Below are 72,089 nucleotides of genomic sequence, written 5' to 3'. Positions count from 1 at the left end.
GCGTTTAGACTCTATGTCAATGTCGGACTCTACATATTTCCCCCCCCGCCTGGTGGGTGGTGTGGCGGGTTTTTTCCTTCCTAGTTGTTTCCCCCCCCTCTTTACTGGAAGTCTTCTACAGGCTCTAACAGCCCGTGTGGAAGGCTGCAGGGATTGTGGGTCTTCGTCCGTAACAGCTAGCTGTTGGTTCACATCAATAAAAACACTATCTGATAGATCTATTAAATCAGTTCTATCTGTTGGAAAATCAACGTCAGCAGCAGCAGCTACCTCAGTGCTATTATTTTGAGGATTAAGGTCTGCAAGATCTGGCTGCGGTTTTTCTGTGAGTGAATCCGATGTCGCTGTACTTAAAATACTTGTAGAGGGGCTATCTGTAGGCAAAATAGGTGATTGGCTTAGGCCAAGAGATTGCCTTCTCTTGTTATTGATGTTACTGACCACTTGTACAAGATATGAATCAATAGTATTCACTGACTCAGCTGGGGCAGGAACCAGCTTTTTCCCCATTATGAAAGCGGTAATTTTAAACGACCGTTCCAGGCTCAGTTCAGATGGATACAGTCGATGTTGGCAACGATATGCTATGCAAGTCAATCACAAATCCAGGAATGGGAGGCCAATGTCTCTATAGAGAATTATATCAAATAAGACTAACTGGAGACAGTACCTTATAATCCGTGTGAGAGGTATCAGGGGGGTGGCCTAGCCTGGCCTTGTAGTGCCGATGAGGGCCGTAGAGGGCCCGCCCTTTGCCCGGGCTTCGCCCCGGGCGTCCCGCGACGCGGGTCTCCTCCTCCTTTATGGGGCACTCTGCGCTCTTCCGGCGCGTCCCGCGTCACTTTCACGCGCCGCCGCGAGGCCTGCCGGGAGTTGAAGTCCTCCCGGAGCGGCGGCGCGGTTACCAATGCCCTGTGATGACTCTCGGCGGTGGCGGCTTGGGCGTCGTCTCAGGCGAGTGCTTTGTGTAGCCAGGAATGACTCTCGGCGGTGGCGGCAGGTAAGTGGCTCTCCCCCCGCTCTGCCGGTCTCCTCCTCCTTTATGGGGCACTCTGCGCTCTTCCGGCGCGTCCTGCGTCACTTTCACGCGCCGCCGCGAGGCCTGCCGGGAGTTGAAGTCCTCCCGGAGCGGCGGCGCGGTTACCAATGCCCTGTGATGACTCTCGGCGGTGGCGGCTTGGGAGTCGTCTCAGGCGAGTGCTTTGTGTAGCCAGGAATGACTCTCGGCGGTGGCGGCAGGTAAGTGGCTCTCCCCCCGCTCTGCCGGTCTCCCCCTCCTTTATGGGGCACTCTGCGCTCTTCCGGCGTGTCCCGCGTCACTTTCACGCGCCGCCGCGAGGCCTGCCGGGAGTTGAAGTCCTCCCGGAGCGGCGGCGCGGTTACCAATGCCCTGTGATGACTCTCGGCGGTGGCGGCTTGGGCGTCGTCTCAGGCGAGTGCTTTGTGTAGCCAGGAATGACTCTCGGCGGTGGCGGCAGGTAAGTGGCTCATCAGGTTATTCTCTCAAAGGGGATAAGAAACTTAAACTATCTTACCACAATACTTTTGAATTCCAAAATTATACGCCAGTCTTTAAACTGCTTCCTGAAATTCATCTAACCTCTCCTTCGGTAGGTGTGCAAACTGGTAAATGTTAAGATGTGTTGGCCTTCCAGGCCCAAGCAATGCTGCAAAATGAACCTTTTCCTTTCTGGCACGAAATGTTGTGCATCAATTGTGCCCAAGCAAACACTGAAAGACGAATACCAATCTGTCCTTTCAATAAAAGGTTCACCCAAAATCCAAAAATAGTGAGGTGGATGTACTGCTTGCATGATTCGAATAGTATAATCAAAGCAATAACATGTAAATCAATGTGGACATGCTATAGTAGTAGGAGCTGCAGAAAATGCTGTACATCACATATTCTATAGAATGGGATAATATCTGGGTACTGCATCATTTCTAGTATTTAAATTTGAATGTACTATTACAACACATGCATACTGTAAGTGATACATAGTGCTGACAAACTTAGACATGTAGTGCCAGCAAAAACAGTAGAAGGCATGAAAATCAGTTTGGTGTGCACACCACCTAGAAATGCACAAATTATGAGCTTTAGCAATATTCATAAAGAGTGTGCACATCACCGTAGACAATGAGAATACAACTGCCTTTTAATATGTTGATTAATATTACAATGCAGCAAACAAAAAAAACAGTACAAAACAATCTTGCAGAGCACATAGAGCTAGCATAATTAACAAGTGGAAAGGTCAGCAATGTAACCAGCATAGCAAAATAAAAGGGTGCAACCCCATAATGAGTCCCCACTGAGCCAGTGCACCACCCTTCAGCCCGATCTTCCAGTCACTCATTTGTACTCTGATACAAACAGTGCCAAAACGATCACAAAAACCAAGCACTCAATGATGGTCTTCCAGGGACGCCGCACAACCACCGGGTCAGCAGTGGGCAAGGGGACTTCCAAAAGTGGGCCATCCACAGTAACTTAATCCTCACAGTCCACTCAGGGACAAGTCATCAATTCAGTGTCTCATGAAGGTAGAATCGGTTGCTCTCACACTCCCCCCCCCGTAAATTGCCTCCAGCTCACATCCACCCATCTTACCAGTTCCATCCCCAATCTATAGATATTCTGGCCACAAGCAGACTTCCAGCTCATAGTTAATTGTCTGCGAGCAAGTATCAGGACCAGATCCAGAAATCTATCCGTAGCCTTCCAGGCTGCAGCATGTTTGTGCAGATCCAGTAAAATCACAGCTGAGCACTCAACACAAATTCCCGATCAGTGGCTCGATGAACCACATGGAGGACCAGAACCCAATACGGCAACAAGAATGACCAAGACAATACCATATGAAAAAAGCCAGCATCCTTTGCAAAACAGCAAGGGCACTCAGACGTTGCTATTGGGAACACTGTATGTGCCTGATGCAAAGAGTAAATTTGGATGTTTGAAGTGAGCGTTCAGGGTCAACCTCAAAGTGCATTATAGAACCCTCCTCCAAGCCTGATCATTCACAGATTACCCAAGGTTCGTCCCCCAGCGTGTTTGGAGCTCTGGAAGGTCTAGCTGGGACCCAACAGGAGAACTTTATATAGGCAGTGTGACCGCTTTCGTCCAGTCGGAAGGCAGAAGCAGTTGGACTGCAGTAGCCCCGCCTCCCCAAACCTTCACCTTTCACCATCCTGCAAACAAATGCGCCGTGTTGCATAAAGTGCTCTGCAGGGAGGTCAGAAATCTCCTTAAGTGCCAAAATGGGAAAATTGGCCTTCCACAAAAAGATCACCCACTACTGTAGCCCCTGCTGTCACCTACTGTTGGAGACTAGACCAGCCCCCTCATAGATCCCAGCGTTGAACAACCAGGAGCAGAAGTTCACGTGCATACAGTGTTGCTGTATGTACCCTTTTAAGAGCCCTGATCCAAGTATATCATGTTGTTCTAATTAGCATATTTGAATTCCTTACACTAGAGTGAGGATAACTCAACAAGATCCTGCTCAATAACTTCTTGGATGTGGAGTAACCCTCCCATGCACCAACACCATCCCAAAGGCAGGATCACCAGCAAGCCACCCATTATAATTGTGCTGCAACATAATACAATGCTAGATCAGGGGTAGCAAAGCCACCCTTCAGCACAGGAGGCTTAAGTTCCAGAGTGCCATGTGGCATCTCGATGCACCACAGTATAATTACAGTACCATGGAGTTCTCTAAATAATTTCTGGGGCAGCTCAAGCAGCAGAGCCATGAACTAAGACGATGGGGCAGGAGAACATTTTTGAAGACAGCAACCCTGCCACACACAGAAAGCTGCAATGCCATCCAGAATGCACTGACCATCAAGAGCTTGGCCATAGTTTCCATCAAACAATAGTTCCGGCAACTAATAGATGGAAACCCCCAAGTAGCTGATAATGTTCTGCTCTCACCACAACCCTGGGTCCATGGAAATAGACCAGCACTTTGCCACTTCCCTCTGAAGATAAGTGCAGGACTTACTCCAGTTGACCTCTAAACCCAAAAGATAGACAAAATCTGTTAGTGCATCACTGCCCGTTACAGTCATCAACCCTCAGATATAGTAACATCTGCATATATTGAAAGGTAAGTACATTCATCAGCGAGGCGCAGTCTGCAATAATGTTGGTTCAAGCAAACCATTCGAGCAAACTGTTTGATGGCCAGAGCAAATAATCATCGGCATAGGAGACAGCCCTTTGTGTCCCATTCTACTGCAATAGCCTCCGATATCAGAGATCTGGTGCGATGGATCAATTTCTTGGTAGCAGAGTTCGGTTACTATGGTGATTAGTATGTTACATGGTAAATACATAGGATTGATGTCCAACACATGTTAAGTTTGGTCAGTTGTTATATGTAGTCGAAAGGTTTTTTCCAGCAGTGTGAAAATTCCTGGTTTGTGCCGGCATGAGAAGTGTGACAGGTGAAGTTACACAGTGCATTTGTTCTGTTTCAAAATAGTGGTATCGCCGTATATCACAAGTGTTGAGGCCGTACAGCACAAGTTTAGGGATTTTAGGTGTGCAAGGTAAAATGCATAGTGAGGATTGTCTATGAAATTGTAGCTTTTGAGTATAGTGACTTGGAGCCTGTTTTAAAACTCACTGTGAAAAGAGTAGTAGAATTTATCTAAGCTTGAGTGAAGGGTAAGGAAGCGTCGTCTATCGTACTGGCGAGTGAGGATTTCTATTGGTGGGTTAAAGTCCTACTAAAGATTTCTGTATGCATGGTTAGGGATTTTTCCGTATGGATGTGCGTGAATGAATTTGTAATACACAATTGAGTTAAACTCTGAATTGACAATGTGCATTTAGAGAGAAACGAGTTCGTTATTACCTGCTAGAAGCGTAGAGTAGCCTTACTTTATCAATGAATTTAAATATTCTGTGAAAATAGCGTCGTCTATTTCACATGAAAAGAATACTTGAATGACTGGGAAAGCTATCACTTTACTTTAGCGAAACAGACAAATGGTTTGTTTTTTGTTGAGTTAACTGAATTCAATTGAAAGATTTGTAAATATGGCGCTTTGAAAATTTTGTAAAGGAGGTGTTGGTTTATGGAGCGAGAGACAGAAGCTGCAGCATACGTCACAAGTGTCGTGCTGTGATTGGCTAACATACGTCACAGTGTTCGCGCACCGATTGGTTCACGTGACTACGGCAAGCTTACAGCTGATTGGCTCATCCTGAAAAGCAGTCATCTTATTGGTTGAGCAAAATAGTGACGAAGCTTAACCTGATTGGCTTGTTGGTGAGTTTCACGTACGGATTGGTTGGTGTTGCGGAATAACATGGAAGTTGTTACAATCTTTACCGAAGTAAGGGAAATGGTTTTAAAACATGGATTATTATTACATGAAGGAGAAATAGAAGCTTTCATGTTTTCAGAAATTGAAAAACAAAATTAAACCGGACAAGAAAATTGCACCGCGAGGTGGAAGAATAATTCATAAGTACAAAACACCTGCAGCGTATATGTTGGGTGAATATGGTTATCATACTTGTCTTTGGATTGATAGTTGAATGAAGTATACTGAAAATGATTGTGTATTAGCATGGCCAGAAGATGGATCATTTAACATGGCAGTTTTGAAAAACTTAAGAGAAAAAATGATGACTCGTACCAAAGCCTAGACCTACTCAATTTGAAGCTTTAGTTGAATGGGAAGATGAAATGTTTGAATTACAACGAGAAAGTAGAGGAATATCAAGGAGAACAGGATTAGGTCTTAATAGAGAAACACAAGAGGATAGAATGCGTCGATTGAGAAGCGCAGACATGTGTGATGGTTTGTACCCAGTGAGACTAATTGATGAGGTAACTGGACAAAAAAGTGCCCAAAAGAAAAATAATATTAGTGAAGAAAGTGATTTAGAAGATGCGTTATTAGAAGAAATTTATACTAGAAAACCGCCATCTTATCAACCAGTTTGTTCATGGACTTCTCCAAGTGCCCCTCCAAGAGAAATTATTGATGAGACATCTCCTAAAACAAATCAGAATTATAGAAAAACACCTGAAAGAGTAGAAACAAGATGTAATTTGAGTATATCAGGAGAAAATGGAAATTATATTGAAACCCTAGTTCAAAGTAATGAAAACCCAAGAAATGGAAAAAGAACAGAAAGGTATGATGAATTACCAAATACCTCAGAAAATATTCGTTCTACGAATGAATTAATACGGCAGTTAACTAAAAGCATGGAAGCAGTAACAGTACCTGTAACAATTGGGCCTGTTCTTCCAGTATTTGATCAAAAAGAAATTAGGCAATCAGCTTTAACTGTTCATTAAATTCAGAAATACAGAAAGTGACTGAAAATTTTTATTCAGATGTGTCTGAAATACATAGAGAGAAAATAATGATGCTTGACTTAACTTTTAATCAAAGTTTGACAAGTAAAACTCCATCTGGTGCAGAATCTGACTCTGGAACTCCAGAAAAAAGTCAGAGTAAAATAAATTTAACACAAACCCCCGAATGTAAATTACTTGATGTGGCAAAATTAAATGATTCAGAAAAGGGTGCGGTGATGAACAGAGTGCCTGAATTAAGCAGACCACTCTTACCCAGTCCAAAGATCAGGGCTTGATCCATCACCGCTTTTTAGCTCACTGCACCATCCCAGCTCAGAACTTGGCTATATGCAAATTAGTCTGTTCCTGTTCCAGTGCATGATGGGAACAGGGCAAACCAAACTACCAAGCCAATTCTTGTACTGGGAAGGAAACAAGCTTCCGGGGACCGGTTTCTGCCATTTCAGGCGTCGTCGGCCCGGCTTGCTTGAATCCTGATGGTGCAATGAGCAAGGGACTCACATCCGAGTATACCCTTCCACACTTATGGTGGACAAAATGATTCAGAAAAGGGGGTGGTGATGAACAGAGTGCCTGAATTAAGCAGACCACTCTTACCCAGTCCAAAGATCAGGGCTTGATCCATCACCGTTTTTTAGCTCACTGCACCATCCCAGCTCAGAACTTGGCTATATGCAAATTAGTCTGTTCCTGTCCCAGTGCATGATGGGAACAGGGCAAACCAAACTACCAAGCCAATTCTTGTACTGGGAAGGAAACAAGCTTCCGGGGACCGGTTTCTGCCATTTCAGGAGTCGTCGGCCCGGCTTGCTTGAATCCTGATGGTGCAATGGGCAAGGGATTCAAATCTGAGTATACCCTTCCACGCTTATGGTGGATCCTGACGTTTTGCAGTTAGACCTGCTACATTCCAACTAATGATCTTACAGGAATCAGTAGATAGCCTTAGTTCATTTACATCCTCTAAATCACCTTCGACTGCTAGTTGCGATAATGGGCCTTCGCTGGTGTCAACTTGACACGGGCTCTGTATGCCCTCTCCCAACGTACTAGTATTTGCAATAGCCACAGTCCGAGATGGAAGCAATTGCTGTACAGGATTAATTGACGCTTGAGACTCTGGTGCTACATTGGGGACAAAGTCATTCAAGTGCTCAACAGTATTTAAATCTCCACATTTTACTATTGGGTTGTTCAACACCTCCCTATCCAGATCAATTCCTGGTTCGAGTCAATCACAGGTATTCAAGTCAGATAAAGGGCCAAACCTGTTTCCTGTGGCAAAGCCCCACTCAAATGGAGTGGCCGCCTGACCCTGTCCATATAAAGCTGGGTTCCACATAGGTTGTGGGGTATTTGGGCGTGTGAGAAACTGGTCGTTTCTCAACCAATATGTGGGCCTATTTCCCCGAGCACTATGTTCGTAGCCCGTAAGGCCAGAACCCCAACCATTAAACCTTGGTTCATGTGCAAGGACAGGCCTGTTATTTAACTCTTTCTGATAGTTGAAACTTCCTGGCTCCCGCTGTGCTGTGGGCTGAAACCAGTCATTAAAATGTCGAGATCTGGTACCCCTTCCCCAGCTACTGGGATTAATGTTTCTTTTGTAACTGGGAATATTGGGTATGGTAGCAAGCTGAGTCTCATCATAGAAGAACTTAAGAGTGAGAGGAACTATAGAGCCACTACGACGTTGGGGTGGGAAAACATTGCTCAGGATTTCTGGAAGGACCTCGGCATTGGCAAAGTTTAGGATGACACAGTCCCCTTGGAACTTTTTTGGCTTACTGCCAATCCAAGGAACCCTCCTGGTCATAACAATATCCCCTGCCAGTTTATCGAGCCCTTGTTGAGCCATATACATATTGTTAGAGAGCCAATGTAACGCTTTATCTTTGAGATCCTGATTGGACTCTTTTTTTTCTTGTGATAGAACAGGGACATTTGCCAGCACCAGCACTACCGGCGAGGCTTCCACTATGAATTGGGCTGAAACGTCCTCTTGTTGCACAACCACTATAAGGCCATTAGTGCTGTTTCTGGCGTCTCCAGCATCTACAACAACATCCTGACCAGGAATAGGTACTGACGGTAACGCTGGCAGAAGCAGCGGCCCTTGCTGAATGGGCTGTAAATTATTTTCAATTGGGGTAACCTCCACGTCCGTGGGTGTTAGATTTGTGACGAGGGAGGATAGATTCTCTACCTCATCAACTAGTTTAATATGTACCCCACCCAGTTTTTTGACCTGAGATGTTAATTTATCTAGTTTCCCGATCAGGGGTTTGATTATAGTCCTGATCTTAGTGTCTATCATTTCTTGAATCCTGTTAAAAAGATAGTCATCGATAATGCGTTTAGACTCTATGTCAATGTCGGACTCTACATATTTCCCCCCCCGCCTGGTGGGTGGTGTGGCGGGTTTTTTCCTTCCTAGTTGTTTCCCCCCCCTCTTTACTGGAAGTCTTCTACAGGCTCTAACAGCCCGTGTGGAAGGCTGCAGGGATTGTGGGTCTTCGTCCGTAACAGCTAGCTGTTGGTTCACATCAATAAAAACACTATCTGATAGATCTATTAAATCAGTTCTATCTGTTGGAAAATCAACGTCAGCAGCAGCAGCTACCTCAGTGCTATTATTTTGAGGATTAAGGTCTGCAAGATCTGGCTGCGGTTTTTCTGTGAGTGAATCCGATGTCGCTGTACTTAAAATACTTGTAGAGGGGCTATCTGTAGGCAAAATAGGTGATTGGCTTAGGCCAAGAGATTGCCTTCTCTTGTTATTGATGTTACTGACCACTTGTACAAGATATGAATCAATAGTATTCACTGACTCAGCTGGGGCAGGAACCAGCTTTTTCCCCATTATGAAAGCGGTAATTTTAAACGACCGTTCCAGGCTCAGTTCAGATGGATACAGTCGATGTTGGCAACGATATGCTATGCAAGTCAATCACAAAATCCAGGAATGGGAGGCCAATGTCTCTATAGAGAATTATATCAAATAAGACTAACTGGAGACAGTACCTTATAATCCGTGTGAGAGGTATCAGGGGGGTGGCCTAGCCTGGCCTTGTAGTGCCGATGAGGGCCGTAGAGGGCCCGCCCTTTGCCCGGGCTTCGCCCCGGGCGTCCCGCGACGCGGGTCTCCTCCTCCTTTATGGGGCACTCTGCGCTCTTCCGGCGCGTCCCGCGTCACTTTCACGCGCCGCCGCGAGGCCTGCCGGGAGTTGAAGTCCTCCCGGAGCGGCGGCGCGGTTACCAATGCCCTGTGATGACTCTCGGCGGTGGCGGCTTGGGCGTCGTCTCAGGCGAGTGCTTTGTGTAGCCAGGAATGACTCTCGGCGGTGGCGGCAGGTAAGTGGCTCTCCCCCCGCTCTGCCGGTCTCCTCCTCCTTTATGGGGCACTCTGCGCTCTTCCGGCGCGTCCTGCGTCACTTTCACGCGCCGCCGCGAGGCCTGCCGGGAGTTGAAGTCCTCCCGGAGCGGCGGCGCGGTTACCAATGCCCTGTGATGACTCTCGGCGGTGGCGGCTTGGGAGTCGTCTCAGGCGAGTGCTTTGTGTAGCCAGGAATGACTCTCGGCGGTGGCGGCAGGTAAGTGGCTCTCCCCCCGCTCTGCCGGTCTCCCCCTCCTTTATGGGGCACTCTGCGCTCTTCCGGCGTGTCCCGCGTCACTTTCACGCGCCGCCGCGAGGCCTGCCGGGAGTTGAAGTCCTCCCGGAGCGGCGGCGCGGTTACCAATGCCCTGTGATGACTCTCGGCGGTGGCGGCTTGGGCGTCGTCTCAGGCGAGTGCTTTGTGTAGCCAGGAATGACTCTCGGCGGTGGCGGCAGGTAAGTGGCTCATCAGGTTATTCTCTCAAAGGGGATAAGAAACTTAAACTATCTTACCACAATACTTTTGAATTCCAAAATTATACGCCAGTCTTTAAACTGCTTCCTGAAATTCATCTAACCTCTCCTTCGGTAGGTGTGCAAACTGGTAAATGTTAAGATGTGTTGGCCTTCCAGGCCCAAGCAATGCTGCAAAATGAACCTTTTCCTTTCTGGCACGAAATGTTGTGCATCAATTGTGCCCAAGCAAACACTGAAAGACGAATACCAATCTGTCCTTTCAATAAAAGGTTCACCCAAAATCCAAAAATAGTGAGGTGGATGTACTGCTTGCATGATTCGAATAGTATAATCAAAGCAATAACATGTAAATCAATGTGGACATGCTATAGTAGTAGGAGCTGCAGAAAATGCTGTACATCACATATTCTATAGAATGGGATAATATCTGGGTACTGCATCATTTCTAGTATTTAAATTTGAATGTACTATTACAACACATGCATACTGTAAGTGATACATAGTGCTGACAAACTTAGACATGTAGTGCCAGCAAAAACAGTAGAAGGCATGAAAATCAGTTTGGTGTGCACACCACCTAGAAATGCACAAATTATGAGCTTTAGCAATATTCATAAAGAGTGTGCACATCACCGTAGACAATGAGAATACAACTGCCTTTTAATATGTTGATTAATATTACAATGCAGCAAACAAAAAAAACAGTACAAAACAATCTTGCAGAGCACATAGAGCTAGCATAATTAACAAGTGGAAAGGTCAGCAATGTAACCAGCATAGCAAAATAAAAGGGTGCAACCCCATAATGAGTCCCCACTGAGCCAGTGCACCACCCTTCAGCCCGATCTTCCAGTCACTCATTTGTACTCTGATACAAACAGTGCCAAAACGATCACAAAAACCAAGCACTCAATGATGGTCTTCCAGGGACGCCGCACAACCACCGGGTCAGCAGTGGGCAAGGGGACTTCCAAAAGTGGGCCATCCACAGTAACTTAATCCTCACAGTCCACTCAGGGACAAGTCATCAATTCAGTGTCTCATGAAGGTAGAATCGGTTGCTCTCACACTCCCCCCCCCGTAAATTGCCTCCAGCTCACATCCACCCATCTTACCAGTTCCATCCCCAATCTATAGATATTCTGGCCACAAGCAGACTTCCAGCTCATAGTTAATTGTCTGCGAGCAAGTATCAGGACCAGATCCAGAAATCTATCCGTAGCCTTCCAGGCTGCAGCATGTTTGTGCAGATCCAGTAAAATCACAGCTGAGCACTCAACACAAATTCCCGATCAGTGGCTCGATGAACCACATGGAGGACCAGAACCCAATACGGCAACAAGAATGACCAAGACAATACCATATGAAAAAAGCCAGCATCCTTTGCAAAACAGCAAGGGCACTCAGACGTTGCTATTGGGAACACTGTATGTGCCTGATGCAAAGAGTAAATTTGGATGTTTGAAGTGAGCGTTCAGGGTCAACCTCAAAGTGCATTATAGAACCCTCCTCCAAGCCTGATCATTCACAGATTACCCAAGGTTCGTCCCCCAGCGTGTTTGGAGCTCTGGAAGGTCTAGCTGGGACCCAACAGGAGAACTTTATATAGGCAGTGTGACCGCTTTCGTCCAGTCGGAAGGCAGAAGCAGTTGGACTGCAGTAGCCCCGCCTCCCCAAACCTTCACCTTTCACCATCCTGCAAACAAATGCGCCGTGTTGCATAAAGTGCTCTGCAGGGAGGTCAGAAATCTCCTTAAGTGCCAAAATGGGAAAATTGGCCTTCCACAAAAAGATCACCCACTACTGTAGCCCCTGCTGTCACCTACTGTTGGAGACTAGACCAGCCCCCTCATAGATCCCAGCGTTGAACAACCAGGAGCAGAAGTTCACGTGCATACAGTGTTGCTGTATGTACCCTTTTAAGAGCCCTGATCCAAGTATATCATGTTGTTCTAATTAGCATATTTGAATTCCTTACACTAGAGTGAGGATAACTCAACAAGATCCTGCTCAATAACTTCTTGGATGTGGAGTAACCCTCCCATGCACCAACACCATCCCAAAGGCAGGATCACCAGCAAGCCACCCATTATAATTGTGCTGCAACATAATACAATGCTAGATCAGGGGTAGCAAAGCCACCCTTCAGCACAGGAGGCTTAAGTTCCAGAGTGCCATGTGGCATCTCGATGCACCACAGTATAATTACAGTACCATGGAGTTCTCTAAATAATTTCTGGGGCAGCTCAAGCAGCAGAGCCATGAACTAAGACGATGGGGCAGGAGAACATTTTTGAAGACAGCAACCCTGCCACACACAGAAAGCTGCAATGCCATCCAGAATGCACTGACCATCAAGAGCTTGGCCATAGTTTCCATCAAACAATAGTTCCGGCAACTAATAGATGGAAACCCCCAAGTAGCTGATAATGTTCTGCTCTCACCACAACCCTGGGTCCATGGAAATAGACCAGCACTTTGCCACTTCCCTCTGAAGATAAGTGCAGGACTTACTCCAGTTGACCTCTAAACCCAAAAGATAGACAAAATCTGTTAGTGCATCACTGCCCGTTACAGTCATCAACCCTCAGATATAGTAACATCTGCATATATTGAAAGGTAAGTACATTCATCAGCGAGGCGCAGTCTGCAATAATGTTGGTTCAAGCAAACCATTCGAGCAAACTGTTTGATGGCCAGAGCAAATAATCATCGGCATAGGAGACAGCCCTTTGTGTCCCATTCTACTGCAATAGCCTCCGATATCAGAGATCTGGTGCGATGGATCAATTTCTTGGTAGCAGAGTTCGGTTACTATGGTGATTAGTATGTTACATGGTAAATACATAGGATTGATGTCCAACACATGTTAAGTTTGGTCAGTTGTTATATGTAGTCGAAAGGTTTTTTCCAGCAGTGTGAAAATTCCTGGTTTGTGCCGGCATGAGAAGTGTGACAGGTGAAGTTACACAGTGCATTTGTTCTGTTTCAAAATAGTGGTATCGCCGTATATCACAAGTGTTGAGGCCGTACAGCACAAGTTTAGGGATTTTAGGTGTGCAAGGTAAAATGCATAGTGAGGATTGTCTATGAAATTGTAGCTTTTGAGTATAGTGACTTGGAGCCTGTTTTAAAACTCACTGTGAAAAGAGTAGTAGAATTTATCTAAGCTTGAGTGAAGGGTAAGGAAGCGTCGTCTATCGTACTGGCGAGTGAGGATTTCTATTGGTGGGTTAAAGTCCTACTAAAGATTTCTGTATGCATGGTTAGGGATTTTTCCGTATGGATGTGCGTGAATGAATTTGTAATACACAATTGAGTTAAACTCTGAATTGACAATGTGCATTTAGAGAGAAACGAGTTCGTTATTACCTGCTAGAAGCGTAGAGTAGCCTTACTTTATCAATGAATTTAAATATTCTGTGAAAATAGCGTCGTCTATTTCACATGAAAAGAATACTTGAATGACTGGGAAAGCTATCACTTTACTTTAGCGAAACAGACAAATGGTTTGTTTTTTGTTGAGTTAACTGAATTCAATTGAAAGATTTGTAAATATGGCGCTTTGAAAATTTTGTAAAGGAGGTGTTGGTTTATGGAGCGAGAGACAGAAGCTGCAGCATACGTCACAAGTGTCGTGCTGTGATTGGCTAACATACGTCACAGTGTTCGCGCACCGATTGGTTCACGTGACTACGGCAAGCTTACAGCTGATTGGCTCATCCTGAAAAGCAGTCATCTTATTGGTTGAGCAAAATAGTGACGAAGCTTAACCTGATTGGCTTGTTGGTGAGTTTCACGTACGGATTGGTTGGTGTTGCGGAATAACATGGAAGTTGTTACAATCTTTACCGAAGTAAGGGAAATGGTTTTAAAACATGGATTATTATTACATGAAGGAGAAATAGAAGCTTTCATGTTTTCAGAAATTGAAAAACAAAATTAAACCGGACAAGAAAATTGCACCGCGAGGTGGAAGAATAATTCATAAGTACAAAACACCTGCAGCGTATATGTTGGGTGAATATGGTTATCATACTTGTCTTTGGATTGATAGTTGAATGAAGTATACTGAAAATGATTGTGTATTAGCATGGCCAGAAGATGGATCATTTAACATGGCAGTTTTGAAAAACTTAAGAGAAAAAATGATGACTCGTACCAAAGCCTAGACCTACTCAATTTGAAGCTTTAGTTGAATGGGAAGATGAAATGTTTGAATTACAACGAGAAAGTAGAGGAATATCAAGGAGAACAGGATTAGGTCTTAATAGAGAAACACAAGAGGATAGAATGCGTCGATTGAGAAGCGCAGACATGTGTGATGGTTTGTACCCAGTGAGACTAATTGATGAGGTAACTGGACAAAAAAGTGCCCAAAAGAAAAATAATATTAGTGAAGAAAGTGATTTAGAAGATGCGTTATTAGAAGAAATTTATACTAGAAAACCGCCATCTTATCAACCAGTTTGTTCATGGACTTCTCCAAGTGCCCCTCCAAGAGAAATTATTGATGAGACATCTCCTAAAACAAATCAGAATTATAGAAAAACACCTGAAAGAGTAGAAACAAGATGTAATTTGAGTATATCAGGAGAAAATGGAAATTATATTGAAACCCTAGTTCAAAGTAATGAAAACCCAAGAAATGGAAAAAGAACAGAAAGGTATGATGAATTACCAAATACCTCAGAAAATATTCGTTCTACGAATGAATTAATACGGCAGTTAACTAAAAGCATGGAAGCAGTAACAGTACCTGTAACAATTGGGCCTGTTCTTCCAGTATTTGATCAAAAAGAAATTAGGCAATCAGCTTTAACTGTTCATTAAATTCAGAAATACAGAAAGTGACTGAAAATTTTTATTCAGATGTGTCTGAAATACATAGAGAGAAAATAATGATGCTTGACTTAACTTTTAATCAAAGTTTGACAAGTAAAACTCCATCTGGTGCAGAATCTGACTCTGGAACTCCAGAAAAAAGTCAGAGTAAAATAAATTTAACACAAACCCCCGAATGTAAATTACTTGATGTGGCAAAATTAAATGATTCAGAAAAGGGTGTGGTGATGAACAGAGTGCCTGAATTAAGCAGACCACTCTTACCCAGTCCAAAGATCAGGGCTTGATCCATCACCGCTTTTTAGCTCACTGCACCATCCCAGCTCAGAACTTGGCTATATGCAAATTAGTCTGTTCCTGTTCCAGTGCATGATGGGAACAGGGCAAACCAAACTACCAAGCCAATTCTTGTACTGGGAAGGAAACAAGCTTCCGGGGACCGGTTTCTGCCATTTCAGGCGTCGTCGGCCCGGCTTGCTTGAATCCTGATGGTGCAATGAGCAAGGGACTCACATCCGAGTATACCCTTCCACGCTTATGGTGGACAAAATGATTCAGAAAAGGGGGTGGTGATGAACAGAGTGCCTGAATTAAGCAGACCACTCTTACCCAGTCCAAAGATCAGGGCTTGATCCATCACCGTTTTTTAGCTCACTGCACCATCCCAGCTCAGAACTTGGCTATATGCAAATTAGTCTGTTCCTGTCCCAGTGCATGATGGGAACAGGGCAAACCAAACTACCAAGCCAATTCTTGTACTGGGAAGGAAACAAGCTTCCGGGGACCGGTTTCTGCCATTTCAGGAGTCGTCGGCCCGGCTTGCTTGAATCCTGATGGTGCAATGGGCAAGGGATTCAAATCTGAGTATACCCTTCCACGCTTATGGTGGACAAAATGATTCAGAAAAGGGGGTGGTGATGAACAGAGTGCCTGAATTAAGCAGACCACTCTTACCCAGTCCAAAGATCAGGGCTTGATCCATCACCGTTTTTTAGCTCACTGCACCATCCCAGCTCAGAACTTGGCTATATGCAAATTAGTCTGTTCCTGTCCCAGTGCATGATGGGAACAGGGCATACCAAGCCAATTCTTGTACTGGGAAGGAAACAAGCTTACGGGGACCGGTTTCTGCCATTTTAGGCATCGTCGGCCCGGCTTGCTTGAATCCTGATGGTGCAATGAGCAAGGGACTCACATCTGAGTATACCCTTCCACGCTTATGGTGGACAAAATGATTCAGAAAAGGGGGTGGTGATGAACAGAGTGCCTGAATTAGGCAGACCACTCTTACCCAGTCCAAAGATCAGGGCTTGATCCATCACCGTTTTTTAGCTCACTGCACCATCCCAGCTCAGAACTTGGCTATATGCAAATTAGTCTGTTCCTGTCCCAGTGCATGATGGGAACAGGGCAAACCAAACTACCAAGCCAATTCTTGTACTGGGAAGGAAACAAGCTTCCGGGGACCGGTTTCTGCCATTTCAGGCGTCGTCAGCCCGGCTTGCTTGAATCCCGATGGTGCAATGAGCAAGGGACTCACATCTGAGTATACCCTTCCACGCTTATGGTGGACAAAATGATTCAGAAAAGGGGGTGGTGATGAACAGAGTGCCTGAATTAAGCAGACCACTCTTACCCAGTCCAAGTTCATCACCACCCCCTTTTCTGAATCGTTTTTGGCCACTATAGGTGTGGAAGGGTATACTCAGATGTGAGTCCCTTGCTCACTGCTCCATCAGGATTCAAGCAAGCCGGGCCGACGAGGCTGAAATGCCAGAAACCGGTCCCCGGTAGCTTGTCTCCTTTCTGGTGAAGAATTGGCTTGGTAGTTTGGTCTGCCCTGTTCCCATGATGCACTGGCCCAGGGACAGACTAATTTGCATATAGCCAGGTTCTGAGCTGGGATGGGGCAGTGAGCTAAATAACGGTGATGGATCAAGCCCTGATCTTTGGACTGGGTAAGAGTGGTCTGCTTAATTCAGACACTCTGTTCATCACCACCCCCTTTTCTGAATAGTGGCAAAATTAAAAGCAGATTTGGAGGAATTAATAATTGGAACGATTGGAACTGACAGTTTGAAGGCATATCAGGATGATGAATTATTATTTATTTGCAAAAGCATAACATGGAAAACGAAAAACGAATATGATCAATTAGAGGAGATGGCTTCTGAATTGGAAATAGATTTAAGTAAGCATAAGAATTTTCAGAAAACGTATAGGGTGGATTTCTCTGAAAAAGATATTGAAAATATGAATACCAGAGGAAGAATCATTCATATAAAAGATTTAATTGTGATTGAGAAAATGGGGTGAAGTAAATGGAGAGTGAAATGGACAAAGAAAAGAGATGAAGACAGAATAAGTTTAGCTTTTCCTATTAGAGAAAAGAAGGAAGAAGTAGTAAATGAATTTCCAATGAGAGAAATACCAGGAGGAGGGTATGTGCATGTCCCATGGACGAGACAGGACATTTTAATGTTCACAAATGATTTTCCTCGATTAAGAGAAAAACCTGTAGAATGGTATCGACAGATAGACAGGTTTGTGAAAGTTTCAAAAGTTTTGTGGATTGATCTTGACGGATTCTTTGACATAGTTGTCCCATCAGATCTTTGGGCAGAAAGTAAAATTACTATAAATTGGCCTAGTGAAGAACACCCTCGACATAAAGTAACAGGTGCTCCATCACCAGAGGTAATAAGAAAGTACAATCAGGTAATTGTGTTTTTGAAAAACAAGATTCCCCTAAAAAGAGATAGATTGGGTTAAAATAGATAGAACAACCCAAGAGCCAAAGGAATCAGTACATTCATTTTATGAAAGGTTACTGTTGGTATTCAAACAATACAGTGGTTATGAAAATCTAAGTGAAAAAAATATGAGCCATTTTATATACAGATTTGTATATGGCTTGAAACCTGAAATTAGTGAAATGATAAGAACTGAAAAAGTTGGTTGGCAATCACACACAGTAGATATCTTGAGAAAAGCAAAATACTGTAGTGATGAAATAGATGCTAAACAAAAGAAGTTAAAAGAAAAGGCTATGTGGGCACAGGTAAAAGTGGCTGAACAACAAATGGCAAAATTGGGAAATAAAAATGTTGATCAAAATCAAGGGAAATTTAAAGGTAATTATAAACCAAAATTGATGGGAAATATAGAAGAGTTAAAACAGAAACACCCATGTTTTAATTGTGGCGAAATTGGACACTGGAAGCGTGAATGTAAGAATCCGCCGAGATATTATTTAAAAAATGCATCATTAAATCCACAGATGCAGAATGAGATAAATCAGCAGCGACAGGTAGTGATTCAGCAAAGTCAGTTACCACAACCGCCACTTCCAAACTGTGTAAATGTGAAGAGATACAGTGCAGAAACAGGATTCAGTGGAGGTGAACAGGTAAACAGATCACCAAGAGTGAATGTGTCGAATGTGTCACAACAATATTGGTTGAAAGAAGATGGAAGGAATGATTCTGAAGATTACTTCCGACGGTGCCTGAGAGAGGAGGAAGAGTGTGTGCTTGGAGCCACTCTTGAGGTAGATCAATCTGGTCCATTTGTAAATGGTAAAGTGAATGATGTAGAAATTACTTTCCTAGTGGATACAGGTGTTACCCGTTCAGTGGAAATAGAAAACCTTCCTCTCTCTGGAGATAAAATCCAAGTAGTAGGTGTAGCAAATCAGCAAATAAAAACAGATCTAACAGAACCAGTTGAAGTTGAAATAGGCAAATTTAAATACATGCATAGATTTATAGTTTGTGATAGCAGTCCTGTAAATCTATTAGGTAGGGATATACTTTGCAAGATGAATTGTGCAATATACTGCTCACCGGATGGTATTGAGCTTCAAACTCCAGAAGAAGATGGGCTTTACAGATTAACAATGTTAATGATTGAGGCAGAAGAAAGTAAATTATTTCCTGTGTTTGATAAGAATAATCTACCTGAAGAATTAAAAGACACAGTGAATGTAAACATGTGGGATTTCACAGGAGATGAAATGGGTTTGATGAAAAATATAGACCCAGTAAAAATATCAGTAAAACAAGGAGCAGATTTTCCAAACATTCCTCAGTATAAAATGAAAGCAGAAGTGGTTGAAGGGGTTACTCCTGTAATAGACAAATTCATAAAACAAGGTGTTCTAACAGAAATTGAGTAGCCCATGTTATTCACCGATTATGGGAATTAAAAAGCCAAATGGAACTTTCAGAATTGTTCAAGATCTGAGAAAGATTAATAAAATTGTGGTTTCATGTTGCCCAGTAGTACCAAACCCAGCGGTAATTCTATATCAGATTCCGCATGATGCAGAGTGGTATACAGTTATTGATTTGTGTAATGCATTCTTTACTGTTCCATTGCATCCAGAAAGCCAACAAATTTTTGCGTTCCGGTTCAAAGAGCATATTTTAGCATGGTGTCCAATCCCTCAAGGGTACACTGAAAGTCCATCTATTTTTAATCAGTTGCTAAAGAAATCCTTGGAAAATCTAGATTTACCTGGAAAATCTACATTGGTGCAGTATATTGATGATCTCCTTGTGGCTGCAAAAACAAGAGATAATTGTGTAACAGATACCATTACTCTTTTAAATCATTTGGCAGATGAGGCACAAAGTATCTCCTGCAAAATTACAGTTTTGCAAACAAGAAGTAAAATATCTTGGTCATAGAATTGCAAAGGGAGTCAGACAAGTGACAACAGAAAGAATAAAAATGATTCAAGCAATGCAACCTCCAAAAACACAGAAACAAGTTAGAATGTTTCTAGGAATGGTATGTTATTGTCGCCAATGGATTAGTGGATTTTCAGTAATTGCAAAGCCACTGCAGAGACTGACAAAAGCAGACATAAAAGACCCGATTAGCCTAACAGAAACTGAATTACAAGCTTTTGAACAGTTAAAGAAAGGTTTGTGTGAAGCTCCAGCGTTAGGAATGCCGGACTATCAAAAGGAGTTTGAGCTGTAATGCAGTGAAAGAGAAGGATGTGCATTATCAGTTCTGATTCAAAGACATGGAAGACTGAGAAAGCCAATAGCATATTTCTCAGCTGTTCTTGACCCTGTTGCAAAAGCATTACCAGGTTGCTTAAAAGCAGTAGCTGCAACCAGTGTAAGTTTGGAACAAAGTGAAGGAATAATAATGGGATTTCCTGTAAAAGTATATGTACCACACTCAGTTGATATTCTTCTCACAAGAAGCAGAACACAACATTTGACAAATAGTAGGCTAACAAATTATGAAAAGGTTATTTTTGGCTCGGAAAATGTTTCAATTGCGAGGTGTGAATCTAAATCCTTCTACATTACCTGACACTAATGAAACAGGAGTCAGGGATGAGGTTGATCATGAATGCCTGGATTGTATTAGAATATTGCACTAAACCAAGACAGGACATAAAAGATGTCCCGTTAGCTGAATCAGATTATCTTCTATTTGTTGATGGTTCATGCTTAAGAACAGATGAAGGTGTTCTGAGTGCAGCATATTCGGTGTGTACAGTTGCAGATGTGATTGAGGCTTCCTGTCTCAAAGGAATTCGTTCAGCTCAAATAGCAGAATTGATTGCTTCGATTCGTGCATGTGAATTGGGAAAAGAGCAAAAAGTTACCATAGTGACTGATAGTCAATATGGTTATGGCGTAGTCCATGACTATGGCCAGCTCTGGTCTCAAAGAGGTTACTTAACCTCTGCGGGATCACCAATAAGAAACGCACAGTTGATAAAAAGATTAATCGATGGAATTCAGCTACCAGAAAAAATTGCAGTGGTAAAGTGCACAGCACATAAAAAAAAAGGAGAGGATTACATAACAAAAGGAAACTCATATGCTAACTCAATAGCAAAATTCTGTGCAAAAAACAATGTCTCTGTTAATCGGAAAAAAGAAAATGAACATGTTTTGAACTCGCTTATGTTAACATCTGTAGTTGAGACTTGGCAGGGAGTGAAACAGTTGCAAGATGAGGCAGATGTAGAGAAAAACACGGTTAAAAGCAGGATGCAGACAAAGATAAGAATATGATGTTTGGGTTTACAAAGATGACAGACCAGTAATGCCAGACAGTATGGTTTCTGACATGGCACGCATGGTCCAGGACATATTGGCAGAGATTCAATTATTAGATTATTTAGACAAACATGGTACAATCCATAATTCAGAATAATTGCAGAATCTTTTTGTCAGAGGTGTCTTATCTGCCAACAGCTCAACCCAATTGAAAAACTGTGAGCATGGGAACCATAGGACAGGAGGGTGGTCCATTTACCAGATTACAGCTTCACTTCATTGACATGCCACCTCACAACAAACTCGGATATGTCTTGGTGATAGTCTGTTTGTTTTCAAGATGGGTAGAAGCATTCCCAACACGTCGCAATGATTCAATTACTGTGGAAAATTGCTTTTGAGAGAAATCATACCAAGGTATGGATTTCCGGTGATGGTCGAGACAGATCGTGGCACACATTTTGAAAACAGATTGTTACAATTGGTTTGTGAAGCTCTAGGTATAAAACAAAAGTTACACTGTGCTTACAGATCAGAAGCATCAAGTGTTGTTGAGAAATGAATGGTACAATAAAAAACAGAATAGCAAAGATGTGTCTAGCAACAGGAATGAAGTGGACAGATGCACTTCCACTTGTTTTGATGTCTTTTAGAAGCATTCCAGATACAAAAACAGGTTTGAGCCCTCATGAAATTTTAATGGGTAGAGTAATGAGGCAAGCATTTTTTCCAGTTGATAAACTGTTGAGCATTAATGATAGCATCATTATGGATTACTGCAAAACTCTGATGTGGTGACTTCTGTGTTCCATCAGGTGGGAACTGAAGTAATTACAAAAGAGAAAGAACAAGCTCATGATCTGTTACTGGGTGAGGACAAAAGTACACCGAAGAAGAAACTGCCTAGTACCCAGAAGGCAAGACAGGTGATATTAGTCACAACTAATGCAGTAAAGTGTAAGGGATTGAAGAGATGGATTCATGCTAGCCACACCATACGAGTGCCAGCACCTGAGAATCCTGACAAAGGTGATACAACAGCTGATTCAGAAGAAGAACCTGAAAGAAATCCAGATCCTGAAGACCGACAAGAAGGTCGAAATCTGGAGGATTCAGATGCGAATGAGGCATTGAATGAAGAAATTGAGATACATGATTCTGAAGAAAATGAAAATGATGATCTGCTAGATCAAGTAGCAGAAAAGGAAACTGAACAAGTAGTGATTCAAGATAAGGAGAGTATTGAAAAGCAGATTGGAAGCTCTGCAAGAAGGAACGAAAATTCTGAAACTGGAGAATTCGAAGGAATAGAAGAAGAAATTCCAAGTACCAGCTATAAGGATGATGTTCCTAACAGAGTGAAACTGCCGAGTAAAGAAGTTCCTGAATCTAAAGAAAAATCTGATACAGTAAAACTGATTATCAATCAATCAGCTGAGAACACAGAAAGTGAAACAGACGATAGTGGAGAAGAATCAAAAGTGAAAAGATCAAGAAAAAGAGCTTAGAGAGTGGAGTATAATTTGGCAGAGCCGAAAAAGAAATCATCAAGAAAAGGAGATAATTGGCCAAATGAAAATAAAGGCTTAAAGTTTAAATTAGCAAAGGAGCAGGTTAACGAGATCACAAGTCAAAAGGAAGTCTCAAATAAAAAAGTTCAAGCAGGAAAGAAAATAGAAGTGATAAACAGCAGAGCAAAAAGAGTAATAAAGCTAAATCAGAAGTACAAATCACCTGAGTGACTACTATTTACTTCTACCATCGGTGGTATAATTATGTAGGTCCAAAGAAATTTTGATGATGCAAGTGATGATTGATTTCATTCATTAGGTGACACAAGGTCGAAGAAATTGTGTTAGGTGACACAAGGTCGAAGAAATTGTGTTAGCTGGAAACATATTGTATGACATTAGGTTGAAGAAAAGCGGTTAGATAATTTTCTGTTAGTTTAAAAAAAAAAAAAAAACAGAGGGGAGTATATTTAGTAATTTTTAATTTGAAAGTAAAGATGCCTTATACTAACAATAATTCGAGATGCTCAATTTTCAGAAGATGTTGCAAATCGTCTTCAATATGTGTAATCCTGATAATTTTGTTTGGTTAATTTTAGTTGTCATTTTTCCTTTTGGAATAGATAGAGATGTATAAAACTAACATAACTAGTAAAGTTGTGGTTATTCATGATAAAGTGGATAAGACTGATAGAATTATTGTACATAAACCAGAGAATCATCAAGATAGATCTGTTGGAGATTTTTCTAGTAATACTTTTTCTAGACTTTTATCTGAATATGTTAAGGTGATGGATGCAAAAGATTGCTACATCTGTGTGAAATTACCTACTTCTGTGTCTGAAGGTATTACATATAATATGTTACCTCTTACTTATGGAATAACATGTAGTGTAATAGCTAGTTTGTTTTATCAAATTGGACGTTTAGAGTATTATTCAAATTATGATGAGATTTTTGCAAATTTAAAAGTTGTAGATAGCTTGAATAAATTGAAACATGTTAAACAGATGAGGGAATTTTTCCTAGTGACTAGTGAACTCACCTATGAGTATGCTTTTAGAAATAATTTAACATGTAAATTGAGAACAGAAGAGAAAACGTTCTTGAATTTGGTGGAAGAGAGAAGGGCAATTTACAAGCGAAATGAGATGATGAAACCTACTAAGTCTAAATGTTGGTAGATGGAAGATGAAAAGCTCAATGGTAGAAATGAAAATGTTGCAAATTCACATAGATAAACTGGTTAGTGGAAAATTCTGTATAAGAAGAGATAATACTTTGTTTGATAATTATTTTGTAGGTGCAAGTCAATGTGAAGATACTTATGGTATTATAGGGGGTTGGGGATTTAAAGGAGGCAAAGATCCAATTTTCCCTGGAATTTATTTTGTTTGTGGGAACAAAGCTTATTACAATCTCCCAGATCACTGGTATGGGACATGTTATGTAGGTATAGTTATTCCCAAAAATGTTCATGTAGATAGAAATGCAAAAGGTTCATTTGAAATTAGCAATCACCCGATTAGATTTAGAAGGGAAAGCTTTTCAGAAATAATGGGAGAAATATTTGGTGCATTAATACCTATGGTTGGTATAACCCCGAACTGCGAATAAAATCAGAAAAATGTCTACGAATGTGGATAGATTGTCTACAGATACTGCGAGCGGTTTTAAATTAGTGAATTCAGAGCTTATTGCTATGAGAACTATGGTGATGCAAAATAGTCTTGCTCTTGACATTTTGCTAGCAAAAGAGGGTGGAGTCTGTGGAATTTTGCATGTTCAACATTGTTGTACTTATATACCAGACAAAAGTCAAACTTTAGAAATGTACATTGGAACATTACTGAATTACATGACGAAGTAGAACCTTTGGAAGATGATTGTTTTTCAGAACGCCTAAGTAAAAGATTTGCAGCAATTAAAGACTGGTTTCAGGAAATTGGTAGTTCAATTATAGGTAAAAATATTTTTTCCTTTAATAGTCATAGCTACAGTGATACTTGTTAAAAATTAGTTGCATGATACACAAGAGAAGAAAATATGTAGTAGAAAAGAAACGAATTTGCATACATAGAAAGGAGAAAGAAAAAGAAATAGAATTAGAAGAGTTTCGGAGAATTCAATATGAAAAATGCAGAAAAACAGATGAATCTAAAGTTTAGAAATACTAATATTAAGAAAGTCCAAAACATGTTCAAGGGTTGAAAAATGTATACATTTTGGGTATTCGGTGATTTAGAAATCACCAGATGAGGGAGTTGATGGAGCAAGGTGAAGAACAAGATTTTGTTCAAACTTGTGAAGTTAATCTCTCATAACTAATCGAATTAATATGCTTGTGGTGAAATTACTAATCAACTTAGTTTAAGAATACATTGATCAATACACACGAGATGAACTAATGTGCTTTATGTTGCAAACGCAAAGAAGAAATAATAAACTAACCTGGTCTATTGTCTTTGTCAGTATTAAATGCGGCTGATTAACTAATGGCATGTGCTCATTTTGTGTGCTTATGTTATGTCCTATCTGTAACAAAGGCTCTAGGAGTTCGTGTATCAGTTCCCAAAGGAGAAGTAAAAATAATGCTGCTTGTTTGTGCTTCTGCTAGGTAACATAATTAACAGGATTAATTAGTAAAGGGGGTGGGTAACAGAATGGGTCTCAATTCTTTAATTAATTGAGGTCTTGTGTTGGTTTAATAATAGTTTCCAAAGTGAGGCCTAAAGGTGGTTCAGAAAACATGGCTGACAGAATTGCAGATGCGAAAGCTTGTCCAGAGCGAAGCCTTGCACATGCGTAGCTGTGAAGATTTTTACTGCAGTCATCATTAATAGAAGAGCAGTTCTTTGACTGTGTTAAACGTGCTCTGAGAAAAAGCTCAAGTACAGAAATTTAAAGTGTCTGCCAAGGCTAGGAACTAAATGTTTGAAACTCGTGGAAAAAGTATCTTTCCTGAGGAAGCAGAAAGACGTGGAAATAAGAGACAATAGGGCTTATGTGAAGCCCGGACTTGGTCAAGAAACGGAGATGACAATGTTTTATCATGGACTGACACTGGACAGCCAATGAAAAGCTCGGATTTGCCAAGAAGAATGTAAAATGTAGAAAGTTTAGCTAGAAAGAAAGGTATAAAACCTTACACTTTGAGCAGGAAAAAAAACCTCTTCTTTCCGATTCCTGAATGACATGAAATGCTGTTGGACTTTTGGCGCATGTAAGGACAGCAGACTTTAAATGATTTTCCTTTCTAGGTGAAGTGAGAAATAGGTTAGGGAATGGAAACTGTTATTCTGCTAATATTTCATGTTTCTGAGCTTGCTTTGAAAAAGTCAGTTTATTAATTAATTTCCTTATTAAAATGCTGCTTTCTCATTTGCTTATAAAATAAAGATTCTAAAACGTAAATGTCTTCTTTATGAAAAATAAAGTTATTAAAATTAGATTTGAAATAAGAAGCTGGTCTTGTTTATTCATGATCTAGTTACCATCAGTTGATTCAATCGCCTTGGTGGCCCGATTAATAAATGATAAATGATAAATCCATGGTAAGAACAGATAAACAGCTGTTGTAAATAATATGAGAGTAGTTTAGCTAATCATACCACCCGATTCAGTCGCTCAAAAATTGTCTCATTGGTTGTATGGGCCTTTGAGTTTCATGATTGATGGTGAGTATTGAGGTGATAGGTAGCATTATTGAGACAGTTTTCCAATAGGAGCGCTGGATCACTCCGCAGTAAACTCTTGTTGGTTTAAGGCTAGGAGCTGCTGGCGATTAGGCGTGGTGATGAAGGCAGTCTGAGCAACATGATCCAGACAGTACATGTGGGAGTAAGTGGGTGGCGGGGTCCTTATCTTTCTTCAGAAGTTACACAATAGCAACTTCACACAGCAAGGAAGGAGACCCCACTGACGTACGTCATTAGAGGGTCACAAGATTAGGGACAAGGTCCAAGCATAAGCAGCATAAAATTATAAAGGCAGCCCATCTACTCACCTTCCCCCTCACCATGCACTTATTGCACCCTGTACTTCCTGTTCAGTGATATTTGACCCCCAACTGGTCTGCCACCTTGGATCTGAGCAAAATTGTTGGAGTCCGCAATATAACTCAGCACATGCATATCATTCCACCCGGTGGTTGCCCAGTACAAATGGCGAAAGAACACTTCATTGATCGTGTCCAGAGTGAAGTTGTCCTGCCCTGAAGAGTCGCACCTAGGGGATAGCATGCCCTTGGCCTGAACGATTATGCTAGCATCCTACCCCATTTATCCAAGTTAGTGTGAGCCCTGGACAAAGGCCTTCTAGTCTAAGCACCGTGGCGTTGGACCATCTCAATTTCTCCCTTTCCTCCAGTACTCAGCATCTCCTATACAGCATCCCTTCCAACTCACACAGGAGACCATCAACCACTGCCTCCTGATGCCGAATATCAGAATGCAACTGGACTGCACCACTACCTTGTTAGAGTTGCAGAAACCCCTAATCCCCACCTTGATGATTTCCCATTGAACTCCCACAGACAAGGTTGAGCATGTTGCGAAGTTCTGGCTTGACAACACTAACTCTCCCAACAATGCCCGGAAGGCATTATTTTCTAGCATCAATAGGTCTAGGTTCCAGTTAGGGGCATTGGATCTAGGAGAGGACCACTAGAAGGTATAGAATACTATGGAATGATCAGAGAATGTATTTGCCAAATGTTTGGTTTCCACCACCATGCCATACAACACTCTACAGGTATGGATCCGGTGAAGCTAGACTTCAAGGTTGTGCAAATCTAAGAATACAGGTTACGTGTTCAACAATCATCCAAATCCCACTGTATTGCTCACAAGCATGCAGATTCCATCAGTTTAATCATTGGTGCACCGTGAAAGGGAGTTGTGAGCTATCCAGCTAAATGTCTGCCACACAGTTAAAGTCACCCCCAACAATCCTCCAGTACGGCACCATAAGTGACAAGAGAAGAGTCAGTCCCAACAGTAACACCATCTGGTCGACGTTCAGCGCATAGATATTCAATAGCACAACATCCCTACCATCTAATCGGTCCAATACCACACATAGCAACTCTCCATGTCTATGACTGCTCTAGGCAACTGGAACCCCGGGTCAGATGCATATACCAGCACTGTGTGAGAAAGCAGAGTAAGTGGTTTTATGTAGTTGCCCCCCCCACCCACCAACGCCCCCCGAAGGCCTTGCTTGCAAAGTCAGTAAGATAAGTCTCGCAAAAAAATGTATTTGAACCCCTGCCATTTCCATTCAGCTTGGACACTAACGCTCGCACATTCAATGCGAGTACTCTAACATGCGTCGCCATGGGCATCAAAACAGAGGATCCCAGGGACCCCACTCAAATTCATCAACCCCAACATGATCCACATATCGCTACGCCAAGCAAATAACATCCGCTACCACATACATTCCACCTGCAAAGACAGAAAAGTAAATAATACCATGTAAGGAAACCCCCAACTCCCCCCCACCATCTACACTCCCCCCCCCCCACCATCCGCACACCCCCACCCCAGACATACAACCATCCTGTCCAAACACCACATCACGCTAGCCTTACCGAGGAGCCAAACACGATAGAGGAAGAATACCAGGTAGGTAGGCTGCCAGCTAGAGGAGGAAAAAGTAGTACACTGGCAACCAAACAAATTCTAGGAGATGCATCTTGCAAAACCCCCACCCAGTCCCGCTCGTGTACAGATTACACACAAGATGAAGGAGCCACACAATCAACCCGCTCACCTAAACAGCAGTAGTAACTAGTGAATTAGAAGAGCAAGTCAAGATGAGTGCAGTGCCGAAACATGCATTAAACAAGGTAATCCACGGCCCCAGAGTAACCCCTACCAATGTGTTCCTAAAGCCCTGGTATAACAGAATCACCCTGTTGAGATGCACTGGCCGATCATTAGATAGGACTACACCAGAGTTGTTTAGGAATTTGGCCACGATGTCAGGGCGAAGGGCCAATTAAAGGAAGTCTTAAGATACATTTAAACTAAATGTCAATAGAATGCTGGGTGTAAGAGCAACCTGAAAAAACAATGTTAATGTGTTCAAATGAAACATTTGAACTGGTCAGATGTCGCTACAAATATAGAAGTTTTATTAAATTATCACAAAGTGAAGCGAGGAATGGTTCTGTGGGAAGCACTGGATCTACCCACCACTTCAATATATTTAAAGCCATGCCATCAACTCTGCAGTCACCGTAGAATAAAAATTGCTAAATAATGTTGAAAATAAAAGGTGCAGTGATGCACTCAATCCAGATCAGGGTCTTTAGCTTTCATGAACAATCCAGAGCTACACAAACAGGATCCCCCCCGACCCCTCCCCCCAGCTGAGATTCCACATAGCGTTGCAGATGACAGCAATGCTCCTGGTACTCATGTTTGGGAGCGTACAAGCTGAGTTTGCAAGTAACTTGCCCCTAACCGGCACCCCAGCAAGGCAACTCTTCAGATGTTAAGATAAACATTCAGAAAGATGCATTATGGTCTCACACATTACGTTGTCCAAGAATTTATAACCTGTGAGTGCGAAATAATTTACCATTAACTAGTTTCAAGTAGCATGAATCAGGCCCAAGAGTGGCAGTGCCAGACCAAGGCAAGTTAACATTATGCATAACTAAATTAAGAACAAGACATCAGGTTCAAGTCGTACCACCTGGCTTTTTTGTGGCAAAGTGAACCAATATACTGTTTTGCTTGAAATAATTAGAACCATTGAGACTAGTATCTCCATTGTAAAGCTGTAACCTAAAAATAAATACCTGTGGATATGTAAACTGGGATGTTTGGAGACTAAACTGTCAAAGTAGAATTTTAAAGTGCTAAATAACATACAATGGAGTCTACCATTGTTTAAAAGAACAATGCAGAAGCAGATTTAATTCATTTACAAAGTCATCGAATGACACGTAAAAGCAGAACAGACTGTAAAAAGATGACTGGCAACTAACCCATTACAACTCAATTGGCATCAACAATGCCAAATCAATGTTTGAAAGATAAAAAAAAAAAAGAATCCTGAAGTCAAGGTCAATACTATTCGAGAATAGTGGACACTTGTGCGACCTATGAATCCACGCAAATTGAGGATTTCAGCTGTTTCATAGCACTAAAGGTAGCACGAGATCAGTGCGCAGAGTTTGAGCATTCTATAGGTTGGCAGCGACTATAGAAAATTGATCTCTATTCCCTTTGTACGCCACCACAACACTTCACAAGGAGTACAAGTGCATTGCTGGAAGTTTTGGCCAGAATAAGCTATAGAAACCTAGGATGTAAGAATTAAGCACTTGCATCTGCCAGACCTTTGCGTAAAGACAGAAGCATTTAAATTCCACTCTGCTCCACTGAAGCCCTTGCAGTTGGTCAAGTTGTTCATAAGTTTTTACGGACCAAATAAGTGACTTCCAGCTTCTGGGTTAGCTGAAGGATATGCACCAGAGGTGTGGGCAATTAATGGATACAGCATAATCTTAATCCAAGTAAGCAGCAGTGACTACCTGTACTATGTCTGCACAGCCAGTGGAGCACAGGAACAATTTCTGCATTATATTAAAAGGGAAGAAACTCCTTTAAAGTAACCAAATTAATCTGGGGCATCAAGGCAAGCCCCCTGTCGTATCTACTTGTATAGGGAGTTTACCCAAGACGACCACCTGTTTTAGGTCCAGATAGACCGTGACCTCCAAGTAGTCCACCTCTGTCTTGCATTAGGTATTAATTTTCTTCCATCCATCCTTCACGCACCCTGATGGAAATAGAGGCATTCGACTGTTACCTCACTATTCGGTTCTAAAGAGGAAAGGGTTCAGGGTCAATCCTCAAAGGAGCTACAGGCTAATTGATAGAAAGGAGTATGATAAAGGAGGAGGGATCCTACCTGGAATCTGTTCGAGATGAATGACAGCAGCCAATGGAGACAGGTCTCCAATACCAAAGACCCACTGCCTGCTGTTGGGCAGCCAACATGGTTTGGTCTACAAAAGTAGGATGGGAAAATGGTCCCACTACATTGGTTTGAATTCGGTCCAAAGGTTTATTGCCTTTAGTACAGCTCGCCAAGTATTCATTATAACTATAATAAAAATAATTTAAGCTGCAGAACCTCAAATTACTCGTTCAGGCAACTGAGATCAGATGAGCACTATGAACTCTGGCGCAATCATTAAACGGTCAGAGATGGGGGGGATCTTAAGTGTAGATGCTGCATATACTGACCGGTTCATACTCTCGGCTCCAGAGATAAGCAGAAAATACAAAAGGAGGATTGCCTGGGACAGAAATGTTAGGTGAATTTACAAATTGTGGCTAATAGCATTTTCTAGAAAAACCAGAGTGTAAGTAAGCCTACTCCTGTGAAAGCACAATTCCTGTTCCACCATGCTCCAGGTAGGAGAGTTCATAAGGGATCACAAAGACATCTTGGCAATAGGGAATTTTAGGTGTTCGCTATGAAAGAAAAATCATATTCAAGGTTTAAGGTCCCTAGAGTTAGTGGAGTGTCCCACCACATCCTGGTCGACAGTTTGGTTTTCCTATAAACCAATCTCTAAATGACAAAGAATGTACAACCCCAGTGACTTACGCGGTCCATGTTTCTGGGAGCTGGGATGTTTGCTTTCCTATCACGACAATCATGGTACTGCAAAGATTGTGACGCTGGGAACCATTCCTTGGAGAAGGAATCTGGTTGCAGTGCCCAATAAGATTTGAAACTGAGGCAGAGTCACTAGGTCCAGGCCACTTAACCAAAGGAGTTCTAGATGGGCTACATTTCTTTTTGGGTTGGGTGGCCACAACTTTGTTTATATGGATTTACCAGGGCTGTCCAGGATCCCCTGGAACTTCTCAGCTGTATAAGTATTTATTAACAGTTTACCTACCTCTCTAGACAGCCCGCATTCTGAAACCTACACATATATAAATAAATATAACTCCAGAAACCTAACTAGGAGAAAACTAAATCCAACCAGGCGAACACAAGAGGAGTCATTAAAAGTGTGTGGTTACAGACATGCACCACATATGCCACAAATTCCTTTGCTTTGGCCCTTGAAAGAAAGGCTGTAGTATCAGCATGCGGAGTCGAAACCGTTTATGGCTGAGTGTAGGGTAAGTGGCAGTTACTCACTTATAGCCTCATGTGTTTAAGGCCTAACACAAAGAAAAAAAACTATGGGAAGAGTCACCGAGAGCTTTTTTGCCAAAGAATCCTGTTCTATGTCAACCCCGCAGATAGACTCCATTGCTGCTTGGGTTCCATTACCTAGAAAGTGGAACGTATTCAAAACAATTTTTATTAAACACGAGTTAGCTCCCACATAAAATAGACATTCCAGGCACTTTACCTAGATCAGGCCATCAGTCATTCCCAGACAAAAAAAAAAAAATAAGTAAGTCTTTCATACTGACTGTAGCCTAAAGAAATGCTAACGTTTAAGGCAGTCCATTTGTGTTTCTCCCACCAAGTAGCCACCAGCACTGGATATTTAAAATGAAACGTCACCAATTAAGGAATCGAGTTAACGGGCAGTGCGACACTCCCACGATAAAGGAGCTCAGAGCCCACTCAAAGGTTCTGTCGCCATCGTGCAGGAAGTGAGTTTCATTGAACCTAGGACCTAGTGCACCGAGAAACACTAATGCACTGAAAGTGATCAGACTATGGAGTCGGAAACTAGTATGGCCACAGACTGGCAACCCCTTCTGGCTTGCGTTAGTTTCAACTTAAGGATACTGGTGGCCTCAGGCAAGACATTTTAGGGGTCCGTTTCTGTACTCTTTTTTACTAATGTCCTACTAATTCACAAACGTATGATGCCAAACAATACAGGCGCGAAACAGGGTCACAGAAACAGTTGTAACGTCTTGCCTGAGCCCCCAAATATACTTAAGGGCACTGAGTCGACCTGAAGTCCGAAGTACAGGTAGGAAGGAAGGTTTAGATAAAAGCAAAATGCACTTTCCCAGGGAGTCCCTGGGAAGGTGGGGTCTCCTGGGCCATTACACACTTTGCTCAGGCGTTATAAAGGCTGTTGTGGTGGAGGGCAGATTTTAATATCACATGCTGTACCGGCGAGAAGCATGTGACAGGACTTGATAAGCAACAACACTTGTTTTTAACTAGCAACACATGACAACCATCTCCAGAGGTGCCAAATCAGGATTTAAGCAACAGTCAAGCACATGTGACCTCCCTAATTAACCCCCCTTATCTAGGGAAAGTCACAAGGTGCATTAATAAGCAAAATGCAAGACTACTTTAAACATCCGTTCTTTATTCTGAAAGGAGTTTTTTTTTTTTTTTTTTTTTTTTAAATAGGGAAGTCCAGTGGAAGTCCATTCAAACAGCAGACTGGCTCGCATTCCTTTCGTAGTCTTCGTCCGAGTACCGGGGATACTGCTCACTAAGAAGAGGCTGGTGAAGGTCGTCCTTTCTCCTCCGGTGCACAGCGCAAGAGGCGGCAGCAAAGATGACAGCCACCAGAACAAGAGCCGCTACCACTGCGATCGTGATGATTTCCGTGATGTTCAGAGCCCGGCCTGTAGAAATGGAACATCGGTTATCTGCTGTGGCAAGACTACAGAAACGAAGTTATGCAAAATGTGCACGCTTTGTTACATGCAATTTTAAGTAATCTACAAAATGCAATTTGCGCTTGAAAGGTGTCAAATTGACTCAAGCATGCAAAAACAAATAACAAAAAAAAACAAAAACAAAAAAGCCTCATAGCCCCTTTTCGTTCGTTTGTGTGGTTCGGTTTGTTAATGCTGTCCAGATGCGATAATTTTGCAGTAAATGGTGGTGCAATTTTGCTTAACAAGCATAGAAGGAAATTCCCAAAATTACGCTTGCATAATCTTGAGCCCAAGAAATAAGCACCCACATCATTAAAGTTCTCAAAATGAATTTTGTTTTGCCCACACTCAGAATTGTAGGGTTTTAAAAAGGTTGGAAACAATTCAAACTATCAACATTCTCAAACAAGGGACCGATTGGAAGTCAGCAATGTTTGGCATCCAGTCAAATTGAAATGAAATAACTGAAATTAGCAATATTTTACAAACGCTCCTTGATCAAATTGAATTGAAATAGCTTACTTGGCCATTCGACTTCGTATGCATATCCCAAGTTCTCGGGTGCAGTAAGAAACATCTCATCGTTGGAAACAGGAGGCCAGAAGGGAACCATGTTATACTGTCTGTTATGCCCAATGGGGGCATTCTCAATTGGATAAACAGATATATCTGCAGAGCAAATAGTTTACAAAATATTAGCCAAGTAACCATCACAAGTTTCTAATGTACAACATACATTGGTGCCAGGCGCGCAACACCCATTGGGCTCACGGGGCTTCAGACCCCCCCCCCCCCCCGTGTGTGTGTGTCAGCCCGGGCTGACACGTATTCGTGGGCTCGGGAGCATCTAATTGCAGCCTCACCCGAGTACTTAACAGGTCTTTAAAAGACCATTAATTGTAAATGAGGCTTTTGTTGTGTTCACCCATTCTTACAGCCACTCTGTCTGTGGTTGGAAGAATTAGCCCCCCCCCCCCGAAATTTGGCTCTAGTTGCCCGCCTGAATGGAGCCCACTTCAACATTCCCTGACTTTTCAGATGGCTGAAAATCTAGAAGCAGTATTGAGGCACTGCAGTTTAAACTACCTTCACCGCACCCCCCCCCTGCCTCCTGACCCCCCCACCCGCCATATCTGCTAAGGGTACATCCTGTACTTTGGTTCAAATCCTAGGTCTACACATAGCTTGGTGTCAAACTGTACGCACCCACAAACGGTCCTTCTAAAGATTTAGATCCAGTTAGTCCTGTACCCAACATCCCTATATTCTTCCTGCACTCAGGGACTCGAGTAAGGCTTCATAGTGGGCTGTGAGCAGTAGTTTGTTGCATTGGAGTATGTAACCTCAGACGTAATTTAGACAAATCTTAGGACTTATTACACAGTACCTATGAGGAAAGCAGTGGAAGCTGCTCTAATTTTGGGGTGGTGCGGCAACGTGAACACTGGGGTGGGGAGGAATAAAAAACATGTACCTGCCCCCGCTGCCTCCGTGCTCCTCTCCAGATGTTGGTCGGACTGCACAAGCTCCCAGGGGGGCAATCATGACGCTACTGTAATGCTGGAAATACTATTTACCAGCATGAGAATAGCGTATTGATTGATCTGAGCAGGCTGACTTGAAGCTCACTCAGACACAGGCCTGTGATTTTTCTCCAACCAGGTGTGCAACCCAGCTGGGTTGGGGAACAATTGTTCAGGTTTGTTTGGCTGGCCTAAAATGACCGGCCAAACTGACATGCACCTCACAAGCGCCGAACACTCCTCCCTGCTGTGAATGGACGCTCATCAGGAAGGCCCTGCCTCAACCTCAGCTGGCAGTAAGAAAAATAAAATGGTTTTATCATTTTAGTTTTCAGTGGGGTGACGTTCCTCAGCCATAACAAAGAAGCCAGCCCTGGAAGAAGTAATTCTTAGATCTGATCTCAGATGACCATCATTACTCAAAACAAGGGAAGGTGCTTATGTTTTAGGTTCACAAGTCTTAATACTGCTTTCTGGCTCACAAGCAAATGTCAGCAAACGAGCTAGAGGGAACAGGGCACTTAGTCAGCTGAAGGCTTCAGGAGGGTTTTGAGTGATCAGAAGGGTGGAGGTTGAAGTCCGATAGGGTAGCACAACTAAGAAACCAATTCTTTTGGTGGCAATTGTTGCATGGAATTGCAACAGTACGATTAATAAGTCTGCATTTCCAAAGAAATCATTTGTTTGAACTGGTCAAAGCAAGCGTTAAATTGGCATCCTGGGTAAAGTATAGAATAAGCAGGCATTGCCCAGCTTAAAGGGGCAGTTGCTGTGTGGGATGCAGCCATACGCAAACATCATGACCCAATGAGAGACTGAGGGAACAGAGACTGGCAGGCAACACTCAGACTCTGCCACTAGCATGGTGTGGGGGAACTACAGAGGATCACTGGTACAATTTCCAAATACAAGTGGGCTACAATTGTTTTAATCTTTCTGACCGACGTCAGTCTGGGACTTCAGCAGTAGGCCTATTGGTCTGCATACTTGGAAAGGAACCCAGGGAAGGGTTGGTTCTGGGATTCAACACTATACTCTGGTAGGCGGTCAATAGGACCACCCAGTACTGCACCATGATTTGAAATGCAAGGTTAAATTGAGAAGCTATATAAATGCAGTAGCATGGTGCCTTACAGCTAGTCTACACTCTGCTCGGGGTCTGGCACCTCATTGTACTGTGCCCCTCCTTCCATAATCTCACTGCTATACACTTCCAAACTCAGTGAACACAGTTGGTTTAAAGCCAATTACTGCATAGTCCTCATGTACAGGAAGAAACCTCTGGTGCCTATAAAGTGCCAGCATGAGTATATCGTGAGGTGGGTGCTATTGGATCTAAAATGCCTAGTCTTCAGCAACAGAACATACCGCTCATTCCTAATCCACCTCTTCAAGTCTTCCTCCACTTGGGGTCACAAGACTAGGATCACTAAAGTTGGGTACCCCACTAGGTCTGTTTCAGGGTGGTCTAATTGCTAGTCAAGAACTTGTGCACGCCCAACATCTCTACCCATGACATGCTGGCATGGATTTAGCGTCAAGACCCATACCCTTGTAGAATGAAGGGAAGTCCAAAAGGCCTACTAATGTGTATTGTAAACCTACCTTAATCCCTTTTTGAGGAACAGCCAGTGTCTCTATTTTACTTAACATTCAAATTCATGCTGCCCCGATCATTGCAATAAATTCACCAGACCAAGCTATGTGCTATCCTTCACCTTACACAAGATAGGTTATTCTTGTACCCTCCTTAGTACAGCATCCCGCTTTGGATACTAGGGTACAATCTCATTGGTGGTGGAGTATTTTGCCATAGGGGTCAGTCTTTGGCACCTTTTTCAGGACCACCGTTGTGAATGAGAGGCATTTCCTTATCGATCACTGCAATCCTGAAGACTGCAGTCAGTGTCCATTTTCAAACTTGAACATTCTACCTTGCGGTGCCTGGGATGGTTGGCTCAATGGTTAACCACTCAAATGTCCACATTCTAATAAGGTTTAGAGCAGCATTACTCAGCTTGTTAAACACATGGAGGGCTACCTTTAGACTGGTTACTTGCTTGACATTTCCAGGCATCATGCGATGCCTCCCATTCCTCACTCTTACATTGGCACAGTTAGTCAAATCAAAATACAGTAAGAACCCCCATCCCCCCACCTCTATCCGGGCTGCAGGTTATTACATTTTTCAGTAACGTTGCAGGTCAACTGACAAAGGAAGGCCTAGCAGAAAATCCAGTCAACACCGAGACAGTGTCAATCTGGTATTACAATAGACCACCAGAAGAGAACAAACATCCCCTTAGATGATTTCACCATCTACATCTTAGTGACGTACGTATTATATTGAACTGCATAACAAGCATAGATTGAGAGGTCATTGATAAAGAAAATTGAAAAAAATAGTTGCCCATTTGAAAAAAAAAAACCCCAAGTCAAACCGCTACAAAATATATCGACTCTTACCAACGTTGTGTCTCCTCAGCCATTCATCAAACACTGCATCAGTAAACGTGTGTAGAAGAATAAATATGGGATCATTAGGTGACAGGTGGGTTTGTCCTCCAGTTCCATTCAGAAACAGGTGAGCCAAGTTGTGGAGACTTCGGACAATAGGATCATACTTTCCGGAAGGATCATTGTAACCTGAAAGAAGAAGTCTTAAATTCAATATTAACTAGCAGGCACCAAAAGGTTGAACTGGGTAAAATCGGTTGTGTAATAGGCCAATGCACGATTTAGGTTCTCAATAACAAGTGTAGCCTTCGAAAAAAACAAAAAAACTGTACAGCTTAAATGTAACAAGGGTACATTTAAAAACTGCCTGCCAAATTAGAATGTATTCCTTGGTAGTAGACATCAGCCTTGTCCCCACTAGGGCTCTTGAAACCATTGCAAGAACGGTTTCATTGTGGGGATAGTTTATGGGGAAATGTGGCTTCCGTCCACCAGGTTAGCGTGGCAGACCTGTTACTTAAGTTCTCTGAAGAGGACTTTTCTCACTGCTAGTGCAGGTTAACGAGGAGCAGAGTCATCAAGCCACTAGTACATACTGATAGACAATCTTCAGGAAACACTGCCATAAGACGGCAGGAGCAGATGTTGCACTAGGCACTACTTCATTAGCTCAGCAGACAATGGAACCAATTACCCGCCTCCCTCCAGTTGCAACAAATCTACTCCCCAGCTGCCCTCAGTTCAAAAAGTAATATTTTTTAGCACAAACAGTTGACAAATGGTAAGTGAAAAAAAAATAGTTTAGATACTCCAAAGAGGAGCACAATAGATGTTGCCTGTACTTTCATCGCAAAGCCTTGCATCTAGGAGTCAAAACTTTAACATTTCAGCGTCCACATCTAATTACAGATGGGGCCTGCATGCCACCTTATGACAGTTGCTCCTTCAAACTTGGTCTGTGGCTATTGGGAAGGGTCTCGCAACCAGAGGGCACGCAAACTACGATACAATCAATACACACATGAAATCCACTGGTCAATTCGTGCAGCTTTTAATGGACAGTGGCTGCTCTAAAGATGCCCAACAAAAACGTATGCACCTCAACCTTTCCGGACCATCAAGACTAAAGACTATTGTTAATCATGTTTAGTAATCTCTTTCCCATTCTCCTTTTGAGCTTAAACCTGTGACCCAAAAGCTGCTCATGTGAAAGTGGAGAAACTAGTCTAGTTTGAAACGTACTCTTCAGACTCAAATGGGAACTACCCACATACAAGTTAAGTCATTATCCCACCCCCACCCCACAACTTGTGCCACTATCCACTGAAGAATAAGGAGTTGTAAACCTTCACTGCGCTTGAAACGTTATGGTCTTTTGAGTTTTGTTTTTTAAAATGTAAGATGGTTCACTATTAACCCCTTCTGTGCTGCCGTTGGCCGACCGGAGCACTACCTCGCGGGTGCTGCCGTCGGCCGATGGAGCCTTGCCCACTCTTCAGAACTCCTGCACCGCGGCAGAATAACCGCTGCGGTTAAGGCGTTAATATGGTCTTGTCTTTACATCCATATATAGGTTATTTTCAGCCCCAAATTACGAAGGCCAAAAGCAATTTCCCTTATCCCCCACCCCAAATTCAAATAAAGGTCCAAAGTCCTATGGAAAGCTACAGTACATTTCTCTAATCATACATTACACCCATCATTATCACAAGCACTTCATATTGGCAGTGAAAAGATACTTACTAAAGAGCCCCCACTGAGGCACCCACAAGGCCCTGCACCACGTAGCTTGGGGCAGAATCCTAAGATTAAGCATGAAATAGTGGTAGGTGAGGATTCTTGTGCCTCCAAGAATGTCTTCCTTGCATTCCTGTGGGGCTGCTCACACCACAGATCCTATACAAGTTTAGTGTATCAAACTAAGAATAAGTTAATCTCTGAAGTGTCACATTTCACGATTTCATATTCAGGTGGGAAGGGTATATAACAGACTTATCACCTCCCAGCCCCTCGCATTTTGTATATTTACACCTCAATATGTACATTCCGCAATCTTACTCCACATGCGCAGTCTGCATAAAGGTTTGCCTTTGCACAGGATTCGGATTTTTTCTTGGTCGAAGCCTACCAGAGTTTGCAATAACATTGGGACATGCAGAACCCAGACCTAGGAATCCACTCCACCCATTTGCCATTGAATGTTTCGTCACTCACATTTGCATCCTTCCTATTGGCTGAGTATTTGTTTTTCCTTACCCAGGTGGACTTGTCCCATCCCCCTTGGAGCATAGCTTGTTTAGCAGCTGACTCCTATGCTTCCAGCAGGGATTGCTTTCCATGTATTATTTTTGTTTCCTGAATCACTCCATGAGTTAATGCGTTGTTTAGCTGTCTCCCTTGTGCTTTTCTTTCCCTCACCCAGCGGTTTCCTCTACAGTTTTCTTCTGTCACACCCGATGCCCCCTGCACTCCACGTTGTGGTCTTTCACAACAGTCCAGGTCTCATGCCCCCCCTTCCAGGATGGCTTGATCCTCCACCCGCTCCTCACCTGTTTGTGTCCCACACTCCATACTCCCATTGCTGGTGTGCAGATTTCCCCCCCCCCCCCCCCCAAGAAGCCCACCAACCCTTCCCCTTGTGGTCCCTATTGCTTTAGTGTACACCCACCCTACTGTTACTGAATCCTGCTTAATCCTCCCTCCATTAGGTTCCTCACCCATTTCACCTCTGTTCAGTGTTCCCGCCCACCCTTCCATTGCCTTTGTTGCTCCTCTTATTGCCACTTCTCTCCACCCTCTTTGATCTTGTTTTCTGTGCCCACCCAATTCCCTGCCCGCCACTTCCGTGCTTTATTTTTAGCCATGCTGCATAGCAGCCAAGCTGGAGTACAGCTGGACTATAAATCATTACCAAAGCCAATAGCACTAATAGACAAAGGTCTACTGGCCTTGCCAACGCTTGCTTTGTAAAGCAATTTGGAGAAATAGAATGAACAAATCGGTCTCAAATGCGAAACAGATTGGGTTTGCTAATGCTGGTTTGCTTTAGGCAGGAGAGGTGGAACCGTGCTGGTTTACTTGGTTTCATTCATCAATTAATGTCAAGGTCTCCTGTGGTTATGCAATGATTACCCTTAGCAGTAATCAGTCTTACAAAATTTAGTTCGGTCTGAAGGAAAGCTGAATGGTCATGCCAGTACTCAAACACTTGACCCCACTAACAAGCGGTTGCAAAGTAATAGTTCTTGCATTTACAAAACTCTTGTAAATGCGACACCTATTGCATTGCAAGTGCTGGTTTGTGAAAGTACCCATGCGGTGCTTTCACTTTAGGGTCAGATGAGCCCTTTTCCTTAGAGGAGTAGTGTCCAAAGAAAGGGGCGTGGCCACGATTAAAATGCAAGCACAGTATGAGGTGCTTTTACAAAAAGCAGCATTTGTCTCAACTTGACAAAAATGCTTTTTTTGTAAAAGCACCCCATACCGCCGTTACATTTTATTGGATGCAGCGCCCCTTTCCTTATACGCGGCTCATCTAAGGAACGGGTCACGACCGCCATTAAAGTGAAAGTGCAGCAACAGTGCTCGGAGGCTATATATAAAGCCTACCGAGTAACCCATGTAACAGGGGTGTCCTCATGGGAGGTTAAACAAGCATTAGCATAGCCAATAGGTCTCGCCTTTCAGACCTTATAAGTGCTTAGCCATGCAGCAGTTGATGTTGCACCAAGGATATGGTGCTGCATAACTAAATACCTATAAGGTACCAAAAGCGAGACCTATTGGCTATGCAAATACGGATTTTTATAGCTTAAAGGCAGCCACATTTAGGGGTCAGAATGTTTTTTTCCATATGCCTGCATTTAAAAAAAATTCTATTAAACCAGAGAAGGCCAGAACTATTAGTGTTGCCAATGCTTGTTGATAAATGCTATGTAGCTAACTTGCAATCAATTCGGTGTTGTAACTTGTTACAAATACTGCTCGTTTTTCAATGAAAGGGCTTCATAATTAAAAAAAAATGTGTTTGGTTGGAGTTAAAAAAAAAAAACTAAAAGAAAGACAAAAGTTACAACTGACACCAAGACAAACAGGGGGAAACTAAAATCCTGACAAGGCAGTTAGGAAAATGCTCTACAGTGAATCCCACTGAACCAATTACAGCACAAACGGAACAACCTAGAGACCTCAAAGCCACTAGAAAAAACTAGGATATATAAAGGAGACAAGAGGTTGTTGCAGCACAAGGAGGAGTAAATAATAATGAGCATCGAGAAGGAGACTTCCTTCCAATCCATACCAAAACAGGGGGCTTGGCACAGATATACAATTTAAGTGTAAGAAGTTTTATCCATGGATGCATCATAGTAGGTTCTTGAAATTCTTATTGTTTGAAATCACCCCTCAGAAAACAGAAAAATCGCATATCAAAAGGGTTGTTTCACCGGAGAATCTGTGGTATACAGAACTTTAATGTATCAACTGCATCGCTGATATTTCTGCGAGGCATTGAAGATGCACTTGGGAATTTTGGTAGACCAAGGTTGTGTGGTAGCCAAGGGAGTTCAACCATCAAATAGGATAATATGAAAAAGTAAATAAATAAAATGACAGTCTACAGCAGTCACAACTCAATCATATAATCTTCCCAAACTATCACAGGGCAATACAAAAATGTAAAGCTTATGTAGAGGCATAAATCAGGGTGTGCCATCTCATTGTCATATGAAGTTTGCTTAGTGCTTATGCTGCCCAAAGACTGCTTCAATTTACAGAGGGTCACTTTAACAAAGGGGGACAGACTAATGCAAGGGTATGGTGGGAAGGTTAAGCCTAAACATGGGCACATGGTTCATTCAGGGTGGGTAGGGTACAGATAGTTCAAGAAGAATCTGTGGAAGGTGCCTTTAATAGTCTGTTGAGAGCCGTGTTAGGTTCTGTGAAGGGGTACTGTAGAGGTTTCCTAGAGGGAAGGTGATGTTTAGTGAAGGTGAGGGTATGTTGGAAGTTGTTCCTGTTGGAGGACAAGATTAGGTGTGGAAGAAACTAGTTTTTTTCTATGAGTAACAACTATGACTTATGAAAATTATAAAAATTAAACTAAATATCTTGGAAGAATTACGTGCCTGAAAATATACACTAAGTATGCCCTGGCGTTGTAAAATTCTTTGAGATACCTGTTCAGTGAACACGTTTAGTGCAGGGCATGCGGAAGTGGCAAACATCCAGTTGCAAAGTTTCTGCAGGACATTTTTTGCCCATGGTCAAAAATTACACACAAAAAAAAACTGGGAGACAAAACAAAAACTAAGCAAAATAAAATCTATTTGCACAAGATTTCATTCACATAAAAAAAATTGTCTGGACCTATCCACAAGTAGCTTATGTTATGTTAACTACCATTACACACTTACAATGAACTGATTTGTCAAGTGACTGAAATGTCCAGTGCACATCTTCAGGGATTTCCAAATCGTGAGCGGGAGATATCGGTGCACTCCTTCCGATATGCAATCTGTGTTATATATACACAAAAAGTTGCACTTGCATATCTTTGTGGTCCCTGTATCTGTATAAGTGTTCATAAAGCGGCTCTAATATTTGCAAACATTAATTTGCCAAGTATCTCTGAAATGCTGTAGAGTTTACATGAATGGAGGCTCCTTGGTGTGTGGCAGGGTTTATGTGGTGGTAGTTAGTCAGACACCACTACACAACCACAACGTCAAACGTTATGCAGCGAGTAGGGAGTGTTTATCACACACTGGTCAAGAGAAGTAGTCTTTTCACACTGGTCCACTAATGCCCGAGGATGTGGTTTGATATTAAGTCTCAGTGCTTTCCCCTTAGGATGTGGGTTGATAGTAAGTCTATCATAACATTACAGCAGGAAGTGAGCTGGATCTGAGAAGCTGGATGTAGAGGACGGCACTGGGTGGGGTAACAGAAGCAAGATGGCCACTGACATTAAAGGCTGCTGCTCAGGTCCCAGTGGCTCACCCGCCCTCTGAATACAACTTGCAGGGTGGATCTCCGGGTCAAGGTTTTGTATGGGATAAGTCACTATTAGCAGTGGGCGAGCCAATGAAAGCTCGAGCCAGACACTTGGCTCTGGATCAGCTAGAGGTCCTCTTGGACCCCCCCCCCCCAGCCCTAAACAAGCAGAGTTTGTGGCTTCTGCCTACCACCCACGGTGTAATGTGCTGCACCAAGAATAAAAGCTAAACGTGTATTTCCAATTTATAACAGGAAAGCGCTCCCAAGTTCCTGTTAAAACTATCATTTGTAATAAATACCCCTCAATGCTTTTTTTCTAAGTTTTGAAGCGATTTTATCATTTTGGAATGGTTTATCAACTACCTAATTAAATTTCACAAACCATGAAATCAACAACTTCTCAAAGTGCGTGTGTAAACAGTTTAAACCAACGAGAAACTTTCCTAGGCAGTAAATACCATGGGCATTACATTAATTTATTTTTGACATGTGGGGATAACCCATAACTCATGGTAAATACGTTCTATGAGATGTATATGCAGCAGTATGTATGTTTTGAATTTTGGTTTCTCCATGTTGCATTTTTTAGATAAATTTCAATAAAAAAGAATTTGTACGTTTTAAATAGCTGTTGATTTGATATATTGCACTGAGCGTGGTTTATCCCCCACATCTTGTCAAAAATAAATTAATGAAATGCCCATGGTATTTACTGCCTAGGAAAGTTTCTCGTTGGTTTATTGCCCTGTTCTAGGAGCATTAGAATTATACAGGGTGTCCTAGTTTTTCCCATTAAACGTCATAGTTTTGCAGGGCATTTGGTGCATTATTTCCAAGGCAAACATTTTCAGGGCTCGCCTCGTGCACAGGCTCTTAAAGCAGAGCCAGGCTTCGTTCAGCTCTGGCTCAGTTCTGTTAATTTTTTGGTTCGCCCACCTCCAGTCGCTATTCCCTCTCAGCATCATCACTGGCTGGGGCTAATAATGGTAACTCAAACAGCAACACCTTTACTTCCAACAAAGACTGGCATGGTGTAGTTTATTTCAGGTAGTACTTAGTCATTTAGCTATGGTACAGCCTCACCATGTCTTCTTCCTGTCCGGAGAGACACGTCCAATTCCCACCCTTCGCACACTTCACGGGTACTGGTCCCTCGCTTCAGGCACTTCGCATCAAAGTCACGTTCTGCACCATCTGTGGGCCCCATTCATGCCCACCGCCTTCCTGCCGCCTCTCAGGCACTTTATTATTTCCTGTAATGCTCATCCCATTGAAAACACAAACAGCTGTAAGGTCTCCCGCAACACTCCCCCGGATGCAGAGCTCAGTGACAGGCAGAGACATGTGAAGGCTGACCACTCAACAGCCCAGCCACCCACACAGGTCCCCGGCAGGGAGCCCTGTGATCTGGGTCCCTTGAAGGGCAACATGTGTTGAGCGCCCAAAAGTGAGTAACGTGCCTCTCTCCTCATTAAGCACAATCAAAACTTAAATACAGCAACAGGGGCGGAAAAAATGAAACCATTTCCCTGGGGACAGGACCTGGAACATTAAAGGCAATGGCGTAATGACTAGCTTAACAAAATAAGAGTGCGCGCCTTGCTCGCGCTGAAAGTAAAAAAAAAAAAAAATGTTTTAAAGTTTGAGGGGAGAGGTGACCTGCGCCGGTTTCCCTTGTGGGAGTGAGCTTTGAAGCCATCTGTTAATTACAAACAGATTGTTTCAAAGCTCGCTCCCGCAAGAGAATCACCAAACGTGCACGCATTGCCATTGAACGCAATGCAATGCGTGCACTTTTTTTCGGCCCAAAAGTGAATTGATTACTAAAGGTCTCCTCCTTTCAGCACATGCGCACTGCATAGGCGAGACCTAAAATTGACAAGGTGGTGCTAAGGAGGTACTACTAAGCCTATAGACAAATAAAAAGCCACAGTTTTCAAAGGACAGTGACACAAGCCAACAAAAAATATGGGTGGAACGTCAAGTGCATTACTGAGTATAGCATGCCTAGCTGCGACACTAGCACATACCACGACATCTGTTCAATTGTCCATCGAAAATAAACCAATGTTCGAAATAAACCAGCTCATTTACGGCATCCTTATTAATATGCATCACCTACATTCCTTTTTATGCAGCATTATAACCTGTGGATTGATAGGAGGTTGAATGCAACGTTTGGCAGGTTGAGTTCAACAACATGACTTAGTTGTCAATGTATCAATTATTGACACAGTTTTTGGTAATAATCAAAGCGGCTGCCACACACAAAGCCCTTCCTTTATGCATGGCCAACTAAAATCAGGTGTCAGGCCCACACGGTAGGCATTCTAGCTTTGACAAATAGGCGTGAAGGGGATAAATGTGACACGGACAATTTTATTTTATGTTTATTGCAAACCTATGCAATTGCCAAAGTTTAAAAAAAGTTTGCAAAATGAAAAATATGGAACAGAATAAAATGTAAAAAGTTACAACAAAATGTAGAGATCAGAAAACCAGCACGGACTTATGTCCAGTTCCTTTCAGACGGTTTTGCACATGTTTTAGAGCAAATAATGCAGTCACAGTGGAGTGCTGGTTGCTGAAGCAGGCAAAACTAAATTACTAAAGACACATTAACAGAATAATAAGAGCTGACCTAAAGTCCCTCAAAATATATATTTATTTTGAGTTTTATGGAGAAAAGGCTAGTGGTGACGCTAAAGCAGACAAAAAACCTGTAAAATTCTACAGGACGACCATGCAAGACTATTGAGATTTTAGAAAGGAGCAACGATTTACCTTCAACTGTATTACGAAAGCTTTCAGAAGAGTTTGAGTAGAAAGGTGGGGTGTCAAATAAACCCACTTCAAGGCAGAGCGCAACATCCTGTGGTTCAGGAAGGCGCTGCACCATTGGTCTAGCTACATTTCCAGCAGGATTCCTTCGAATTGGACCACCCTCCGTACCTGCAAACAAACAGGAACTCGATTAAAACAAAGAAAATTCAAACCTACGGAACAGGGAAAGAAACATCTTGCCTGCCAGGATTTGCAATTTAGTAGGACAGTCAAGCGCATGTCATCATCATAGTCACCCCAGTTACAATGTAAAATGATTGGCACCCCTGTAGAATGTGACGAGGGTCCCCGAATCGCCCATCTTATAGACATGCATTAGCCTTGGGCTGAATGGGGCACCCTAAATGTTCGGGAGGGGGGGACTGTGCTGCAGGGGTCTGTTACGCCCCTTTGCAAGTGGGCATTTATGTTATTCTAGAGCCCAAACAATATCAATGTATCAAAAGTGACATTTATATACAGTCAAAAAGAAACAGTGGCGATACTTGGAAAATGGGGGAATGGGGTAGTATGGTGTGAATTATTCGCAACAGTTGTGGGAATAATATTGTCTACCGCACATCTTACAGACCTACATTTAATGATAAACTGACAAATATACATGTTTAGATCATGTTCTGGAATAGAGTGCAGACATATATAGTAGTTGGTTACAATATCCTAGAGAAAATGGGGCTATACTATTTACTGTTTCGTAAAAAGGAGTAATGTATATGGCACTTGCAGGCGGGAGAGCTTTGTGGCAATACGAGGTGGGGCTATGACTAGGAAGACTGCAAAGAGTACACGGTGCAAAAATGTAAAACCCTAATAAATGGAGCAACACATTTCTTGGCTGGTGGGGGACACGAACAGTATTATAGTAGTGCAGAAGGTCTAAGCAGTGGGGTATTCCTGTTTTAGCGGTTTGAAGTAGGATGTGGACATAACTTTTGAATGCTCAATACCTACATTACCCAGCTATTCCTTGGTTTATAGCACAGGAACAATTATTCAGGACCCACACTGGCTTAGAGCGAGCATCACACCTGCTAAATTGAACTATGAATTACAATTCAAAAGCCAAAGCTACAAGTAAGAGGACAATTCTGAAATCTAATATGATGCGGTTGAATGCTACAGCTGAAAGCATGCTAAAGAAATACAAACACCAGAGGCCTTAGTATGGACAGGCACAAACACATTGACAGTTATACCAACTCCTCTGGTTGTATCGATGGAACAATCAAACTTTGGCATTTCAGAAGCCTAAAGTGCAGCAAACAGACAGCACAAATATACAAGGCCAGTATTTGGGACAACTTCGAGTCGGGCACAGTAAAAAATAAAATGTACTACATAAATAAAATTGCAATAGACAACAGTTGCAAATTTAAACAGCAGAAGCACTACTTACAAATATAGCTTATTAAACGGAGCGAAACAAATGTAAAATAGGCATGAAAAATTAGGATGCATTTTACCCAACCATGGGCAGGTTGTTACCTACGACCAATACCCATTCTCACAACGCACTTACTGTTACAAATTGTTCCCAACGTGTCATAGTCTTCAACACTTTCACAGAGAATTTGCCACTGTGAAAATACGGAGTTGGAACTTAGGAGAGTAGAGTCGAAGTTGCTCCGAGCTCCCATGAAGTCATCTGTGCAGATGTCGCACTCACTGCCACCGATCGCAAAGTTCCAATATGGAAGAGCGAAGGTGGGGTCTTGAAGCATCTCCTGTGGGATAGTGTACAGAAGCAAAAGACATGTTAGCATAGTTTAAAAAAAAAATAGTCTTGGAAGATTGAGTGGCTCCTATGAGCAACAAATTCAGAATGCCATTACATGAGATACGCCATGAAACATTTTATGAGCAGAACGTAAACAAAAAATACGTGGGAATCCCCCAAGCGTTGTAAACTACCCAAAATTGAGAATACTCTACCTGCATATCTCTTTCCAGCTGAAGCAGATGAAACCTGTGCCAGGTGAGAAATGCGGGGCCTTCGTGAGAGAAATCTACTCCCCCAAAACTCTCCTGCCCTGTGCCCAGAAAGGTCTTCATCACCGAGTAGTAGTGGGTCCACACGAAGTAGTTGTAAATGGTAACATTCTCGAACAAAGTGCTGTTGCCATCTGGAGAAAAGACCTCTGCGTACCTCCGCGAGGAGATGACGAAGTGCGGGTGTGTGGTTCTTTTGGCCAGATCCAGGGCACTGATAAAGCGGCGCCTTTCCTGAGCACTTAGCTCCCGAATATTTCGCCTCACTACAAAGAAAGTAAATATTTTAGACACGTTTGTGAAGGCATTTATGCAAATTTACTTAGGTAAATATTAGCTGTCACTCCAAAAATATAAATTGCGTAACTAATGAATGTAGACTAACGTCAAATTAACAGAACATACAAAGTCTTCCATGGAGTGATATAAAGTAAGAGTTGTGTGGTAAGCCAATGGCCTACAAGTCGAGTACCCCATGCCTGCAGGCACAACTTGTGTATTAACACAAGCAAAATCCAGCAATAAACGTCAGTCTGGAGCAATTTACACTTGTAAGTAAATAAGTGCCCAATGGGTAACTATGGTAACAGTACACCAGAACACGTGGACACCATCTGAAAAATAAGCATTGGCAAAGCCAAATCATAGGCCAATAATAAGCGTCCAATTCCATTTGTCTGGTAACTAAACCAAAAGCCATCCAGATTGTCAAAGTGCAAGCACACTAACGAGGGGCCATCTGTTTAATGTATATTAAAAAAAAACAAATCTATTGGAAGATGTCCACCCAATGCTATTGAGTTTATCAACACATTTAGAAAAGCACTGACAAAGCCAATATTAGTATTCCTGGAGAAGGAGGAAAGATGGGTGGCGGCTGCAGGAGTACAAGAGAAGTAGGCTAGTGTCTAGTGGGAACAGAGCTGCTGTTAAGCACAGAGGGCGAGGCATAAAATAAGATAATGCTTCTTGCACTAGAAGGCCAAGACTCCATAGGAGGCAAAAGGACAAAGTCCATACAATGAAGAGGACCAGTGGCATGCCTGCCCGTTTCTATATGTGACAAGGATTGTCACAAGCCGCAAGTGGAGTGGGAGCACACCAAATTCCCAGGTTTTTAAATGGCCAACCTCAAAGTCTACTCGAAGTGTGAGGTACAGTATTAGTCTCCAATATTTGACAAGTTTTACTGCTATGAGCACATTCTATAAGGTTTACAAAGCACTAGAACCAGAAAGTAATTTAGAAACTGAAGTCAAAGAGACAGTCGTGCAATGGCAACCACCAGAAAGACTCCGGGAAGAAATGGGAGCCAAGGGTCACCGAAGCACTCAAGTTTTACATGCGGGTAACTCAGCCAGTCTTTTGGGAGTTCTGGAGGCTGCAGTCTCAGTTACGCAATTACAAATTCACTGCTATCAGAAACACCTTGATTGGACGATCGACTCCCGTGAAACTGGGGAACCTGGGACGCTTGTCGACATTTATTCAAGTGAGCCAGTCCTGCCCTGCGAACCTGGCTTCGGTGGCACTTACCTGCCAGCACCCTTTCGTTGCAGCTGCGCCCCGTCCACCCCGGCTTGCAGGAGCCGCAGTCATACCCCGAGAAGTTGCCAACACACACACAGGAGCTGTTGAAGAAGCGGCTGGGCCAGAGCTCGCGGTCATCGATGCCATCGTGCTGGTACTGGGGTCCGTGCGGCCGGGCGTCCACCTGCAGCGGAGCGCAGCGCCCCCGGCCGACTGAGGCCCCACAGCTGTCCGTCGGGTCCGGGGTCAAGGACGGGAAGAGGCTCGGGCAGCATCGACCGCTCCGGAGAGCTTCCGGGGTCACGCACTGGCGAGGGAACTGGGCCCATCCAACGGGAAGCAGCAGCAGGACCGCTACGACTGGAAGCCCGGCCATCACAAAGTGCCAAGAGTCTGGAGTCAGCACTACACAGGTAGAGAAGATGGAAACAGTAAGTGTTCATGGGTTAGCCTTACCATAGCTGCTACCTGATCACTTAACAGAAATGTCAACATACCTAGCTTTTAATCAATACCAATTTGGAGTCTCAATGTTTGATATTCTCTACCTTTGACCCCCCCCCCCCCCGACATGAGCCTCAAGATGGACATTACCACCAACAACCCACGGAGCATTTGCCATCAAAATACCAACCAGAACTAGGCAACCCCATTGGATCGGTACAACCGTGCACAGAACCAGATATTATGAGGCCGCGCGCAGCGCGTTCACCCAAAGTCCTAACCTTAATGAAGAAAGCTAGCTCGCGCGCTCACCTTCGCTACCTCACACCCCGCTTCTCTTAGGGCTTCTAAAGCAATGAGCGCTATGGGCCTGCCATAACCCCTACACTCGAGCAGTGACGAGCACAGGCCGGCGCCTCTTAATCCCTTTATACCCTGCGGTCAGATCTCCAGGGGAGGCAGCGCATGACCTGCTCACGCCGATCCTTGTGATTTCACGGTCTAGTGGGGGTCAGCCCCTCCCACCCCACACAAGTGCAGCCATCGGCAGCTGACTCCGAGAGACAGCCACTCGCTCACATTCTCACGAAAATAGAAGAAAAACTCGAGCACACAAGCCAACATTGTTCTTAAACCATCACATGGTTATTACACGGCTGCATAGCAGTTAAGCGGAAGCTCAAATGCATTATGCGAACAAAATCGCAAAACAAACTATACTTATTTGAATCAACTGATGCACCACTCCACCTTGGAAATAAGGTCGACCGCAAGCGTCTGCTCCGAGACCACCAGTATTCCAGTCGCTATGACGCACTACAAGCATGCGGCGCTTCTCTTACTGGGGCTTTAAGAACCTGAGGGAGGGGCTTTTTGAGTGGAGTTGCAGTGCTATCAGGCACACCTGACCCGCATGAGTACGTTTGATTGCGCCCTCATAAAAATCGCCTTGTTGTTTGTTTCCCCTTCACGATTCTTTAGCATTCCACACCCACTTCCAAATTCACCACACACCGCCAACCACTTCAGTTTTCTTTCCATTCAGGGATATCTAGTGATATTTAGCCCATTGTAAAATTGGAGACCACAAGTCCCAGAATGCATATAGACCTGATTGGATGAGCTACTCGCACATGAACCTGAAACAGCCGCGAACTCTGTGATATTGCAAGACACACAGCGGCTAGGCAGAAAGTGGTTTAGGGAGCCATAGCCGCTAATGCAAACACGTTAAAAAGCCCCTTTTATTCATAGAACAGAAATGTCAAAAGATCTGTGAAGAATCCAAAACACTCAGGGGCAGATTTACAAGCCCCTTGCGCCAATTTTGCGTCACTTTTTACATGGGAAAAGTGATGCAAAAGTGGCGCAAAGGGCTTGTAAATCTGCTCCTCAATTTCCGGAATTACTGTCCATTTTAGAGATGCACAAACCATCTCTCCTGATAGCCTAAGCAGTCCTCAAGCATTCTAGCATGAAGGTGTTTTTAAATCATTCAAATGTATTTACTGTTCTCGATAACAAAAACAACCCTAAACAGCCACAGCGTCTTTCGCGACCCTGTCACTTCGTCAGATCTTAAAGGACAGACTAGTTCCCACTCATCTTTACAAAACATTTCACGTTCTTTGTCATCTCATGATACTGGAATCTCAGTTCTTGAAAGAAATCAATTCAATTCACAATTATGTTTTCCAGTACTTCTCTCCCTATGTACGGGAATCCAGCTTCTAAGCACCAGCAATCTCCTAGGGTCTGGCTATGAGCCGCACAGTCAAACAAGCCCCTTTACTCTTGTTGGGTGTCAAAGACAGCTGTGATTGTGGTGTTGTGGGCACTTTACACCCCTGGGATCCAAGCCACTGAACCTGCTTCACAAATGACATCTACACACCTGCAAGGAGCCCTTCTCTTGTTGTACAGATGTCTTTAGCATCTGGGGCCCTTTGCATCTGAGCTCACCTTGAATTCCTGCAGGTTTCCCCTCTCCATTCACAGTCATTTCCTAGATCTTTTCTAACAGCAAGAGCAAAACTGTTACAGGTGGGTTTTAATATACACAAAAGAGGCACAAAACAGTTCTTGGGCGCATTGCTCCCTAGTGTCTTTCTGTCATTTGTGACACACACATCCAGTTTGGGGACTTAACTGCAATGTTAAGGTAGAAGCCACAAGCCCCGTAGTTTAAAGTGCTATTGTCTAGGAAAGCCAGGACGGTTTTAAGGTGTCATACATAAGGTGGCTACATGCCAGCTGAGGTGTGCGCTATTTCTCAGTATTTGATCTGATGGGCATATGGCTGTTAAATGGCCCTATGCACATATGGCACCTTCAGCCAGACATGGCATTCTACCCAACTGCGCTCAGGGCCGGCTAGGCCTTTTATTGCACCTGGCAGTTCCACAGTGGGCTGGAGCCAGTGGAGGTTGGCTTTGAAAGCCCTGGGCACTCCTGTTGCCTCTGTCACTTTTCCCAGCTCCCTGAGGTTAACTGCAGCAGACATGGAGGAGCTTCAGGGCTTTAAGAGAGAGACTGGGGGGGGAATTTGGAAAGTAAGGAGAAAACAATCAGAGAGGGACAAGAGGAAAAGAAAAGAGAGAAAGGATGGAAGAATGGAAAGAGAGAGATTGTACTAGAAGACAAAAAGGGAGAAGGACTAATTTCAGCATTTTTGCTAGGGGTGCTGATGGTTCTCAAGTTCAGCGCTTTGCATTGTGACATAATTATGGCATTTTAATTATATTTTTTATCATTATATTCTACAATATGGGTAGTGGAGGCAATGCTCACACCTTTTTAGATATTTTAAGTATTAATTTTTATATATAATGTAGCGTAGTTATTTTTGATTTGTGTGAAACATCGGATTACTAATATTAGAAATAGATCGTCAACCCGAGAAGGTTGGCACTCTCGTAATGTTTACAGTCACGAGCACCTTAGTAATGGCACTTTAAATTAGGAACTGGAGGAAAAATACTCAAATTGCTGTTAACATATGTTGTGATTACTGTACTGAAACGTGGTGTATCTTCGAAATTAGTTTCCAAGTTACAATGTTTTATTGTATCCATGCACAATGTAATGTTTTTTTCTATACCTCCTGTTTGTAATGATTTTAATTGATCAACAATAAAGGCTATCTTCTTCATTCTGACATTGTAATTTTGCTTTTAATTTTTAGCATAATCCTAAAAATACCAGTGTAGTAAGTGAGGGAACCACACTGAACTCGGTGAATTTAGCAAATATCTTAGTAAATTGGGTGCAAAAGCACTGCCTGAACTCGGGGTAAATGTTACTTGAACTGGTGTGTTTTGCTGGCAGCGTTACCGAAGCGGTTGAAGTGAGCCTGTTCGAGTTTACTTGCATTTTCACAGAACGCTCATGAAAACGAGCCAAGTGAACATTTTTGCTTCATCTACAGCCAATTGCATTATGGGACTGTAAATTAAGGTATATTTTTCTGACAGGTTTTACCTCTTAAAAATAATGCGCATTTCACTGAAATACAAATGACACAGGCAATGTCCTATTTTTAGTTTTGAAAGATTTCAATTCAAAATTCTCTAATTATGATCTCTGCCTCATAGTTGCCAGAGTGGACTCTGCTTCATAAGGGTGCCTTTGGCAAATCATGCATTTTTAGCCAGTAATACTTTGTATTCAGAGTTTTGTATTTTTACGCTTTCATTTATAAGTATAGGCTTTTCGAGATAGAGCAAGTGGCTTACACACCACGACAGAACGAGGGTTACCATATGACTGGTTGCAAGCCATAAATTGGTGTCATTTCCAATAACAATGTTCCCTATAATCTGATTTCATTTATGGCACCAGTGCACTAAATCCTCCTTCAGATTGCAGTATGGATGAAAAGCTTGATAATATGTTAGAAAGTAAAACATTAAACTAAGAAGTTTCTTTCCTGTGACATTGTTTCTTTAGCATAGTAGCCATTTTGCATCACATCATGTGTGGAACCTTGTATGATTCCTGCAGCCATTCAGACTTCGAAAATGCCAATTTGTGGGGCGGCTGCCCTGATTTCGGAGTACCGGCCACTAGATGCACCTTCTGGAGGACCCTCCGCTTCAGTTCCGGGTTGGCAGATAATTTCTCAATGAGATGCTGTATTTGGCTCAGCCCGAGTGTATAGTGGGAGTTACAATGATGAACAGCTCACTGCGCTGCTTGCTGGCAATAATGGAGCAGAAGAGCTGTTTGGGAGAGAAGGGGACATGGTGTGAAAAAGGCTGCTTTATTGAAACAGGTGCACATAACAACTTTACCTGGGCATTCCACCTTACAGAACGAAAACCTCACTATACATCAATTAAACAATTTAATATCCTACCCCCACCCCTAAGGTCCCACCAACATACCCAACCCCACATCTTTATAATTCGTATTATAGTGCATTTTAACCGTCTGCAAACTTAACTTTTCCCTACAGCCTATGACGGCTTGTATTAACCTCTAAACAACCAAACTCCTATCCTTAACCTTGAACTTCTTGACTACCTTCCCTTTCACGTGATTCACTAATGGCAACACCAATCAAACTTCTGTAAACTCATGCAAAACGTCCCAGGCCCCTGCAAAGCACCAGTCTCAAGTGACAAATATAACAATGAACCCCCATAGTATACCTGTCCCAACACTGCAGCTAGAAAAAGTTAGAGAAAACTCGTAATAAACCCCCCATCCCTCAAAAGCCAACCCCTTGGCAACTGGTGGGTAGGAGAAAATAATCCCACTAAGGACTCGCTGCCACCAGTCACCAGGTCACCTGTACCTAAAATGGTATCAAGATACCCAATTACTGCCCATATATATCCCTTTGGCTATGCTGGGCTATATTATAGTCCAAGACTCAAGATGGCAGTTGCTGCACTGATCCACTCTCCCAAAAACCCAGGGGACAGAGCTCCCTATGATCGGCTGCCCCACAAACCCTCATTTAGAGAGATGGGCGTAACGCAAACCACTGACCGCTTGTGTTATGTGAAAAAGGCCGCTTTATTGAAACATGCACATAACAAACTTTAGCTGGGCAATCCGCCTTAGAGAATGAAAACTTCACTATACATCAATTGAACTAGCCAATATCCTAACTACACCCCTAAGGTCCCATCCACATACCACACCCCACAACTATCTCATTGATATTGTAGTGTATTTCAACAGTTTGCAACCTTAACTTCCCCTACAGCCCATGACTGCATGTATTAACCTCTAAACAACCAAACTCCTATCCTTACCCTGGAACTTCTTCCCTACCCTCCCTCTCACATGATTCACCAATGGCAATGCCAATCAAAGTTATTTAAACTCATACAAAACTTTCCAGACCCCTGCTACCCAGAAAAAGGCTACCTTATTACTTTTGCTGCCCCCCAAAAAATCCTCGCCTAACTCGCTATGCCAGTCCGTTGTCTTTGGATGTTGAGAGTCCTTCTTAACACATCCCTGACTTCCAACAAGTACAGCTCCATGCCTACCCTGGAAAGGTGAACACCACCCGCCTAAAGAATTCCAAGCAATCATACTTAATGTGCCTGTGCCTAATTGATCCAAAACCAATCTCCCTACAACACATATTCATATCTCTATTGATTTTCCTACTGGCCCTGTCCATTACAGAGGGCTTGCTGGCCCCCTCCATTTTCTCAGAGGCATAAACTCCATTCAAAGAACAAAGCAACCTGCCCACCTTGCCTTCATTTGTAACAAGTCCTGTTTCATTGCCCTCAAACGCACTACACTTTTTTCCAACACAAGGTAATTCTTCCCAAATGTAAGGCCAAAATATCTGGGCATTTGCCACCCACCAGCATACCGTTCACACACCTCATTAACTCATGCACCCGCATACCCACTTTTCCTCACCATGTAATGGGAAACAGCCACTGCTCCAATCCCAAATTTGCCCCATAACCCCTCTGCATTTCCTGTCACTTTGCCCACTTGATAAATGAATGGCCCACCACCTAGATAGACACGTCTTCGGGCCAGCCACCGAACCTGAAATAGAAAAAGCAGTAAATATTCAAACTAAAAGCACTGTAGGTCCCCTCATCAATGCACACATCTCTCCTAAAGCAGTCAGATTGCATGATATCCTACTGAACTCAGCCACTATTGCCAACCTCCGTCACCACACCAATGCCGAATAAGTAAGTTTCGTAGTCTTAAGGGGGGCCCCAGCACAACCAGCACTTTACACAACACTTAAAGGAGTTAAAATTCTTTCATTTGAACCCTGGACTTTTGCCTGAAAAACAACCCACTAGCCGCTGCGCAGCACGCTGCCCACCTATCTCCCCATGCCATTAGGCATGTGCCATGCTCAGACATAGCCTGTAAGACCACATTCCTACCCTGCACTCTCTGATCAGTGTTGGAGCTATGCAGGCAAACTTCCAACCTGTGTTCCCTTCTTGTTATGTCCTCCCATCGTACTCCTCCCTGGCCCCTGCAACCCAACAACTCTGACCCGCAAAATGCTCCGAAGGACATCCATGGCATGTGGGGTGAAAACAAAGATACCTTTTCTTCCCCTCAGCAAAACCCTGGCAGGTACCTCAGAACAAATGCTATGTCAATGGCCTCAGAATCACCCTGCTCATCCCTGCTCCCTTTTTCAACTTCCAGCATCCTCTGACTCAGTTCCCCAGCAGACGGTTTGTACCCCCAAAACAACTTTCCCATGAACGCCACACCTGCCAGTTTATCTGCAATTGTCACCCGCGACAGAGCCCGGTCCATCAAATCCAATATGAACAGGACCATGTCCTTCATACTACGCCATCCCACCACCCTGGCAACTGAACAAAAAAACCACACATCATCTTCAAAACCTGTATATCCCTGGCATACTATCAATTTCCAACCTGAACTACAGCCATATTGTCCACTATGAACAGCACCCTCTAGTGCGCCAACTGCACTCCCCACAACATGACGGCAACCACCAGAGGGAAGAGTTAAAATAAAGCGATGCTTCGCTCCCCGCGATCACCTGCTTTGGCCATTCTTTCACGTACCAATGCCCTTGACCATACAAACCAAAACTCAGAACTCCTCCCATATCTGAGAATATCTACACATCCCAATCCAAACCTTCCTGCCTAGCCAATGGAATCCCATTATAGGAATTAAAAAAAGTCCACATCCTGAGATCCTCCTTGACCCCACTGACAAGCACACATGTTGATGTGGCAACAAGAAGCCTGACAGAGTCAGACAGAGCTTCCTGCAAAATGTCCTTCCTGCCCTGAGCACCATACAAGCGTCGTTCAAGTGCCCCAGCAATACTTGTATCTCCCTCACTTTCACCTTCTCCCATGCCAACATTCAAACCAACAAAGACTGCACTGCCTCTTTCTTTTCCTGCGGTAATCTCACTCCCATCCTTTGTGAATCAATTTTGATTCCCAAACGGGGCTACTATAGTGCCATATCCTTTAACAAGTCTCCTATAGTATCCCGTGAAGCAAAGGAAGGCCCTCACCTAAGTCTGTGTTTTAGGGGGTTGCCACGCCAGGATAGTTGCAATCTTAGCCTGAAAGGTCTTCACCTTGTCCCACCCATCATGTGTCCCAGATACACCACACAACTCTGCCCTATATGGAGCTTACTGGCCTTGAGTGTCAGGTCTGCCTGCTTCAGGGCATGAAGGCTTCATGGAGGTAGTAGAGGTGTTCTTCCCGACTGGAGTTGTAGACAGCTATATCTTCCTTGTAGGTGGCAGAGAATGTCTCCTTCCCAGTTAGAACCCTGTTAACCAACCTCTGAAAGGTGGCATCACCCTACACTGGAAGTGGCCCTCTGCGGTCAAGAATGCAGACCTCTCATTTGCCCACTCAGTCAGAGCAATCTGCCAGTACAAATCAAAAGTACAGAGAAACTTGCCAGCACCTAGCCTGTTTATGAGCTCATCAGCTAAGGGGGTGGGGTGTGCATCAGACTTCATGACAGAATTGAGACCCCTGTAGTTCACACAGAACCTAAGTCCTGGAGTGGTGCCTGGTGGGCCACCCATGGGTACCTGCACCTCAGGGCTAGACCAGGGACTGTTGGACAGCTCAGTTACTCCTAACACCAGCATCTTGTAGACCTCCTCCTTGATGCTGGCTAGAACCTTGTCTGACAATCTGTAAATCTTATTTTAGACAGGTGGACTGTCTCTGGTGTCTATGTCATGGATGTACATGCATGTGAGTCCAGGGCTGAGGGAGAACAGAAAGGAAAACTGCCCCAGCAGCTGGCAACAGTCACTCTGCTGTTTGGGGTTAGAGTGGGAGAAATGGACACCTTCAACTGACCCATCATGTTTCTGGACAGACAGAAGGTCAAGGAGAGGCTCACTCTCCTCTTCCACTTTCTCATTTGTCACCTAGAGCCTGCTTACTTTGGACCTTTCAAAGTGTGGTTTGAGGTGCTTCATGTGGAGCATCCTTATTGGGGTTTTAGGGGTTTGAGGTCTACCAGATAGGTGGACATTCCCTTCCACTCTTTTAGCTTAAAGGGGCCTGTCCAGCAATCCTGGAAATCTCTGGGCTCCACCGCCTCCATGACCCACACTTCCTGGCCAGGTTGAAACTCTGTCACAGTGGCCTTCTGGTCATACCTGAGCTTCATAACCTCTTGACTTGCAGCAAGATTGCTTTTTGCCTTCTTCCAGAAGTGATGAATCTGGTTGCGGAAAACAGCATGTTGCTGAGCACACCCTGAGAGAGTTTCCTGGCAGCTTGTTCCTACCCTTCTTTGACAAGGGTAAGAGATCCCCTAACAGGGTGGCCATAGAGAGGTTTAAAGGGGATAAACTCAACCCCCTTCTGTGGCACCTCCCTGTAAGAAAGAGAAGGCATGACTAGAGGATGTCACCCTTTGCCTCATGGGCTCAGGTAGACCCATTATCATGCCCTTCACGGTCTTGTTGAATCACTCCACAGGACTGTTTGTCTGGGGGTAATAGTGTTTAGAACTTATAGGCTACTCCATTGTGGAAAATGACTAAAATCGGTATACATAAGCGGCATTCATTTATGTTCACCACAGCCACTGTTGAAAGTAGAGCGACAACCATGAAAACAGTAGCCACGCCACCTTGTCCCTTTTAGGCCCCATCGCGAAAGTAGGTGGCAGCCATTTTTGTGTCACGACCTCTCTCTGCCCACTGCCAATAGCCTGCGCGTCTCTCCCCCTCACACCCCAGCCTCGCAAGCATTCCCCCGCGCCCCGACAGCCCCCCGGTTTCTCCAGCTTGGACCATAAGCGCACCTCTAGCGCGACCCTGTCTCCGAGCCACATCCCGTGCTGAACCCCCTCGCTCTTTCATCTCATTCAAAGAACAGGCCCCCTTTTTGATAACCTCTTCCTCCCTGCCAGATTGTCCAGCCCGATCCCAGGCCATCACCTAGCCCGACAGATGCAGTTTATTGCCCCCTACAGTAGGACCTCGCCTCACATCAAAGGAGCGGTGGTTAATCAATACCCTCACACCTCCAGATCCGACCGATCGCCCACTTTCCCGTTCCCAGCAGAATGTCCAGCTGCGCGACAACCACCACATGCTGAGGTTGAGGTGGGAACTCTACTGTAAATATGTGTGGGAACGGGGGTGAAGCGGGGATTCCGAGGATGCCTTTCCGTACTTCAAAGTATTAACAAGAATGTGTTTTATGTAATAAAGCAATAAACCTGTGTATAAGAGGCCAGGCCTCAAGGATGCGTTTAGAGCACCTCGAGAAGATACCCTGTTGTCTGATTTGACGTGTTCTGCTCCGTCGGAATAAACTCCTGTTTCCTGCCTTCTGTCTCCAGCGCCTGCCTCTTTGTTTGGTAATCTCGAATGGTATGAGAGGCGGCTAACGCCGGGCAAATACTGAAGGGTTCTTGGTCGAATTCGGCCCTACCATTCTACAATTGGCGCCCAACGTTGGGCCCATCAGCGACGCGTGGATCCAGTGGGAGAGGTCCCAACGACAGAGTGAACGACTGCAACGATCGGGAAGAGCTCCTGCCCGATAGACCCTCGTCTGGCAGCCGATCATCCGAACTTCACCGGTTCCGAGCAGACCTCTCTCGAGTGATCTACGGTCCTGCCTGGGAACCATCAGGAGTGCCACAGCAATTACGGAGAACAGAGGACGATCAGGCGCTGGAAGCGGAAGACGAGAAACTGTCCATGCGGTCCGGGTAAGGTCGTGTAACACGACGAATTGCGAATTGGTTGTTTGATTGTTTGAAAATACTAGTATTACTCATTTGATTGTTTCTGAGAGATTCTCTATTTGCAAACAAGCACAGAGTCGCAATACTCTGTTTAGTCTTTGCAGATAGTGAAGGGTAGGTAACGCAGGCTTTTGCCCCCATTGTAATCCGTCGTGCCTGCTTCCCTCTCCACTTGATTGATTGTTATCCAAGCATTTACTGTTTTGGAATTGGTTCTCTTTGGATCATTCTCTATTTGCAAACAAGCACAGAGTCGCAATACTCTGTTTACTCTTTGCAGATAGTGAAGCACAGGTAACGCAGGCTTTTGCCCCCGTTGTAATCCGTCGTGCCTATTTTTATCCCTCATTTGATTGATTGTTTGTCCGAACATTAATCGTTCGGAATTGGTTCTCTTTGGGTTATTCTCTATTTACAAATAAGCACAGAGTCGCAATACTCTGTTTAGTCCTTGTGAATAGTGAAGGATAGGTAGTGCAGACTTTTGTCCCCTTTGTAACTCGTCATGCCTATCTTTGCCCCGTTTGTTGGTAGTTGGTTCAGCCCGGACCGTTTATTAGAGGTAGATCATCCGGCTCCACCGGAAGACGCCCCTAATAAAAAGGACATGAATATATAAAAAATTGCGGGTTAGCCGCTGTATCGTGCTAGCAAACAAAAACATAAAAATCGTTAGGAAAAACAAAAGGAATCGAGCAAAATCAGTAGGCCACTGATTGGATCTCTTTTCTGACCTCGCAAAAATAGAAACATTAGGAACAACCCCTCATGAGAAATATGAAACTAGTGAGAAGAATAGAGCTCTACGCCATGATGGCTGCAAGACAGCTCGGCTCCACCGCCCACCACGCCCAAATAACGACAAACAATATGCAAATATTATAAATATATACAACACCCCAGCAAAGTAACTATTTAAAACTTTTTATTAAACGACTATTTAAAACTTTTTATTAAACAACTATTTACATGGCAGCGGCTGCAACAACAAGCCCAAATGCATTCGCCGTCTGCTTAACGCTGTTCCTGTCCCGCCTTCAATGTTGGGCTACTTTGAGCTACTTTTTAGTAGGCTTTGGGCTATAAAAAGTCTACAAAAGCCATCAGCCGGCGAGGTAGCGTCGGTGCGGCCCGTTGAGCGAATAGGCCGGAGGCTACCCAACGCGCCAAGGCCTTGCTGGCAGCCATCGGCCGAAGAGGTCGTTGGGTGGATGGCCCGGAAGCACCACAGCCACGATGTTGTTGTACTGGCCTTCCCATTCGTCCGCCCTGAGGTGGCATCCAGCGAGCCACGGGTGGGGGGGTGAATGCCTTGCTGATGACCCCCCCCCCTCTTATTGCCTGGTCCGACCATCACATATACCTGCGCCAGGAGACGGCGTGGGGTGCACTGGGAGGGAGAGGCGGCGCGAACGAGCCTCCCCCACCTCCCCAGGTGGAGGTTCCTCAGCTGCAGCAGGGCGACCCTTAGCGTTTCACTCGCCGACCATCTGCAGTGGGGCGACCTTTAGCGTTTCACTCGCCGGCCAGCTGCAGTGGGGCGACCCTTAACGTCTCACCTGCCGGACAGCTGCACCAGGACTGCCATTGGCGTTCCACTTGGTTGGATGACCGGGGGACCCGCTCCGGTGGACGGGGTGAAGAGCGGCTGCTGCTGCGAAACGCTCAAAATGGCGGCCGACACCCCGGATTTGGGCCTGGTCCATTAGAATGGCTCTGGGCTACCTTGGAACTCGGATGCTTGCCTGCTCGGGCATGAGCCCCACTCTTGAAGACGTCCTCTCAGTTTTAAAAATTCTACGAAAGTCACTGACCCTCGACTCCCGCAGGCTTCCGGTGGGGGCCACCGCCACTGTTGCTCGACTATCCCCCATGGATATGCCACTGCCCCGGGCGACCGCCACCTTATCCACATCTGGTATCGAAGGAAAGACTGATTCAACGTATCTGTGGAGGGATGCACCTGCTGTCCCGCTCTCCGGAGTGGCCACAACGTTGTCACAAGATGGTGGTGCTCTCATGCTGACACCGGCCTTTGCCCGAATTACTAAGAGACACTGTAGACTGCCAACTCGATCAGCTCCGGTGGGACCTCAGCGTGACCCGGTAGGGAAGATTTTGCCTTCCTCGCCTTTAAGCCGCAGTCCCCGCCGCTTGTCCTCTCTGTTGGCGCTAACAAACTTTTTGAACTACCGAAAGGGATTCTGGTCCGGCCGCTAGTTGTCGGAGGCATTTGGACTATACTCCGGACCCACCCGGCCACGCCCCAAAATGGCGCCAGTATAGGCGAGACTTGCAACTCCTTATGACGTTTTAGTTACATAGCCTTGATATTATGGGATATGTACACGGTCCTTGAGCACGTGGCGGGCGGGGTAGGGTACTGACTGGGCATGCGGACAACCCTACTAATATTGGTTCTTATTTGATTATTGTATTTTCGAAGTAACGCTACTCATGATGCTCGCCCATGGTATGCGTATAAACGATTTTATTGTAACTGATCTTGTTTTACTTTCAATTATAAAATCAACCTTCATTGATCCTGCAACCATTTGTCTCGTTTAAGTTTTTCCAATTACAATGGCTCGCTCATTACGTACTCCTATACTACAAGTGTAATCTCTCCTTACCTCATACATTTCCCGTCTGCCCCGTGGCCGGCCTGTATGGTTGGAGGCCCGTATTTTTATGCCGACATCTTTTTCAATCTAGGTTTTAAAATAAAAAAAAATAAAATATGTAGAACTAGCCTCATATCAGTCACTTAGATTGGTAGGTTCTCGGCTAAAGGCTACTATTTTCAAAATAAATAAAGGACAAGTAAAATGAAGCAATTTTGGTTATGAAAAATTAGAAAGGCATGGTACATACGAACAATGCAAAAAGAATAGTCAAGATCTGTCGTATTTTTGCATTCCTGCAGCATAAGCAATAGGTAAAAGATTCGGATATTTAGATATATCTATGAATAGGACAATAGACCAGTTCCTCTGGGCTGCAATGCCGAGATGCAAGGTACTGCTTCCCAAAGAAGATAAGTTAGGCACGTGGTAGGTAAAAACATTTTCGTGTTTTTGCGCGCTGATGTGCTTTGTACGCTGTCACCCCCCCCCTTCTCTTTCTCTGCAGGTTAATATCGGAATTTCAGCTGGAGTATGGAGAAGACCCAGAATGCACCGTGTTACACGCAGAAAGAAGAAGAATTGTATGGTATGAATGCGCGCGTGGGCCCCGATTTGTGTTGTATGAATGCTCATGTGTGGCGCACGTCTGGGGTGACGGACGAATTTTTTTGTATGACTGAGGAATGGATCGAGCGGTTAATGGAATAAGAAAAACAAGCCCGAACATGATACCTGCATGTGAAGGACTAAAAAGAATATAGCACTTACCCTACCTAGGAACGACTCTCTCCCTCTCTGGAGCTAGTGAATGGGAGAGTGGCCTACGCCAGAAACTTGAATGGTTATTGTAGTACCTCGGACCCCAACCGATATCCCAAATGAACGCCCTACATGACGCGCACCAGTGAGTCAACTTAATGTGCAGACTAGATGAGAAAAGTTAAGGATACCCCGGGTTGGGGTTCATCTAAAATCCCCCCTCAGCCCAGAAATTAGGGATATTGTCATGTTTTAGATTCACCCCCTCTTCTTCCATCCTCATAGAAAAGTCGGAATTGCACCATCGCACATCCGACAGACACCCCTCCTTTACCTCAACTTGGATCGTCATTTGTTAGATGTTGGAAGACCCCACCGTGAGTATAAGCACGACTGGACCAGTGTCCGACCAATTAAAAGGAGTAAGTATTTATTGAAGCGAGGTTACCAACAGAAATTGTCTGCTATTAGGAAGGAAGGAGAACGAAGAGCTCGACCCCCAAATGAATTAAATGGAGTACTGAAAATATGCAACAAGCATGAAAAGGCTCTTTCGCCAAAAATAGCTCTCTGTTTTATCTTAAGTTTTCGTACTTGATGTATGTACTGTCGCACCCTATCTGGTATTTGTGTATACGTAAACTATGAATTTATGTTTTCCTTCAGCTTGTGTTTTTTTTTACGTGAAACTGACCCGTACTGATCTTTATGTGTGTGCACTGAATAGCCTATTATTGTACACGTCTCTCTCTCTCTCTCTCTCTCCCTCTTTTTATGTTGTACGTGTACTAATAGCCTATTTGGTACGCACAACGCTCTCTCCCTCTGAGGGCTCCCTCGCTCCCTTTTGAATAAATGACGACACTGTACCTCGCCGGTACGGGAATTATTGGCTTTTAGACACAACAGTGTTTGAACAAATTGACAGAAACAAAACGATCGTATTTTGCCATATTACTGCCTCTCCTTTCTGTAAAATGATGAAACTTAATTGGCTGAGAAAGAAAGGACAGGTGAGACGACTGATGTCCCCTAATCTGACCCTTAAAAAGGGAACTATATGTCAGTGGCTTTTGTCTTAAGTACTTTGGTAACACCACCCTCATCGTTCGGATTACCACCGCCCATTGTACAAAAATAGAATGTCCGATACGTCCCCGTCCCTCCAGAATGGTCCCAGTTCTGTACCAGCCGTCCCAGAAAATCTTAAAGACTGTAGCTATAGTCCCATGATAACAGCATTTCACATTTTTTATAAATTAACAGACCCTGAAGAAACATATAGCTCAACGGGATTTGTTTTAAGACAAACGCGAGTCTCTACTGAAGGAGCCGGTTTGAATTTGATAACCTATGTAATTTTTAGATATCAGACTTCTTGCCACGTTCGCAAATATAACAAGAGTAAAACGCCAGACAGACATGTTGTTTGAAAAAAAAAAAAAAAATGCTTGCCGACCTGCACTACAGCAATGATGCATGAGTTAACAACATACACCGATGTAAGGATTACTAAGCATCCACCCTATCGCGACCAATGAACGTTTCCCCAACTACTTGGGGTTGGGAGAGAAATTAAAGTGTGTACACGTCTTCCCCTGCCAATTCTCTAAAAAAACTGTTTTTTTGTACTCGTTTAAGGATAACGTGCAGTCGTCGGAGGAGAGGGGCCGGATGTGACGCACAGCCTGGCTGCAGTGTGGAAAATTAGTACGGTTTGGTAAACATTATCTGCGCCATCTTGCCTCTTCCCCTGAGGCCACACTTTTTGTCGTGCGCACCCTCGATCAGAACAACCCTTTTTTTCATGCCACTGACCCCCGGCATAGCCCTCCTCCCTCACAGAGCCCGCACCCTGACCAACCCCCGCTCACACATGCCTTGGGTCATAAACCCCTCTTCAGCGCCGCGCTGCCTCAGAACCCCATCCTGTTCCCAGCACGACACCTCCCTTCATTCCTTTCATGGTCCCAGGCCCTTTTGATGCAAACCCCCTTTTCCTGTGTGCCCGTTTGTCCTCCCCGTTCCCAGGCCGACACCTAGCCCTGCCGATACTGTTTATTGCCCCTCCCCGTACAGTAGAAAGCTTCCCTCCTCAAAGGACCCCTGAATCGATCAAAGCCCCCACCCTAAGAGATCCGATCAAACCCCCACGTTCCATGAATCGGCAGAATGTCCAGCTGCGCGATAATCATCACCTGTTGTGACCGGGGTGGGACTTCTGCTGTATATGTGTGTGGGAACGGGCTTGGAGCGGGGGTTCCGAGAATGTCTTTCCGTACATCAAAGCATTGCCATGAATATGTAATATGTAATAAAGTAATAAACTTGTGTATAAGAGGTCAGGCCTCAGAGATGCGGGCAGAGCACCTCATGACGATACCTGCTGTCTGAATTGTTGTGTTCTCCTCCGGAGAGAATAAACCTTGTTTCTTGCCTTCCCGTCTCCAGCGCCTGCCTCTTCATTGATTAATAATTTGTGGGTCAAAGAGGCGATACCGCCGGGCAAATATCGATTGTCCCTTGACCTTAGATTCAACAATTGGCGTCCCAAGCGTGGGGCCCATCAGCGACTCGTGGATCCAGTGGGAGAGGTCCTGACGACAGAGTGAACGACTGCAACGATCGGGAGAGCTCTTGCCCAATAGACCCTCGTCTGGCAGCCGATCATCCGAACTTCACTGGTTCCGAACAGACCTCTCTCGAGTGATCTACGGTCCTGACTGGGAACCATCAGGAGTGCTGCGAGGAATACAAAGACAAGAGGACGATCGGGCGCTGGATTCGGAAGACAAGAAACTGTCCATACGGTCCGGGTAAGGTCGTGTAGACACGACGAATCACGAAATAATTGTTGATTGTTCAGAAAATACTAGTATTACTCTTTGTTGACTCATTTGGAGATTCACTGTCTGCACACGGAGAAACAGTAGGCTCTTTCCCTTTTGCAAACAGTGAAGGATAGGAAACGCAGCCGTCGTGCCTATTTTTCTCCCCCACTGGTTTTATTATTTATTTGACGGCTTATTCTCGGGAGACTCCCTCTCCCACACTGATTAACTGTTTTTGGCCCCGAACTACTGTTCGCGGATTGTTTTCTGGAGATTCTCTGTCTGCAAACAGGAAATAACAGATTCCTCTTTACGGATAGTGAAAGGGTAGAGGACGCAGACTTTTACGTGCCTACTTATTCTCCCCACTGGTTTTATTTTATTTTTATTGGTTGTTTTTGTTATTGGTTCATGAGGTATTCACTGCTTGCAAACAACGTAGAATAGAAATATTCTGTCTAGTCTTTGCGCGCAGTGATAAGATAGGCAGTGCTGACTTTTTGACCCTCGTCGTGAGCTGTCATGTCTGTCTTCTCCCCACTGGTCGATAGCTGGTTCAGCCCGGACCGTTTATTAGAGGTGGATCATCTAGCTCCGCTGGAAGGCACCCCTAATAAAGACATGTTCGTAAACTATGGATTAGTTACCATAGCCTATAGTAAACTGTGGCACAGGTATACCAAAGAAAGCCAAGAGAAACAGTGGCCACTGATAGGATCCTTCGACCTTGATAAAATAGAAACGTTAGAAATAGCCCTGCGTGATAATAAGACAACGCCCGTTATGCTTGACTGCCTCGGTATGTGGCGCAAAGAAGCAATGCAACAAAAGAATAGAGACGAGGACAGAGCAGGTAAAGGAACATATCGACAGGACGACCTCAGAACACAACGTCCTGAAAGTAATCCCCCGACACTACGCACAGGACGGCCAGACTTAGGGCAAAACCAATGTGCTTTTTGTAGATATGCCGGCCACTGGAAAGCCCAATGCCCGACTCTACTGAGCGTGAATAGGAGCAGAGGACCGACAGGAATAACAGGCCGGCAGAAAGGGAAAAGGCGCGAGACAAAGATGAATCAGACTGACTTGAACAGGCCAGATAGAACCACCACGTTTGATTATGCCCGATGGCACAGATTTCGCCAAGCCAACTTCAGCGACATGTTCGAGTCCTCATAGATCCAACAACGATAAGACGGGAAAACCCAGTGTAGCTCTAAATTGACAGACGACAAACCCGGATGAAAACAGAAAGAATAATGTACACACACATGATCAAGCATCCTTACGTTTAGCCAAGTAGGGAAAAGTTTAGGGTATTTCGAGGTAAAGGTTACACAAGTATCCTTCGCCGATAGGACTAGGGATATTGCCTATGTCTGAAGACCTACTACCTCCTTTTCTTCCGCGTCCTTATAGGCATATAACTGAAGCCTGCTCCATTGCTCCAACAAAAAGTATGCGCAGCATATAAAAGTGAGATAATTATGGCCAATAACTGTATTATGTTTGTCTTGGGTCTTTTTATATAATATTTGTACTGTCTCCCCGTCTGAGTTTGTGTGTACGTAATGCATGAATCTGCGTAATCCCTCTGCCTGTGTTACCTTGGTACTTAAACTTTTGTTAACAGAAGCTTTAGTATGGAACAACCTGGAAAGAAAGGAGTGAGAAAACGAAATCCATAGGCCACTTATGAACTTGAACTTTTATTTAACATAACGAACAAGAAACAAATAACACTTAATAATGCCCTAACAACAGAAAACGTTTGAAACAAGAACGGTAAAACTAGGAAATGAAAGTCAACAGAACATTCGCCCCCCCATTCTGGAACCTTCCAAAGTAGGGCAGGGTTACGGTTACGCCCAGCCGGCGGCAACCCATATAAGGCGGGCCCTGCTGCCAACAACCGGTCAGGAAATCATAACATAGAGTGGAGCCGGAGGAGAGGCAGGGGCCAGCGGAGTCCGGCCGCAGCGGCCCTGGATAGCTGCAGGTAGTCCCGCCACATGTCTTCCCGGTCCGGCCACGGTGGCGCATGGGAGTTTTTAGGTAGTCCCGCCACATGTCTTCCCGGTCCGGCCACCAATGGCCAGGGACCGGGGCCAACTGGATCCGGCTGCAGCCGATGAGCCAAAGAACCCGTTCATGGGGCCAGAGCAAGGGGCGTCCGGCCGACATCCGCCGGAAGCCCGGTCCAGAGAAGGACAGGACACTTCTTTCTTTTCCCCTCCGTAATGGCCGCAGCAGCACGCCCGGCGCCACTTCTGTCATGAACAATGGCCGCGACAACTCTGGGCGGCGGGACGTCTTGTACATACCTCCAGTCCTGGTCGGGCTGGGAGGGAGAGGCGACGCGGACGAGCCTCTCCCACCTCCACGGATAGGAGGTTTCCCAGCCCCCGGCCCAGCGCCGAACTCCTCCAGCCAGGCGGTGGTGCCGATACTTGCGCAGCACCGAACATGCAACGGTGCCGATACTTGCACAGCACCGAACATGCACCGCAGGTGGCCATACTTCCGCAACACTGGACATGGGTTCATTCCAAAAGGTCTCCTCCACTCTTGCAGACACGACGAAGGGCGGCCGCTGCAGGCCTCAAAATGGCGTCTGGGCCCCCTGGAAGGCGGGTCTCGGCCGCTAGAGTAACTGTGAACAGCAACGTAACTCGGGCGCTTGCCCACCGGAGCACGAGCCCCCACCTCCGACAGCACCCCCACAGCCTTGAAGATTCTACAAACGTCCCAGGAGCCCTCGGCCCCTGCAGGCTTCCGGTAAGGAACAACTGCCTCGATCGCTAACAAAACAAGCATGACATTGCCACTCTTTCTGTTAGCATGAATTCTCGAACTGCCGAAAAGGACTCTGGTCCAACTGCCGGTTGTAGGAAACATTTTTTTCTGATGCTACTTCCGGACTAACCCGGCCCCGCCCAAAATGGCGCCGGTGACAATACGAACTTGCGAACGCCACGAGGTGTCTTCTTTTTGCTAATAAAGAAAAAACTTGATTTTCTGAGACATGTACCTGACCCTTTGTACGCTTAACGAGAAAGAAAGAGAATTCACTCGACGAACATATAAAGGGACTCCGTTAAAAAAAAATGTTGATTACAAATGTACGATGTATTATATTTTTTTATAGCTGATGTATAACCTCGCTCATGACGCACATACACGGTATGCATATAGGAAATCTGATTGCGACTAGTCTGACGGTGCTTCTAAACTATGAAATAAATGCCCCCCGATCCCCCGACCAATTTATAGACGTTTTTAGTTTCCTACGAATGAATGAATAAACCTTTCTAATGTTTTCTAATGCTGCAAATTAACCCCCTACTGTACGCACTTTAGCCATTACCGTGTCCAGCCAGGTACGACTGCACCTTCATAGATCTACATGCTGAATGATTTTGCAAAATAAAGGTTTCTCAAACTATGAACGGATATTGCATGCTTTATTTAAAATATGGGATCGGCGGGAGAGTTCTTTTCTGTGCACCCTACTCTGCTCTCTCTTTAAGGTTAATAGAAGATGGTTGCCCAGCCCCGGATGGAGGATCGAATCTGAGACACGACACTCTGCCGTCAAATATGCGACTGACTCAGGGACTCGCGCCTGGAGAAAGACCTCGACTTCTGGGGATGGGTAAAAGCGAAATGGTGTAAAAGATGGAATATAAAGGTTGGGTGAAATGAAACGATGTAAAATGATAAAATATTATAAAGATACGACACTCAAAGATACTAGGGAACAGAGTTGACCGAAGAGCTGATAAACCTTAGAAAATCACAACGTTGAAAGAGGTTTAAGGACCCCAATAGCTAAATACACCTACCAACTGGAAACCTCGCACTAAGTGCTTCTGATTCTTTAACGTTTCCCTACTCACAGCCTATGAATCGCACTGCCCCCATTCCCCCCTTGGCTCCAGAAACCAAAAACCCCAGGGATTCTATCCCGAGGGGATAAGACGAGTATGAGGTAAGTAAAGGACTTTCGTACCCGTGCTTTTGATATGCTCGAATGTTGTCCCCCTCCCCTCCCCTCTTTTTTCCCCTCTACAGGCCACACCGAAATCGCGACCAAAGTATGGTGAAGATCTGAAGCCTCGCCCTGTCTGATATACGAAGCGGACAAACACTGCCTGGTGGCACCTAAACACACCCACAAACTGCTCTCTTTTTACCAAAAGAGCCAATAGAGTTTATGACATGATAAAAGCGATCACCCTTGATCCATGTTGCGTGAATGGACACCTGTCACGTATGTCTGAAACTATGAGATGATGTTTGTGTATGACTGACGCGTTGACTTAACTGATTAACGGACCGAGAATGCAAGAAATGCGACACACTGGTGCCCTTTTTTTTCCTCGATGCATGTCCCCTGTACCCGGCCTAATGCTCGTCCATCCCAAACTGCGTGCTTTCAAAATTCTAACACAGACCCGTAATGCCTTATGTTGCGTAATGCGCTGAATAGCCTGTCTTAATGCACGGCCACTCCCCATGTCGCACGTGTACTATTTAGCCTGTTGTTGCACATCTCTCTCTCTCTCTCTCTCTCTCTCTCTCTCTCTCTCTCTCTCTCTCTCTCTCTCTCTCTCTCTCTCTCTCTCGCTCTTCCGAACGACTAAGCACCTAAATTGGCAAACCCCTAGTGCCCCACCAATTGGCCCCAAATACCACGAGTATTTACTCAAAATTTGTCCTGAGAAAAAAATCACCCTGACGCCGTGTCACTACCTCTCCTTTCTGCTAAATTGATGAAACCGAGATTTGGCCAAGAGGGAAAGGACAGGTAAGACGACTGAGGTTCCCTAATCTGACCCGAAATAAGGAAACTACATGTCAGCGGCTCCTGTGTTATAAAAAGATGCCTCAGATAACGCGACCTTCCCCGTCCCGAATTGTCGCAATACCCAAACAGTAAAGGTGATCGAAACATCCCCATCTTCCCAGAACACCCCCAGTTTCGTATCAACTGCCCCCGACGGGAGATTTAAACTGCCCCTCACCCCCGGTTGTAAGAGATGGGTCGATTTACGCCCTTACCACAGCTTTTCTATGTCCCTAGTTGTTTTCCACAAGACCCCGGTTTTTTAATTAAGTAGTCAGGTTGTAGGAGGCTATGTAGGAACTAGAACGATGTTTGCAAAATTAAGATTAGACCAAAGTGAAGAAATCGTTGCAATAAACCCTGTTGAAAGTAAAATGTTTAGCTGAAAGGCAGGATGCATTAATAGAATGAAAAATGTTTAGCCTATGTTCATCTCTCAGAAAGATACCTATCAGACCATGGTGATAGCACATTGCGTTTTTTGATATATAGCCCAGGAGAACGGTATAGCTTTGTAAGGCTCGTACTAGGAAGGTGGGTCTCCGTCAGAAGAGCTGACGTAACTGTAATGCAATAAAAGGCACCAGATCACGTACCATGACCAGGCAGAAAACACCATTGCGTTCTCATTTACCTGGAGCTGGGAGAGAAATAGACTTATGTGATTACCTTCCTCTGCCAATTCTCTAAAGACTGTCTTTTCAAACTCATTTAAGGGTACGACTGTCGGAGGAAAGAAGGACCGGATGTGGGAGCACGTGGCCTGACT

General features: G+C 44.1%; 1 protein-coding gene across 1 annotated transcript; it reads right to left on the bottom strand.

The window, feature by feature from the left end:
- Positions 1-32,907: 32,907 nt before the first annotated feature.
- On the bottom strand, positions 32,908-49,955 carry TYRP1 (tyrosinase related protein 1). Its single transcript, XM_078677424.1, has 7 exons — positions 49,572-49,955; positions 47,979-48,301; positions 47,566-47,770; positions 45,987-46,154; positions 37,215-37,394; positions 33,748-33,894; positions 32,908-33,189 (listed from the first exon to the last, which is right to left on the bottom strand). Exons 1-7 carry the CDS (start codon positions 49,939-49,941, stop codon positions 32,990-32,992), a joined length of 1,593 nt encoding a protein of 530 aa, XP_078533550.1. The 5' UTR covers positions 49,942-49,955; the 3' UTR covers positions 32,908-32,989.
- Between the last annotated feature and the right edge of the window lie 22,134 nt (positions 49,956-72,089).

The sequence above is a fragment of the Lissotriton helveticus genome, chromosome 2_1, assembly GCF_964261635.1.
Source record: "Lissotriton helveticus chromosome 2_1, aLisHel1.1, whole genome shotgun sequence".
In the NCBI taxonomy this organism is placed as follows: Eukaryota; Metazoa; Chordata; class Amphibia; order Caudata; family Salamandridae; genus Lissotriton; species Lissotriton helveticus.
This window is presented reverse-complemented; position numbering and strand designations above follow the sequence as displayed.

Excerpts from the sequence above, each read along its gene's own strand:
- TYRP1 (XM_078677424.1), bottom strand. The coding sequence starts at position 49,941 with ATGGCCGGGCTTCCAGTCGTAGCGGTCCTGCTGCTGCTTCCCGTTGGA. Across the intron at positions 47,771-47,978 it reads AGCTGGAAAGAGATATGCAG|GAGATGCTTCAAGACCCCAC; the intron begins GTAGAGTATTCT and ends ACTATCCCACAG. Across the intron at positions 37,395-45,986 it reads CTTTCGTAATACAGTTGAAG|GTTACAATGATCCTTCCGGA; the intron begins GTAAATCGTTGC and ends TTCTTCTTTCAG.